This window comes from Triticum urartu, chromosome 1 (assembly GCF_003073215.2).
Source record: "Triticum urartu cultivar G1812 chromosome 1, Tu2.1, whole genome shotgun sequence".
Classification (NCBI taxonomy): Eukaryota; Viridiplantae; Streptophyta; class Magnoliopsida; order Poales; family Poaceae; genus Triticum; species Triticum urartu.
In genome coordinates this window covers 442510015-442570962 of record NC_053022.1, presented here as the reverse complement: position 1 = coordinate 442570962, position 60948 = coordinate 442510015, and the positions used below count along the sequence as shown (strand labels likewise).

Here is a 60948-nt window from a genome sequence, read left to right as displayed (position 1 = left end):
GACATCATGGTTCATCCGATGAGATCATCGAGGAGCATGTGGGAGCCAACATGGATATCCAGATCCCGCTATTGGTTATTGACCGGAGAGTCGTCTCGGTCATGTCTGCTTGTCTCCCGAACCCGTAGGGTCTACACACTTAAGGTTCGGTGACGCTAGGGTTGTAGAGATATGAGTATGCAGTAATACGAAAGTTGTTATGAGTCCCGGATGAGATCCTGGACGTCACGAGGAGTTCCGGAATGGTCCGGAGGTGAAGAATTATATATAGGAAGTGTAGTTTCGGCCATCGGGAAAGATTCGGGGTCACCGGTATTGTACCGGGACCACCGGATGAGTCCCGGGGGTCCACCTGGTGGGGCCACCCATCCCGGAGGGCCCCATGGGCTGAAGTGGGGAGGGGAACCAGCCCATAGTGGGCTGGTGCGGCCCCCCCTTGGGCCCCCCTGCGCCTAGGGTTGGAAACCCTAGGGTGGGGGCGCCTCCACTTGCCTTGGGGGGCACTCCACCCCCCTTGGCCGCCGCCCCCTTGGGAGATCCCATCTCTAGGGACGGCGCCCCCCAGGGGGCCTATATAAAGGAGGGGGGAGGGAGGGCAGCCGCACCTGAAGTCTTGGCGCCTCCCTCTCCCCTGCTACACCTCTCCCTCTCGCAGAAGCTCGGCGAAGCCCTGCTGCGATCACTGCTGCATCCACCACCACGCCGTCGTGCTGCTGGATCTTCATCAACCTCTCCTTCCTCCTTGCTGGATCAAGAAGGAGGAGACGTCATCCGCTCCGTACATGTGTTGAACGCGGAGGTGTCGTCCGTTCGGCACTTGGTCATCGGTGATTTGGATCACGGCGAGTACGACTCCATCATCCCCGTTCTCTGAACGCTCCCACTCGTGATCTACAAGGGTATGTAGATGCACTCCTCTCTCCCTTGTTGCTAGATGACTCCATAGATTTATCTTGGTGATGCGTAGATTTTTTTTTAAATTCTTCTACGATCCCCAACAGTGGCATCATGAGCTAGGTCTATGCGTAGTTACTATGCACGAGTAGAACACAAAGTAGTTGTGGGCGTCGATATTGTCAATTTGCTTGCCGTTACTAGTCTTATCTTGATTCGGCGGCATCATGGGATGAAGTGGCCCGGACCAACCTTACACGTACGCTTACGTGAGACCGGTTCCACCAACTGACATGCACTAGTTGCATAAGGTGGCTGGCGGGTGTCTGTCTCTCCCACTTTAGTCGGGTTGGATTCAATGAACAGGGTCCTTATGAAGGGTAAATAGAAATTGGCAATTCACGTTGTGGTTTTGGCGTAGGTAAGAAATGTTCTTGCTAGAAACCTATAGCAGCCACGTAAAAACTTGCAACAACAATTAGAGGACGTCGAACTTGTTTTTGCAGCAAGTGTTTTGTGATGTGATATGGCCAAAGGTTGTGATGAATGATGAATGATATATGTGATGTATGAGATTGATCATGTTCTTGTAATAGGAATCACGACTTGCATGTCGATGAGTATGACAACCGGCAGGAGCCATAGGAGTTGTCTTTATTTATTTATGACCTGCGTGTCAACATAAACGTCATGTAATTACTTTACTTTATTGCTAAAGCGTTAGCCATAGTAGTAGAAGTAATAGATGACGAGACAACTTCAAGAAGACACGATGATGGAGATCATGATGATGGAGATCATGGTGTCATGCCGGTGACAACGATGATCATGGAGCCCCGAAGATGGAGATCAAAGGAGCAAATGATATTGGCCATATCATGTCACTATTTGATTGCATGTGATGTTTATCATGTTTTACATCTTATTTGCTTAGAACGACGGTAGCTTAAATAAGATGATCCCTCGAAATAATTTCAAGAAAGTGTTCCCCCTAACTGTGCACCGTTGAGAAGTTTCGTTGTTTCGAAGCACCACGTGATGATCGGGTGTGATAGATTCTAACGTTCGAATACAACGGGTGTAAGCCAGATTTACACACGCGATACAACTTAGGTTGACTTGACGAGCCTAGCATGTACAGACATGGCCTCGGAACACAGAAGACCGAAAGGTCGAGCATGAGTCGTATAGAAGATACGATCAACATGAAGATGTTCACCGATGTTGACTAGTCCGTCTCACGTGATGATCGGACACGGCCTAGTTAACTCGGATCATGTTATACTTAGATGACTGGAGGGATGTCTATCTGAGTGGGAGTTCATTGAATAATTTGATTAGATGAACTCAATTATCATGAACTTAGTCTAAAATCTTTACAATATGTCTTGTAGATCAAATGGCCCACGTTGTCCTCAACTTCAACGCGTTCCTAGAGAAAACCAAGCTGAAAGATGATGGCAGCAACTATACGGACTGGGTCCAGAACCTGAGGATCATCCTCATAGCTGCCAAGAAAGATTATGTCCTAGAAGCACCGCTAGGTGACGCACCCATCCCAGAGAACCAAGACGTTATGAACGCTTGGCAGCAGCGTGCTGATGATTACTCCCTCGTTCAGTGCGGCATGCTTTACAGCTTAGAACCGGGGCTCCAAAAGCGTTTTGAGAAACATGGAGCATATGAGATGTTCGAAGAGCTGAAAATGGTTTTTCAAGCTCATTCCCGGGTCGAGAGATATGAAGTCTCCGACAAGTTCTTCAGCTGTAAAATGGAGGAAAATAGTTCTGTCGGTGAGCACATACTCACAATGTCTGGGTTACATAACCGCTTGACTCAGCTGGGAGTTAATCTCCCGGATGACGCAGTCATTGACAGAATCCTTCAGTCGCTTCCACCGAGCTACAAGAGCTTTGTGATGAACTTCAATATGCAGGGGATGGAAAAGACCATTCCTGAGGTATATTCAATGCTGAAATCAGTGGAGGTAGAAATCAAAAAGGAACATCAAGTGTTGATGGTGAATAAAACCACTAAGTTCAAGAAAGGCAAGGGTAAGAAGAACTTCAAGAAGGACGACAAGGGAGTTGCCGCGCTCGGTAAGCAAGCTGCCGGGAAGAAGCCAAAGAATGGACCCAAGCCCGAGACTGAGTGCTTTTATTGCAAGGGAAGTGGTCACTGGAAGCGGAACTGCCCCAAATACTTAGCGGACAAGAAGGCCGGCATCACGAAAGGTATATGTGATATACATGTAATTGATGTGTACCTTACCAGTACTCGTAGTAGCTCCTGGGTATTTGATACCGGTGCAGTTGCTCACATTTGTAACTCAAAGCAGGAGCTACGGAATAAGCGGAGACTGGCAAAGGACGAGGTGATGATGCGCGTCGGGAATGGTTCCAAGGTCGATGTGATCGCCGTTGGCACGCTACCTCTACATTTACCTACGGGATTAGTTTTAAACCTCAATAATTGTTATTTAGTGCCAGCTTTGAGCATGAACATTGTATCAGGATCTCGTTTAATTCGAGATGGCTACTCATTTAAATCCGAGAATAATGGTTGTTCTATTTATATGAGAGATATGTTTTATGGTCATGCTCCGATGGTGAATGGTTTATTCTTAATGAATCTCGAGCGTAATGCTACACATATTCATAGTGTGAATACCAAAAGATGTAAGGTTGATAATGATAGTCCCACATACTTGTGGCACTGCCGCCTTGGTCACATAGGTGTCAAACGCATGAAGTAGCTCCATGCAGATGGACTTTTAGAGTCTCTTGATTACGAATCATTTGACACGTGCGAACCATGCCTCATGGGTAAAATGACCAAGACTCCGTTCTCAGGAACAATGGAGCGAGCAACCAACTTGTTGGAAATCATACATACAGATGTGTGCGGTCCAATGAGTGTTGAGGCTCGCGGTGGTTATCGTTATGTTCTCACCCTCACTGATGACTTGAGTAGATATGGGTATGTCTACTTAATGAAACACAAGTCTGAGACCTTTGAAAAGTTCAAGGAATTTCAGAGTGAGGTTGGGAATCAACGTGACAGGAAAATCAAGTTCTTGCGATCAGATCGTGGGGGAGAATACTTGAGTCACGAATTTGGCACACACTTAAGAAAATGTGGAATAGTTTCACAACTCACGCCGCCTGGAACACCTCAGCGTAATGGTGTGTCCGAACATCGTAATCGCACTCTATTAGATATGGTGCGATCTATGATGTCTCTTACCGATTTACCGCTATCATTTTGGGGCTATGCTTTAGAGACTGCCGCATTCACTTTAAATAGGGCTCTGTCGAAATCCGTTGAGACGACACCGTATGAATTATGGTTTGGGAAGAAACCTAAGCCGTCGTTTCTAAAAGTTTGGGGATGCGATGCTTATGTCAAGAAACTTCAACCTGAAAAGCTCGAACCAAAGTCGGAAAAATGCGTCTTCATAGGATACCCTAAAGAAACCATTGGGTATACCTTCTACCTCAGATCCGAAGGCAAGATCTTTGTTGCCAAGAATGGATCCTTTCTAGAGAAAGAGTTTCTCTCGAAAGAAGTAAGTGGGAGGAAAGTAGAACTTGATGAAGTATTGCCTCTTGAACCGGAAAGTGGCGCAACTCAGGAAAATGTTCCTGAGGTGCCTGCACTGACTAGAGAGGAAGTTAATGATGATGATCATGAAACTTCAGATCAAGTTGCTACTGAACTTCATAGGTCCACAAGGACATGTTCCGCACCAGAGTGGTACGGCAACCCTGTCTTGGAAATCATGTTGTTAGACAACGGTGAACCTTCGAACTATGAAGAAGCGATGGCGGGCCCGGATTCCGACAAATGGCTGGAAGCCATGAAATCCGAGAAAGGATCCATGTATGAAAACGAAGTATGGACTTTGACTGACTTGCCCAATGATCGGCGAGCCATAGAAAATAAATGGATCTTTAAGAAGAAGACAGACGCGGATGGTAATGTGACCATCTATAAAGCTTGGCTTGTCGCTAAGGGTTATCAACAAGTTCAAGGGGTTGACTACAATGAGACTTTCTCACTTGTAGCGAAGCTGAAGTCCGTCCGAATCATGTTAGCAATTGCCGCATTCTATGATTATGAGATATGGCAAATGGACGTCAAAACGGCATTCCTTAATGGTTTCCTTAAGGAAGAATTGTATATGATGCAACCGGAAGGTTTTGTCGATCCTAAGAATGCTGACAAGGTGTGTAAGCTCCAACACTCGATTTATGGGCTGGTGCAAGCATCTCGGAGTTGGAACATTCGCTTTGATGAGATGATCAAAGCGTTTGGGTTTATGCAGACTTATGGAGAAGCCTGCATTTACAAGAAAGTGAGTGGGAGCTCTGTAGCATTTCTCATATTGTATGTATATGACATACTGTTGATGGGAAATGATATAGAATTCTTGGAAAGCATAAAGGCCTACTTGAACAAGTGTTTTTCAGTGAAGGACCTTGGAGAAGCTGCTTATATATTAGGCATCAAGATCTATAGAGATAGATCGAGACGCCTCATTGGTCTTTCACAGAGTACGTACCTTGACAAGATATTGAAGAAGTTCAAAATGGATCAGTCAAAGAAGGGGTTCTTGCCTGTATTGCAAGGTACGAGATTGAGCACGGCTCAAAGCCCGACCACGGCAGAAGATAGAGAAAAGATGAGTGTCGTCCCCTATGCCTCGGCCATAGGGTCTATCATGTATGCTATGTTGTGTACCAGACCTGATGTAAACCTTGCCGTAAGTTTGGTAGGAAGGTACCAAAGCAATCCCGGCATGGAACACTGGACAGCGGTCAAGAATGTCCTGAAGTACCTAAAGAGGACTAAGGATATGTTTCTCGTTTATGCAGGTGACGAAGAACTCGTCGTAAAGGGTTACGTCGATGCTAGCTTCGACACAGATCTGGATGACTCTAAGTCACAAACCGGATACGTGTATATTTTGAATGGTGGGGCAGTAAGCTGGTGTAGTTATAAGCAAAGCGTGGTGGCAGGATCTACATGTGAAGCGGAGTACATGGCAGCCTCGGAGGCAGCACACGAAGCAGTCTGGGTGAAGGAGTTCATTACCGACCTAGGAGTCATACCCAATGCGTCGAGCCCAATGACTCTCTTCTGTGACAACACTGGAGCTATTGCCCTTGCCAAGGAGCCCAGGTTTCACAGGAAGACCAGGCATATCAAGCGTCGCTTCAACTCCATTCGTGAAAGTGTTCAAAATGGAGACATAGAAATTTGTAAAGTACATACGGACCTGAATGTGGCAGATCCGTTGACTAAACCTCTCCCTAGAGCAAAACATGATCAACACCACAATTCCATGGGTGTTCGATTCATCACAATGTAACTAGATGATTGACTCTAGTGCAAGTGGGAGACTGTTGGAAATATGCCCTAGAGGCAATAATAAAATGATTATTATATTTCCTTGTTCATGATAATTGTCTATTATTCATGCTATAATTGTATTATCCGGAAATCGTAATACATGTGTGAATACATAGACCACAATGTGTCCCTAGTGAGCCTCTAGTTGACTAGCTCGTTGATCAACAGATAGTCATGGTTTCCTGGCTATGGACATGGGGATGTCATTGATAACGGGATCACATCATTAGGAGAATGATGTGATGGACAAGACCCAAACCTAAGCATAGCACAAAGATCGTGTAGTTCGTTTGCTGTAGCTTTTCTGAATGTCAAGTATCATTTCCTTAGACCATGAGATTGTGCAACTCCCGGATACCGTAGGAGTGCCTTGGGTGTGCCAAACGTCACAACGTAACTGGGTGACTATAAAGGTACATTACAAGTGTCTTCGAAAGTGTCTGTTGGGTTGGCACGAATCGAGACTGGGATTTGTCACTCTGTATGACGGAGAGGTATCTCTAGTCCCACTCGGTAATGCATCATCATAATGAGCTCAATGTGATCAAGTGGTTGATCACGGGATCATGCATTACGGCACGAGTAAAGTGACTTGCCGGTAACGAGACTGAACAAGGTATTGGGATACCGACGATCGAGTCTCGGGCAAGTAACGTACCGATTGACAAAGGGAATTGAATACGGGATTGATTAAGTCCTCGACATCGTGGTTCATCCGATGAGATCATCGAGGAGCATGTGGGAGCCAACATGGATATCCAGATCCCGCTGTTGGTTATTGATCGGAGAGTCATCTCGGTCATGTCTGCTTGTATCCCGAACCCGTAGGGTCTACACACTTAAGGTTCGGTGACGCTAGGGTTGTAGAGATATGAGTATGCAGTAATCCGAAAGTTGTTCGGAGTCCCGGATGAGATCCTGGACATCATGAGGAGTTCCAGAATGGTCCGAAGGTGAAGAATTATATATAGGAAGTGTAGTTTCGGCCATCGGGAAAGATTCGGGGTCACCGGTATTGTACCAGGACCACCGAATGGGTCCCGGGGGTCCATCGGGTGGGGCCACCCATCCCGGAGGGCCCCATGTGCTGAAGTGGGGAGGGGAACCAGCCCATAGTAGGCTGGTGCGCCCCCCCTTGGGCCCCCCTGCGCCTAGGGTTGGAAACCCTAGGGTGGGGGGCGCCTCCACTTGCCTTGGGGGGCACTCCACCCCCCTTGGCTGCCGCCCCCTTGGGAGATCCCATCTCCAGGGCCGCCCCCCCAGGGGGCCTATATAAAGGAGGGGGGAGGGAGGGCAGCCGCACCTGAAGTCTTGGCGCCTCCCTCTCCCCTGCTACACCTCTCCCTCTCGCAGAAGCTCGGTGAAGCCCTGCTGCGATCACTGCTGCATCCACCACCACGCCGTCGTGTTGCTGGATCTTCATCAACCTCTCCTTCCCCCTTGCTGGATCAAGAAGGAGGAGACGTCATCCGCTCCATACGTGTGTTGAACGCGGAGGTGTCGTCCGTTCGGCACTTGGTCATCGGTGATTTGGATCACGGCGAGTACGACTCCATCATCCCCGTTCTCTGAACGCTTCCGCTCGTGATCTACAAGGGTATGTAGATGCACTCCTCTCTCCCTCGTTGCTAGATGACTCCATAGATTGATCTTGGTGATGCATAGAATTTTTTTTAAATTCTGCTACGATCCCCAACAGTGACCCCGGATTTGCCTTTCCATCGGAGCTCACTCAGTTGATCCAGCAACAGAACACATTGATGCAGTTGCTAGTCCAGAATCAGAATCAGGGGAACAACAACAACAACCCACTACCACCACCACCTATTGACCACTTAGCCCATTTTCTTAGGTTGAATCCGCCGGTGTTTTCCAGTAGCACCGAGCCGATAATAGCAGATGATTGGCTCCGCAAGACAGCTAGAGAGTTGACCACAGCAGGATGCACAGATGCGGAGAAGGTGAAGTTTGCCGCACATCAACTTGAAGGACCAGCAGCATCATGGTGGGAGAATTTCACAGCCACTTTCCCTGTCGACACTGTCATATGGGACCAGTTTCAGCAGGCTTTTCGTACTGCGCATGTTTCAGCAGGAACTATGGACATGAAGAAGCATGAGTTTCGCAACTTGCGCCAAGGAGGACGGACAGTTGGCCAGTATGTGGAGGACTTTAGTAAGTTAGCACGTTATGCTCCACATGACATCGCTACGGATGCAGCTAAGCAGGAGAAGTTTCTGGAAGGACTGAATGATGAGTTGAGCATGCAGTTGATGGTAGCAACCTTCAACAACTACCAGGAGTTGGTAGATCGTGCTCTTATGATTGAAGGGAAGCAGCAGCAAATTGAGAATCGCAAGAGGAAGTATGGACAAGGAAAGTACACTTCAGGAGCTCAGCAGAAGCCACGTTTTACCCCTAGACCGGGAGGACATTTTCAGCATATCCGTGGAGGAGGTAGCTCGCACAATCACAATGGCACCGGGAATGGAAATGGAAATGGAGGAAGCAATGGCCAGAATCGCACCAACCCATCAACCCCAGCCAAGAAGGACCTGAGCCAAGTCACTTGCTTTAAGTGTTCGAAGACCGGACATTATGCCAATGAATGCCATGAGGTACAAAATGGAAATGGCAATGGAAGCTCTGGGAAGAAGCCGAACCCTTTAAATAGGGGACAGGTGAACCACGTTAGCGTGGAGGAGGTTGAAGCTCAGCCTGATGCAGTAATAGGTAAGTTTCTGGTTAAGTCATTTACTGCACTCGTTCTTTTTGATACTGGTGCATCGCATTCATACATCTCAAGGGGATTTGTGGATAAGTATAACCTACCAACCCAAGCCCTTAGGTCACCCATGTTAGTAACCTCGCCTGGAGCAGAGTATGTGGCTAGTCTATGGTGTGATCGGTTACCATTAAGGATTGGTAACTATGTTTTTCCCTCAGACCTAATAGTATTGGAATCTCAAGGATTGGATGTGATATTAGGCATGGATTGGTTATCAAAGTATGAAGGAAATATTGAATGCGCTAGTAAGTCAATTTTGCTTACCACCCCAGAAGGGAGAAGGATCAAGTATGTATCCCGACATGTGCCGAAGAGGACTCAAGTAAATTGCTTAACAGGAGTTGTGCAAGAGGAAGTACTAGTGGTAAGGGATTTCCCTGAAGTATTTCCAGAGGAGTTGCCAGGCATGCCACCGGATAGAGATATTGAGTTTTTGATTGAGCTATTGCCAGGCACCGGGCCAATATCAAAGAGACCATATAGGATGCCAGCAAAGGATTTGGTAGAAATTAAGAAGCAGATTAAGGAGTTACTGGATAAGGGATATATTCGCCCAAGTTCTTCGCCTTGGGGATCGCCAGTACTTCTAGTGGAGAAGAAGGATGGATCGTTGAGGACGGTTGTTGATTATCGAGGATTGAACGAAGTAACGATTAAGAACAAGTACCCACTACCAATGATCAATGATCTGTTTGATCGATTACAAGGAGCTAAGGTATTTTCCAAGATCGATCTGCAATCAGGATACCACCAGTTGAAGATTCGAGAACGGGATATTCCTAAGACAGCTTTTACCACTAGGTATGGGCTGTACGAGTATACCGTTATGTCATTTGGTCTGACTAACGCACCTGCCTATTTTATGAACATGATGAACAAAGTATTTATGGAGTTTTTGGATAAGTTCGTCGTAGTGTTCATTGATGATATCCTGGTTTATTCGAAGAATGAAGAGGAGCATAAGGAGCATTTGCGTTTGGTACTTGGAAAGCTCAAAGAACATCAATTATATGCCAAATTCAGCAAATGTGAGTTTTGGTTGAAGGAAGTAGGATTCCTCGGACACGTTATATCTGGAGAAGGTATAGCAGTAGATCCTACCAAAGTAGATACCGTGACCAAGTGGGAAGCACCAACTATAGTGGGAGAGATCCGGAGTTTTCTTGGACTCGCAGGATACTACCGGAGATTCATTGAGAATTTCTCAAAGATTGCGAAGCCTATGACGGAGTTATTAAAGAAAGATACCAAGTTCATATGGACGGAGGAATGTGAGGCTAGTTTCCAGTAGTTGAAGAAACGTTTGGTTACCTCACCAGTGTTGATTTTGCCAGACCAGACCAAAGATTATGAGGTGTATTGCGACGCTTCACGTCGAGGACTTGGAGCAGTGCTTATGCAGGAAGGGAGAGTTGTTTCATATGCCTCAAGACAACTAAAGCCCCATGATTTGAATTATGCCACGCATGATTTGGAGTTAGCAGCCGTAGTGCATGCTTTGAAAACATGGAGGCATTTCCTCATTGGAAACCATTGTGAGGTGTACACGGATCATAAGAGTTTGAAGTACATTTTCACACAGAAGGAGTTGAATCTCAGACAAAGGAGATGGTTGGAACTCATCAAGGATTATGATATGAGATTGCAATACCATCCCGGAAAGGCTAATGTAGTAGCTGACACCTTAAGCCGTAAGAGCCATGTCAATACATTAATGACGAGAGAAATACCCAAGGAGTTAGCAGAAAATCTTCGTGAACTATGTTTGGAAATAGTTCCGAGAGGCTATGTAGCAGCATTGGAGATTCAGTCAACCTTGATGGATAGAATCAGAGAAGCTCAGAAGACTGATAAAGAGATTGCCGCTATAAAGGAGAAACTGAGCAAAGGAAAAGCTAAAGGATTTCGTGAGGATGAGCACGACACCCTATGGTTTGAAGACCGTGTTTATGTGCCCAATGACCCGGAGATCAGGAAGTTGATTCTGCAAGAGGCACACGATTCACCATATTCGATTCACCTAGGAAATACCAAGATGTATTTGGATTTGAAGGATATTTTCTGGTGGACCGGAATGAAGAAGGATATTGCGGAGTATGTAGCAGTTTGTGATGTATGTCAGAGAGTAAAGGCAGAGCATCAGAAGCCAGCAGGATTGTTACAACCATTGTCGATACCCGAATGGAAGTGGGATAAGTTAGGCATGGATTTTATCACGAGATTACCCAGGACTCGTTCAGGCTACGACTCGATTTGGGTTGTAGTTGATCGATTGACGAAAGTAGCTCATTTCATCCCAGTAAAGACCACTTACACCAGTGCTAAGTTGGCAAAGATATACATGACCAGGATCGTATGTTTGCATGGAGTTCCAAGGAGTATCGTATCAGATAGAGGAACCCAGTTTACCTCAAAGTTTTGGAAGCAGTTGCACGAAACTTTGGGTACTAGGCTAGAATTTAGTACAGCTTTTCATCCACAGACAGATGGACAGACCGAGAGAGTCAATCAGATTTTGGAGGATATGCTGAGAGCTTGTGCGCTAGATTACGGATCTAGTTGGGACGACAATTTGCCATATGCAGAGTTCTCTTACAACAACAGTTACCAAACCAGTTTAAAGATGGCCCCTTTCGAAGCCTTGTACGGAAGGAGGTGCAGGACACCGTTGTCATGGGACGAAGTTGGAGACCGCCAGTTGTTTGGACCTGACTTGATTAAAGAGTCTGAACAGAAGGTGAAGTTGATTCGCGATAGGCTCAAGGTAGCCCAGTCCAGACAGAAGAGTTATGCAGATTTTAAACGCAAGGAGACCGTTTACGAAGTCGGAGATAGAGCTTATCTTCGAGTATCTCCACTTCGGGGAACAAAGCGTTTTGGAGTTAAAGGGAAGTTAGCGCCATGATTTGTAGGACCATATCGAGTTTTGGAGTGTATGGGAGAAGTGGCCTACAAGTTGGAATTACCTGAAGGATTGTCAGGAGTTCATGATGTGTTCCACGTTTCCCAGTTGAAGAAGTGTCACGCGGAGATGGTTGACATACCGTTGAGAGACACAGTGCCTTTGAAAACTATTCAGTTGGATAACGACTTGACCTATGAGGAGAGACCCGTTAAGATTCTCGAGTTTGCCAATCGAGTCACTCGCAGCAAGGTTATCAAATTTTGCAAAGTTCAATGGAGCCACCACACAGAGGATGAAGCCACCTAGGAACGAGAGGAAGAATTGCTCAAGGACCACCCTCACCTATTTCCTAGCCAACCCGAATCTCGAGGGCGAGATTCATCTTAAGGGGGGTAGGTTTGTAACATCCCAAACTTTCAATTTGGAATGTTATACATTAGATCATCATTGCATATCATATTTTATTTTTTTGCATTTTGGTTGATCCTAGAAATTCTACGCAACTCAATGACCCACGGAGAGAGTTGGGGATTTCGTTATTTTCATATTTGAGTTTTCTCAAATTTTGAGAATAGGATCATTTGATTTTAATTATTTTATCATCAATTATTTCTATTACAAAAATATGAGAGAGGGAATAAAATGACTTTCCCAACATAAAGAAATATTGAGGATTTAATAATAAAATCAAATAAGATTTTATTTCGGAGTTTAATTTGAATTTAGGAAAAATGTGTGTTTTTCAAAATTGCATTTATGCCCCAAATAAATGTTCACCTTGTGAGGCTTGATTTTAGAAGCCCGCGAAAATTTATTTCGGAATTTTTGAAGTCCGTTTAGTATTTCTTTTTATTTTTCTTCTGCGCGTAAAAAAAACGCGCACCGACCTAGGGCCGTGTCCGACTAGGACTCCCGGCCCGTTAGGCTATATATAGCCGGGGGAGGCCCAGCCGAAACCCTAGCCAACCCCAAGCCGCCCCAGCCCCCGCCGCCGGACGCCGCCGCCGCCGCACGCCGCCCGAGGTCCGCCGCCGCCTCGATTTCTGCGCCGTTTTTTTTCTTCGAAAAAACCGTTCGGTTTTTCCGTCGGTTTTTTTAGATCCAGTTTTTTTAAATAGATCGGTTTTTCTGGTTTACTTAAATAGCGAGCGTTCGTCCGTTCGTTCGTTCTAGCGAACGTTCGTCGTTTTTTTCTTTTTCTCGGATTAAATCCGCAATTTTTCTGATCGCGATTCCTGATCCGATTTTCGTTTTAGTATATCTTTTCGCTCGTTTATCGGAACCAGACGATTCAAGCGCCTGGAGTTTCGTCTCGAAACCCTCTATCTGTTTAACCAACTTAAACAAGATTTTGCTACTGTAAAAATTGCTCTAGATCCAGATTTGTAGAACGAAGTTGTTTTTTTTCGCCGTTTGACTTTCGTTGTTTCGTTCAATTTGATTCTTTTTGCCAACCGGAGTTCTTAAGTTGAACCTTCTGGTTAGATCTCTTATTTGAGTTTTACCCGTGCATTAGATGAGTATTTATTGTATGCTTGTTTGTTTGTTTGCGATAGAGTACCCGGAGTGCGCCGCTTGTTACTTCGAATCTCTAGGTTTCGCGGATCATCAGCAAGGCAAGTAACACTTTGATCATACCTTTTCTACTACCCAATTTTATTGCATTAGATCAAATCCTCACACATTGCATGATTAGGATTCTAATTAAATTGTGGGATGGGAAGTAGTTGAGGTAGTACCTATTACCTGTTTATTATCAAACCTTTGGGAGTTACTTTCGCGTTTGCTTATTATGCCATGCTATGCTAGTAGACGTGGATTGCGTGAGTGATATCCATGACAGATGTGAGTTTGTTAATTAATGGTTTATCTAAGGTGGCAACTTAAACACACATCTGGGTGGATTGAGGCACCTGGGTATTCCAGGACTTGCCTGTTTTCTTTCGGACCGCCACCCAGGCTCAAAGGGATCATGAGACTATTCATACTAGAAACTTCCGTGTGCAGCCAAAAGCTATTATGGGCTCTAGCATAGTTGACTAAGTCGTGCGAACTCTTACAGTGGTAGACTAGCAGATGTAGGGGATGTAGGTGGTACGGTCTACCCGATCGTAAGGTGCTAGCGCTTCTGAAAGACTATGTCTCGGTCATCCGTCTTCTCAAACACTTTGTAGTGCGAGAAACCAAATGGAGGCGATCGAGTCTTGTGGGGAAAAGTGCGCAAACCTCTGCAGAGTGTAATAAACTAATCATGATTAGCCGTGTCCCCGGTTATGGACATCTTGAGTATCTAGTACTTGGATTATCATGTGAATCTCAACATGTTACTCTAAATTAATTTTTTTGGGTTTTGTTTAATGATGATGCTTAATTGGGATTGAGGATGCTGTCAACCATTCTCAATGTTTAACAACTACCATGATAGTAATTAAATTTATTCCTTTGAAGTAGGGAAAAATTGGCTTTACGCAAAACTATAACCATAGAGCTTTCCACCAGTCAAATATGCATATAGTATAGCTGTTTCATTCCATTACCCTCTATGTGTTACATTGCCAGCATATTCCATGTGCTGACCCGTTTCGGGCTGCAACGTTAATGTTGCAGACTTTTCAGACAACGATTAAGGAGTTTTTAGGTCGTGGTTTTATACTCAGTGATGCCGTTGGAGTTGATGGACTCACTTATCTTCCAAGCCTTCCGCTGTTATCGTTATTAGATGGCCGTAAGCCATATTAATTGTAATAAGTTCTCTATTGAGACACTCGATGTAATAAGTGTGTGATTGGTACTCTGTTATAAATCCTCCGAGTACTGTGTGGTGTCAGCATTACTGATCCAGGGATGACACCGGAGTATAGAGATCAGACTGTTTGAGGTCTGGTCGCTACAATGGGTAGGGTATGGGCGGGTACAACCTCCTTCTACCCAAACCCATACCCATAGAAACTTTTTATACCCACCCGTTTCAATACCCATGGGTATAAACTGACACCCATACCCATACCCATCGGGTATCCTATACCCAATGGGTATCCATTGGATACAATATATAGCATTCAAATTCTTAAGAGGTAGATAAATAAGTTTAAAATTCAAGTGACCATGGTAGAGTAGTATAGCACGTATGTGGCCTCCTCCAGTGGGTGGCCTCTTGGAAGCATCAGAGGAGTATGAGCAGCGGTTGGTGGAAGGCCGACATTGTGGAAGGCGGTGGTGGGAATTGGGGATCACTGGATCGAGTGTTCGACAAGAGTCTGGTAGCGAAGAGTCAATATTTCATCTTTTTGAGGAGTCACATAGGACGTATGAGGAGTGGCGAGCAGGTGATTATGAGCCTATGAGCTATGACTTGTTTAAGGAATATGAGATTTAGGGTTGGACCATATGAGTTGGATGCTAACCCCACATGTTATAGGAGTTATTTTCATTTATTAATTTTTTCTGGGTATTCATTGGGTTACCTATGGGCATAATTTCTTACCCATGCCCTACCCATATATTTTGCGGGTATGAGTACCCATTACCCGTGGGTAGAAAATCTCTTCAAGTCTTGCTCATACCCATTGTTTTCGGGTAGGATACCCGCGGGTATCCATACCCATGGGCAAAACTGCCATCCCTAACGCGGCAAATTTTCGTGTTTTGACCCTTTTCTGAAACCTATTCGAGATTTGATTCTAGTTTGAAATTTTTTCGAGATCTGACCTTTTTGCTACCGCTAGAGTCTATGACGGTAGGGTCTAACAGGTTACCGCCAGGGACTTTGGCGGTAGAAAACATTGCTACCGTCACCCGGGTTGGCGGTAGTCTGCACAATTGACGGTAGGCACGAGCACATACTATGTTCAATACTTAAAAGGTTTTTGGTGGTAAGGCATGCAACCCTACCGCCAGGGACCTTGGCGGTAGGCTGTTATACCCTATCGTCATGGTCCTTGACAATAGCATAAGAATCAGATCTCGAATTTTTTTCAAATTAGAGTTGAATTTTGAATAGGTTTCAGAAAAAGGTTAAAACACGAAATTTAACCCCTAATGCAAGGCAACGGTATAAAGCGGCCGGCAGTGGTGGTGTGGTATGGTGGCGTGCTGCGCGGGCGATTTGCTTTTTCGTTACTGATTGTCTTGTCGTGCTTTTATGCTGATGTCGTCTAGCGCGCCTCCCGCACATGGCAGCATCGTCAGACATTCTTCATTGCTTGCTGCCCGCCACGCACGCTTGATTGTCAGAACGAATGCGTTGCTGCGATGTTACCACGACGACATGGCAACGGGAGATGCCGTAACAGAATTAGTCTTAATTCAGTACCTGTGTAATGTGAAAAATGCTCTTATATATGACGAAACGGAGGGAGTAATTCAGTTTCATTATCTATGTACCCCTTGAAGACTTGTTACACTCTTGGTATTTTTACGATGGTTCACTGCATCTTCATGCCTAATACCCTCCTCGCCAAATTATAGCGCATACAAAAAATCAGGTCAAAGTCAATTATTGTAGTGTACAGGGAAAAAAAATTAAACTTTTAATATACCCAATGTATGGCATATGAAAATGCATTTCATGATGAATCTAATAGCATTGGTTAAGGTGTATTGAGTCTCTTAACGACCATTCTGCATCATTCTTCGGTTTTGCTACTGAAATTTCATGGTTCTCATCCCACACCGAGAATCGTACAATTATATAAGATCCACGCACACTACCAGTGTGCACACACTAAAGAACATCTTCAACTGCAACCGTAAATTTTCTTTCGCATCCGTTCACGGACAGATGATTAGTCGGCGAACACAAATGCGGGAGACCGTCATCCAAACATAGCCATATATGTTTCAATCCGCATTTTAATTAACCGGACAAAATTCATGCAACAGGCCGATATTCATCAAAATTCGGATAGAAAATAACACAAATCATCTATACATAACATGCAAATTAAGTTTAGTACAGCCATGTCTCAAATTCGACTAGATTAATCGGATGTCTAATAAGTTTTTCATCAACGGATCATGTCGTTTCACACATACCCCACCCCCTCAACTTCATCCAACAGTGTGTACATATAAATGACCGTCCCCTCTGTCCTGTGATACGCCACGACAGCGTGTTAAGAGGAAGCAAAACTTACGATCTCGTCCTCTGCCGCGTCCGATGGTCACCTTGCCTCGAGCTGACAAACCACGTCACAAAATTTGGTAACGCTCGTTTGGATTGTGTACCATCGATACAACAACGTCCTCACGTCGCTTTGTTGAATGATGTACATGTCATAGGGCGCAATGTGCTTTCATACATGAAATTTTTCATGCACTTGCTCCCAAAAGGCTGTCCTTCTGCTCTTGCCTGAGGTTGTCCTTCTGCTCTTGCCTACGAAATCTATGGATACGGCCAAACCACACGATCTAGTGAAAGCGGATAGATGAATTTTGGACTCGCAGCGTATTTTCTCGCCGTGGTAGCTGAAGAAGGATGGCGGATCATTTTATAAATGGTAGCTGAAGAAGGATGGCGGACCATGCTGAAACGACACAGAGCGAGGTGACGGGGAATGTGCAGTTTTCCCCCTTTATTTTATAAATATATGCTACCCCTGTTCTTATATTTACAAACTCCCTATGATTTTATATCGATATATTGATAAAAAGTTATAGAAAACAAACATTATTTAATTAAGGCATCTTCACGCCGACTCTCAAACCATCAGCATCCGTTCAGACCGCGGAAACCATCCAACGCGGTCTTGTATCGGTCTGGACGCGATTTCTCCCACGAATTGAAGACAGGGGGGGGGGGGGGGGGGGGGGGGGGGGGGGGGGGGGTGTTCGCGGGAGTCTGGACAATAGACACGTACGACTCCGACACCCCCGACCCATCCAACCCCCTTTCCCCCTTGCTTTGCATCCACTCTTCACCTCCGCCGCCAGTGTTGTACGTCTTTGGCCACCATAGAGGCATCGATGAACGTCCGCAATCAGCACCGACACGCCCGCCTGCTCGCCTTTATGACGAAGCTGTCCACCCTGGAGCCGTTACACTCCGCCCCCCTGTCGACAACCTTCATGGCGGACACCACGCCGAGCAGGTGTACGGTCAAATGTCATTGAGCTTATTTTCAAACGTTGTGAGTACGAAGGATGGTGAGCTACTCGACCATAGAGGATGAGTTGTGCGATTCGGTGCCTTCCCCAGCTTCCAATTTCATTTGACTGAAACCTCCAGTTTCCTACCCTTTTGTCTCCTTCCTGCCACCTCTCCTGGATCACCATCACCATCACCTGCCGTTTGTTGCGCCGGGAATCCTGGGCTCCCCTGCAGCCTCTCTTTGACAATAGCGCCACTGGTTGGTTGAGCTAAATAACTTCGATACAACAGGCAGTTTGATAGTTTCAGGCAGCTTTGACCAGATGCTGCAAGTGGCTTGGTAACACTTCTGCAGTTCAACCCCTGTTTATTCACCATTACCAGTACTACAATACAAACAGAATGTGAAGAACAGTATCTGAATACCGGGTGGTCCTCTACGACACTGAGTTGACACCTCCGCTTCAGCTTTGACATGTCACACAAGACACATACACACTACGCGGTTCACACTACAATGTCCAGCAAACAATAAAGCTCTATAACCTGACCTGACCATGGTCAGGTGGGGATCACACATGAGCTGAACTTCGATCATTTGCTCTATAAAAAGATCATCTGATTTCTTCACCGTTGGCAAACCAGGTTTTGCTCCTTGTGCCAACGGACAACAGTATCGTAGGGCAAATCTCCCCCGAATATGTCTAGGGCACTCCCGACAGTGACATCGACTCGACCTTTCCCTGCTTTCTTGATCCTCTCCAGGTCGTCCATCGTTGACACACCCCCAGCATATGTTGTCGGGATCTACAGAAGCGAAGATAAAATAGAAGCACACGTTGAATATACATGAACATTTACATTTAGTGACTACAACATAAAATTGAACATCTGGTGTAGAGCATGATTAATTGAATACCATTTCTAAATGCATTCAAGTTCAATAAGATCAAACATAGAAAAATGGTTGAGCAACTAGCTAGTATAAAAGTGTTTGATTCAATTTCCTTTCAAGTGACTGATTTGTTAATTGTTAATTATATAATAACTACACAAGGCAGTCACAATGCGAAAACAAAGGATAAAAGCATTCAAGAACAAAGATGGAAAAATCACAGAAAGAAACACAAAAATCAAATATAAACTAATGCATCAAGTATAGAATTGTTCACATACAGGTGAATGGCTTCCCAATAGTTCCACAAGTTCCTCGTCAATTCCTAACCTGCAATCCATATAATAGCTTAAATTAGACTACAGAAATGTGCTCAAAGAACTTTTGTACACTGCCGTAACAGGACGATCAACAGGATATTTCAGCTGATGTCTGGTTTTTGTGAGATTAAATATTTTGAACGAATAGAAAGTGCACCGGTGACGAGTCACCAGTAACTCATACACTTACAAGAAAGAGGGAACTGTAACTAAATACACATAGAACACTGCAAACAGTAGCATTTCAGTGTGTTTGGTTCTGGGATGATGCTCAATGGGATGAGATGGCCCATGTACAACAATTTAGTTTGACAGGTTTTGCTGAATATTTCTCTAGGACCAACTCCATAGATGAATCACTTAGTGCATAAACCATGCAAACCTTAACTTCATTCGTTCAATGTGTCTTCAAATTTACGCATGAAGCGTGAACACATGCACACTAACATGCATGCACATAAAGATCTCTGCAGATTAAATTAACTCTGAAACTCCAGAAGAACTATGCAAGCACACCATCATAACCCAAAAAGCATACACTTACGGGAAGCTTAAAAAATGAGACAATTGAATCCCATCAAGGGTGACTACACTACCACATATCAACAAAAGGCCGATTAAGTAAACAGAAAAACAAATATGGTTCACCTTTTGCCCTCCACATCAACTCCATGAACCAAAAACTCATCTGCATATGCAGCAAGACGTTCTAATGTTGGCCCATCCACAAAGACATCACTGAACTTCTGCCATCTGTCAGTCACAATGGCATATCTGCCATCCTAACCAGAAAGATTTTGGTAAGAAAAACAGAAGACAGAAAGAGCTGTCAGTAAGATAACAGTGGCCAACAGGGAAATGATTATGTTGCATTTTGAAGCTTACTATTTATGCAGTGGGACAGATCATCAAGAGTTCACTGTATTATTTCATTCAGGTAAGGCAATGCACTATGTTTGGATGACAAGGGACGAAACCAGTTTGAACATTTCCTTTAAGTTGCCCATGAAATTCAAAAGGTGGGCCACAGTACCAAAAATATATTGCAAATTGGCACTAATGTTCAGTGAATTAACATGCTTCCAAGTTCGGATACAAGATGAATTCCGTACCTTTTTCCGACAACTCAGGTCCAAAATAAGCCTTTGTTTCCCAACAAGCTCGACAAGTTGCGTTAGCCTTTCAATGTTCATTTTGCCATCACTAAACACATACTGCATAAAAGTCTCAGATACATAAGTTGCAGATATTCAACTAATTAGTCGTCTACAAAAACTGATTAGCAACTCAAACAGACGGGAAGTTTTACAAGGGCCTGGGCAGCAGGCGGTAGATGATTCCAAATTTTTTTGGATCCGATAATAATGTCTAACTCCAAAGAATGTGTTATAACAAATACTAGCCCTTGAGGCTCTTAGGGAGTCTTTGACATCGAGGAAAACAAGCAACATGAAGGTGGAGAAATGTGACAATGGCAACACTCACAAGGTGGAGAAAACCATTGGAAACAGTGGCCTTGTGGATATGTGATTATCGATGGGATTTATAGGTAACCTTGCTCTGGCATCATTTCAGGTTTTGGGAAAACAACAATATTGACATAGAAGAAAATTTTAATTTTAACATATCAACATATGTAGTTATGTACAAACAAGATATGAATAGGAAGCAGAAACATGATGTGGGCCAGGTCCTAATCTTACTCCATAAGCTGATACACATAAATACATTTAACAAACAGAGGTCTAAAGGTTTCATGAGATGAGAAAAAAAAAGATAATGGTATTATTTACACAAATTAGATCATGAACACGTACAGAAGTTACAATCACGTGACTTGCTCCTTCATTAAGGTATGACATTGCATTCTCCAAATTTATTCCACCTCCAACTTGCAAACCACCTAGTATTATGATAACCCATGTTTATGATAATATGTCAAATTGATGGTATATCGTGGCTTGCAACAGAAAAAAATGCTCATGAGCACCACTGGCAGATATACAGGCTCTCCCAAGTTAAAAGTTGATAGCAATCTACGATAGCAATAGTGGCCTTAACAAAAATTGTAAACAGGCATTCTATGGGGTTCTTGCAATAAGGCCAAATTTTGGTATGAAATCTCAAAGAAGGTTTTGACCAGATAAGAAGTTGAACTGAAGTTAATAACCTGTCAACCTTTAAATCCATGACGCTGGCGAGTATCATAAACCCAACATGAAAAAAATCTCTTCACTGCTTGAGATGTGTGTGCCATATTAAGTTGTACAACATGCTTACTTTCAACAAGTTTTTTAAATACTATCCATGTACACAACATAAGCAACGATAAAGAGTTAACATCCAGATCTCACAAAAGGTAACAGAATACAAACAAAAATGTGGTTTATTTCAGAAACATCAGAAAAGACAGTGAACAATAAACAAATACAGAAAGCAAACCAAATGAACAATACTAGTTCTAGTAATAAGTAATAACTAGATAACGCATTCTCACCAGGATATGCATGCAGTGCTTCCAGGGCAGCAGAACGGCTTGCAGGGTCTCCGCCAAGCATTATTACATGTCCACCAACAAGTCCATCTTCTTTATAAATATTTGCAAATTCTGCTGGAGACTTGTCTGATTCAAAGTTCGTCACCAGTGCAGTGCCATCATCCGATGCATCCCGGAGAGTAGAGCCAACAATCTGTTTAACTTTCCCCTAGGAATTTGCAAAAACAAACCTATCAGATAAACGATGATGTTAATGCCAGCGGTGCCTAAACTTTGATGACTGCACAGAGATGGTCTAGCTGTACAGATAAATGAATCACTGAACGTGGTTCCCTTATTTTACACTATTAGTCAGTTTGTGAATGACATCACAGTGAAACGGTTAGCGTTCCCTCGAAAATTTGAGCATCAATTTGCAATCATATAGCAAAGTGCAGAGCACCTTAGTCACACACTGATACAACAACGGAGCAAGGGCCATTCCTACTGACCTTGTGAATGTCGATACATGGCCTGAAGCTGACGGCGCACGCGACGGCACGCCCTCCTGCCAAAACGCACGGCCAATCTCATATTCCCAGCCAGACACCGCAACATTGCATCTGAAGCAAGCAACAGAGATATTCAAAGGGGGGAAAACATACTTGACGCGCCGGATTGCGCCGGGCGTGCCGAGACCCGCGAGCTCGCCCAACCGTGCTGCGGCGCCGCGCACGGCGGGTGCGGAAGCCTCGCCGCGCACCTCGACGCCATCGGGAAGTTCGACGATGGGGCGACGGCGAGGTAGGGTTTTTCCGTCAGGTTCCAGCGGCGAGAGCAGAGAAAAAGGATCAGAGACCAAACCGAGGAGCACTAGTAGGGGTGAGTGTCTTACGCTGACGCTGTCCCATTGGACGGCTGAGATGCGCTGGAGGTCAGATCGACGACCCAAAGCGTCGCGCCTCAGGGCTATTACTCCCCCGCAGCTCACGGGGCGAGGCATCCATCGATTAGCCAGCGTTCCCGACTCGGCGAAAGGACTGTCTCGCCGCCGCCGCCGCCGCCGGCCGACGAGGAGGAGGAGGAGAGGCCGAGATGTTCTTCCACATCGTGCTGGAGCGGAACATGCAGCTGCACCCGCGGCACTTCGGCCCGCACCTCCGCGACAAGCTCGTCGCCAAGCTCATGAAGGACGTCGAGGGCACCTGCAGGTAGGGTTCCGTCGTTCTCGCTCGCCCGTCCGCCCGCTCCCCCCGCGGTTCGCTCAACCCTAGGGCTGGCTTCCTCGCAGCGGGCGGCACGGCTTCGTGGTGGCGATCACGGGGGTGGAGGACATCGGCAAGGGGCTCATCCGGGAGGGCACGGGCTTCGTCACGTTCCCCGTCAAGTACCAGTGCGTCGTCTTCCGCCCCTTCAAGGGCGAGATCCTCGAGGCCGTCGTCACCATGGTCAACAAGGTGGATTTTCACTCGCCTTCTTCGCAAGTGCGTCATGTGCTCAGTGCCTCCGTGCCCGGTTTACTGACTGGATTGTTTATCTTGTTGGTTCTGCAGATGGGGTTCTTCGCTGAGGCTGGGCCTGTGCAGATCTTTGTATCAAACCATGTGAGTGACTTGCCATCAATTGGAGCTGCTTTGCCAAATCGGTGGAATAAATCGATAAAATTTAGAATTTCTGTGTGGTTAATGGTTCAGTGCAAGCTCTTACATCTGATTTGGTTGTGCCGTGGACTCGAATTGTGTCGGTTCACTTAAAAATTAAGTGTGCTTGTGTGTTGTTCTGTTTCTGTATGCAGTTGATTCCTGACGATATGGAGTTCCAATCTGGTGATGTGCCAAACTACACTACTTCGGATGGATCGGTATGCTTCTTTCTGCATATAAGTGGTTCTTACTGTTCTTTTTATCTTTGGTAACTACCCCCGCTTGTTACTGCGGACTTCACCAATACGGCTTCATGTCATGTAAAAATATATAGCTTTACCAATACAACTTAGGCTTAAAACACGTTACTTGGACTAATCTCTTTTGACCTTTATATTTTTTGTAAATGTATCAAATTTACACTGCTTTTCCTTTCTTAAAGGAAGGAAATTTTGTTTAGAGTTTCATAAGAGGTTGTTTGGCTCGTTGAGAAATTAAATCAACGAGATACCACATGTCACAATTTATTGAGAAATTAAATCATGAGATACCACATGTCACAATTAATAACTATGATATCTTATTAGTTTACTGAAAATAAAGGAATTTTTTGTTTAGTTTGTTAGGAGTTGCACAAAAGGTTGCTCAGTTTGTTGAGAGAATAAAGAAAAGAGACAAAGTACACAAGAAAAAATATGGGATAAGAAGGTTTACAGGTAGGCAAATTTTATTTTGTGTGAGTGAGGTGAGCAACGAGCCACTGCTGCCTCCAACCACCATCACCAACTCCCTTTTATGTTATGGTAAATAAATGTAAAGATAATATAAAGACTACTGGCTACTGGTAGGTCATGAAGTATCCACTTGTTGGTTTACTCTCATTGTGGCATCTTCGAAATGAAATTGTGTGCTTGTATTTTTTTCCTGCATATAATGGTGGGATCCGTATGCTTCCTGCAAACGTGGATATGTCTATATAAATATTCTCTCAAATAAGAATATGAATGGGTATCGTTATGAAATTAAAAGGAATTGTTCTGTTGAAAATGATTTGCAATGGTATTTTCTTTGTGTTAAGTGGGAGTTGCTTGTTTGTCTGGTTCAGGTGAAAATTCAAAAGGAAAGTGAGGTTCGTCTGAAGATTATAGGCACTCGTGTTGACGCAACAGAAATAGTAAGTTGGTTACCCTTTATTTTATGGAAGTTTCTGAATTGGAAGTGCTCAAGTCCTTTAGAATTTTGTGGCAGGGCCTCTGAGTAACTACCATATGTTACTGATATTCGACTTGATGATCTAATTCCATATGATACTGATATTCGACTTGATGATCTAATTCCATATGAAGTACCATTAAGATCATTGCATACAATTCTTTGTAGTCTCTAATTACCTACCATGAACAGGCATGTGTAGTTTTGTTCGCAAATAGCAATCTTGATATAACTCGCTTAATCAGTCCAAGAAAACCAGCATATGACTATGAATTTAAGATGCAAATAAGATCTCTTTTTTGTGGTGTAAAATTTGATGTTCTTTCCTCTGGCATATGTTGTAACTACCCGAGGCACATAAACTGATAGTGCACTAATCTATGAGAAGATGTTTCGCAAAAATGTTGAATATTTTCCTGGATTTCTGTCTTCCTGGACCATAACCAGATACTGAAAATAAGAAAAACAATTTCATCATGAAACTACAATTGCATATATGTATCCATCCTCTCACCTTTTAATCTTGGATGCACCATTATCTTATAGTTTGATTCTTTTTTGTATCAGTTTTGCATCGGCACGATAAAAGACGACTTTCTGGGCGTTATCAGTGATCCTGGTGGAGCGCTGTAAATGATCCAAACAAGACTCAGCATGCTCTCCAACTTCCGCATCATCATATATCTGGGAAGAGTCCCCAAGGAAGGTTGCGACTGATCTGTAATTTGTGTCCTGATGTAAAATGTGATGTCATGCCTATCTAATGGAAGTCAGGGTCCTGCTAGTGTTAAAAAAAGTAATTGGCACCTGTAATATCATAACTAGGATCTTTTTAACTGTGGTGGTTGATAAGTTTAGTTGTCTGAACCTCCAGACCAGATTGTGCCAACCATGCATCACACCTACATCACTTTGTCTCACATTTGACGATAGTAATTGGTGGCAATTGTTTTAAAAGTCATAACTAAAATAAATGGAAGTACAAGTCAATGCTCTCAAGTGCGATGAGAGTATTTGATACACAGATATTTGAGGTTCTTCCACTTTGACAACGGTGCACTAATAAACACCATTCGCTTTCACTAGCTCGCTTTCACTAGCGTCAGCTGTACCCTTCCATGATCACACGCAGGTTGTGCCCCTAAAACGGTTAGTGGTCATTTGACCTAGCACCTGCGCAGAAAACAACTGAAATCAGCTGATGCAATATGTAACCTACTTCAAATGTACTCCCTCCATCCAAAAAAGCTAGGGACAAGCTTTTTCGGACGGAGGGAGTAACACTGATGCCCTCCTTTGCATACAGAGCACATATAGCTCACCTGCTTAGAACCCAACGTGTGTGTAAACGGTTTTTGGATGTTATTCTTTTGTCCACGTGAGTCACGCTGTACAAAGAAATTACAAACTTGTTCTTGGCCACTGTCCATGCCACTGCTTTGTTTCCACTTGCCGAATGTGCTGCTAATAATAGCTCTTGAATACCTGATACCATCAAACCAATCTTTCTGAAAAGGAAGCCAGGCCCATTACAGCAAGTAAACAAAGCAACGACAATGCATCCACGATGCCAAATGAAGACTCCGCGAGGAAGTAGATCTTGTGCTTGCTAGGATCACCGCGGTATCCTCGAGCAACCATTGCCTGCCCAAATCAGAAAGAATCAGAGGTAATCAAGTACTATATGTCATGTTACAAAGTAATGTCATGTTACATATGGGTTCCATATAAGTAGATTCCATAGTATGATGATTTAGACGAAGTTACGCGCCTGAAATGCAGTATATTGCCCATGATGTAATCGAGTTTCACCATTCTTATGAGCTACCCATATCAATGAGACTACATTATTGATTAAGGATGCATCTGTGTTCAATGTTCCTTTCAGTTTGTTTCTTTAAGCAGTTACTGCTCAATCAAATTCTGCCAAAAAGCCATCTAAATACCAGACAGCCTGTGATGGTCATGTTTCGCTTGTGTGATTTCTACTCCAGTTTGAGCCAAATGCATTCCTAATACACAACCACAAGTCCATGTGTGTTTCAGTTTTCCTTCCGGACATCCATCCTAAGACAACACGACCAGGACTATTTTCGCTGTGATGGTCATGTTTCGCTTGTGTGATTTCTACTCCAGTTTGAGCCAAATGCATTCCTAATACACAACCACAAGTCCATGTGTGTTTCAGTTTTCCTTCCGGACATCCATCCTAAGACAACACGACCAGGACTATTTTCGCATAAAAAAACCACTGTTAACTAGGGCAAAATTTAACAGCGTAGTGGTTGGTATTACTGTCTCAGCAAACAGTTATTAAGTGCATATAGGAGTACTACATAACTGGGGTAAAAGTTCATCAGGGTAAGATTATCCCTCAGGGGGAGGTTGCACAGCAACGATTTGTGGCACTACTGGTGAAGGAAGGCACCGCTTGTGGAGGACATGACCTGGAATAGCCAATCAAGGAAGATCACAGCCAACCTAACTATCCCGTGTAACTTTCCAACTACTAAAGATAACCTTCCAAACTACATAAGACCATAGCAACAATGAAAGAATAGTTGATAGATAAGTAATATTCAGCTGGCTCTATGAAAGTAGCAACATTCCGGGCTTACGGCTAATGTTGCTCCTCTTTGGCCTTAACAGGTTGCACATAACACCATATGGTAACAACATGCACATGGAATTTCAGTTCAAATTCTAATTCCTTTCAAACCCTGGCGTTCAATTTAGAAGACCAGGTGAATTTGGTTTTACAATAATGCTAGTGCATGTTGCAGAACTACTCAAGATATATCCTCGTATTAATGCTAATAATTCCTACTTATACTTAGTAAATACTACCTCCGTCCCAAAAAGCGTGTCTTAGATTTTTCTAGATACGGATGTACCTAACACTAAAACATGTCTAGATACATCCGTATCCAGACAAATCTATGAAGTAATTCAGGACGGAGGGAGTGTGTGTGACCAAAAACTGGTAGATGGTTTCATAGAAAGATCTGATTAGTTCATAAAACAATGTATGAACACAGTGAATAGCACGCGGCCATGTTCACCAATTTAGCTTTTTTGAGAATAGTCAAAGATCACAATACATTCATTGTGACTTGTCAGCCAAGGTGAAAATTAGAAAATGAACTGACCTTGGATATTTGCTCCGCGTGATCAAATATATTTTTGAAAATTCGCTGGACATAGTTGAAAAAAACTGCAAATGATGTAAAAAAGGAAAGTTTAATTCAAGTTTTTCCCACGTAATATGTGAAGCTATTGATTCAACCCTGGCAGCCAGATTAGAGATATAGAAAGTACTTACTATCTATAGTTTCCATAGTGGCCAGCTTTTTCCAATCAATCCGACGTGTTACAATTAGTTTAATTCAAGTTTTTCCCACGTAATATGTGAAGCTATTGATTCAACCCTGGCAGCCAGATTAGAGATATAGAAAGTACTTACTATCTATAGTTTCCATAGTGGCCAGCTTTTTCCAATCAATCCGACGTGTTACAATTGCCAGTGCAGAATTGCGAACCTAGTAGAATATTTGAGCAACATTATACTTCAAAGTTCGGTTTCAAATAGCAATGTATCTGTATAATTAAAAGAAAGTGCCATATACTTGCCTCATCAAATACTAGATTAATGAACCTCAAAGATAATAGCAGTGTAAGTATTATCTCGGGTACTGGCGCACCAATAAGCTTCAGTGGAATCATAAACCACCACAAAGCAGAAGCAAGCTGCTCAGGAGTGGTTGTGGTTAAGCAGAGACTTGCACTTTGGAATATCTGCACCCAAACAAACAGTAACTAAATGAATAACTAAATATTTCACTACTGGCATCTCAAACTGAAAAAAGTGCATTTTCCACTCAGGACGTGTTTGTCTGATGTATGCCACCAGCTAGAGGGTGCAAAAGGCATTAGAAATTAGAAAACACAAGATAATGAAGATTTTGTGTAAGAGAAAACCTTTGGCAAATACTTTTCGATGAAATGAAGGACATACCGCAAAGGAGAGGCATGCCGATGTACTCGCTACTGACAGGCCTTTCCTGGTAAACTGCAGTGGTCCTAGTTTCATGATTGTGTAAGAATATCCACTCAAGGAACTAGGAATATTTGGCACACCCAGAACAGATGGGGGAGGAGTTCTTGTCTGGACTAGCGAAGGCGCGCCATCGGAACCAAATCCCAACATTATGAATATGATGCCTGAAAGAAGAGTAACCCTTCCAAGTTGATCCTACAGAGTAAATATAGTTTTATTTACGGGTAGCAAGTGCATTTCAAGAAGAATATATTTAATATACAAGACAATAAATGCTATGAGTAACATGGGTAAATTAGGATAAGAAGGATAACTACATAAGAAAACATGGATCATGGAAATCAGCTAGCCTAAAGCCCTATATCAGCAACAAAAACTCAATGTAATTTCACTACACAAATACTTTTAGTACGCTAATACGGGTGGGAGCGTCTGCCTTACTATGGTCACTTTGGCTATGTAGAAATGATTGTGTTTTTAATGGCAAACTCTCTTCTCCTATGCAGGTTATTTACCGTTGTACACACTGGCTTCGTATGTGGTCTACTCTGCACCGAACGGAGTACCAATCGCTGTTCAAAGTGGTGTGTATGCGGTTGGAGCGGGTGGCCAGGGAGGTTTTTACCCAACATGGGTGGCAGCATAATCTCCGAATCGGTCCACCTTCTCCGTCGACATAGGCATAGTTTCGGCTCCATATGGCTTTACTGTTGCCACTTTGTCGTTTTTATATTTTTTGTCAGACTGTTTGTTTGATGGCTGTGTGCATCTTAGCTATGCAGAGGCCAGGTGTCGCTCTTTATGTTTTGTATCCGCTCGATGCTACATTTGAGTTAATAAAAGCGCCCTTTATCGAAAAATTATGTTGAGAGTATTGTTTTGAATTTGCCATGTGCATATGGGGGCCCCAGCCAGCTAGTAACAGGAGAAAGTCAGAGCATATGACATCAGCATTAATAAGGGTATTAGGACGAATGATATTTCATCTTTCCTTTTAAGCAGATCTTATCTTTTACGTTCTAGCACCTGTATATAAGCGAGGAGCCATGTTATCAAATTTGTTGAGATGAACAACGAAGTCTCGCATCTAATATGTTGTCCCAAGTCTATGGTCTCATATTTCTCCTAAGAATATTATCCCTCCCCTTCAGCCATGACAGTGGACCCTCCTTAGTACGGTGGTTACCAAGATCTAGTACCATACATCACAGTATTAGATTAGCTTTAGAACAATACTAGGATTATGCCTGCAAGTTGTTGTGGCAATTCTATTCTACTCTATTTGTATGTTGAAGTTTTATTATTCCATTCAAATGTGTTGATCATTCTACATATATAGAGTGCCATTAAGAAGGTTATTACAAATGTGTGGTGACTATGGTTTATTGAATGTCCTTTTCTGTGTATTTTTTATTCCTGGGACAAGAATTGCAGGGGACATAAATGTAAAGATGTGGCACTCTCTTTTGCTTCACTTTGCACTCAGATTAAGTAGGAAAATATTAGTTTCACTGTGCGTGTTCGGTTTCTGTGCTATAGTTTATATATTGACAGCTAAGATATTATCAAAAATGCGTTCAGTGTCGGTAAATACCAAAAATATTCCCATAATGTTTCTGTAATTTACCAAAGTTTATGTGAATCACTGAATATATGGTGCCTTTTGAGTGCAATAACAAATTAACAAGTCTCACAAATGACAGGCTATATATTTTGTGTTTGTTTACCTTTCACCACATTACTTATATCCATTTTAGCACGTCCAACTTTTTTATATTCAGAACATTATACAGTGTAGCTTCTAGCCAAGCAGGAAAGTAGAGAAATAAAATCATTACAGATGACCATCTATACTTCTATATTGTACTGTACTAAAGTGTGTAGTAATAATAAATACAATATTCCAGACAAGGCGTTGTACTGAAATAACAATTTTGCGTGAGGAGATAAATACTCATGTAAGTGCAACAGAGATTTTTTTTTTCAGCACGGTTGGTTTATCCTGTGGTTGTTACTGATCAGATTGAATGCCAAAACCAGGGAGTCTGTTACCGTACCGAATAGCAGATACTACCTCTGTACACTAATATAAGACGTTCTTGAGGGAGTACCTGTCAAACCGAGTTGACTGGCTTGGTTCGGTAGAAAACTCACAGCCCTAGGTTTCAGTCTAGACTAGGAATCCTTGCTAATTCTGTATATTTGACCCCTAAACAACAACTGAATCCCTCTTTACTTCCACAAATCATAAGCTTCGACTAGCATGGAGAATTATGGATGCCCCACATACAAACATCATATGAAAAATTCCAAGTAACTGGGCACAACTAAAGGTTGAAAAACACAATTGGCCATGCATGCACAGTTCTCACTTCTCAGTGATAAGATGCACGTACATATCAACTTAACATCGAACACGATACCTTCCAAACATGGTTCGGCAGAACCCACATTGAAAGAAGAGCAAGGCATGCTACCAAACCAAACCGCATATAGATATTCGACCTGGCTGGTAGGACAACAAGGGCCAAAAGCCACACCTGCAAACATAAGTACGTATATCGTTAAAAGCAGCAGGAGAGCAACAGGTACATGGCCATCTGGTGGATTTTCAAACTAAAATTGAAGTACTTAAATTCTGTCTCATGTTCCCAAGACGATAACACCATCTAAAATTGCCAAGTGATAACAACATTTAAAATTACCAAGATGATAGCACCATCTAACAGAAATAGACCCGCCGCACATGAAAAAACATGTGTTTTGTCTGAGATGACATATTCTCCTCCCCTCTTAAGATACATAAAACAACTGGTCAACCAGGTAAGACACCACATAGCTAGTCCATCTGATTCCAGTGATTCCATTTGACCTATGTCAATTGGTTACGATACATTAGGCCTACAAAAGGATACCACAAATTTAAGCATCTCTTCACGAAAAATCTTGATTAAACCCAGAATAGGTGAATGGTAAAGCAAGGTATGCATGTCCGTCAAGCTGTTCTCTGATCCCTTGGTTCAGTAAACCCTCCCCTCTCCTCTAATGTCTAATCTCTCATCCACCTTGATTACCATGGGTTATTCAGCATCACCAACTATAGAACCACGAGTGCACAATTGCTCATCCAAGTGGGTTCTGCCGAAATAAGAGTGATGCATCATATTCTACATGCACTAGTTATAACCCAGTGGAGACATTTTCACAGGGACCTGCCGTGAACCCTCTCTAGTCTGTACCGGCACCTGTAAGGTACTGATGATAGTTTATCCGAAATGCGAGGCAGGCTAGTTACCAGCTTGACGCGGGGGTCGACGGAGTGGAGGAAGGTGCGGGGGGAGTCGACGAACTGGCAGATGGGCGTGGCCGCAGCGCCGGAGATGAGCCTGAGGACCTTCTCCGGGCTGACCCCGCCCACCGCGGCGCGTGGGATCCACGCGGCCCACCTGGCCACGGCCGCCGCCGCGCCACTGGTTTCCCCTGAGGACGAGGAGGAGGAGGGGGCTGCGGGCGTGGTGGGGCTGGAAGCGGAGCACACGAGCAAGGCGAGGCGGGCGCTTCTACCCGTCGCCCTTGCCTTCGCCGACAGGTGGAGGCGGTTGGGACTGGCGGTGGTTTTTGCCGCGGGGAGCGCGAGGGGGTGGAATGGGCGGAGGTTGACGGCGGCCATCGGTGGCTCGCTCCGCCGGAGGGGGCGGGGACAGGGCCAGGCGGGGGAGGTTTTGCTTGGCAGATGTGAACTGAGGAGCAGGATTGCAGCTGGCCGGCGTAAACCGTCGGATTTACACAACTATTTCCGAGATACGGTATTCGTTTTCAATAAGCTTTGCTCTCGAAAACGTAAACCAAACCGGGTATCCTCGCTCTAGAAAATACTCTCTCGATCGGAACATAAGGAGTTGTGGAAAGTCAAGGCTCCAAACAAAATGAAGATCGTGCTGTGGCAATTTGCTCATAACTGTTTATCTTCGGGTGAGCAAATGCTTCGACGCCAGGTTCCGACGCGGACCGACTGTTGTTTCTGTGGCCGGCAGGAGAGTGTTGAACATGCACTGCTGTTCTGTGCACACGCTCGAGCAGTTTGGGATGTTCTCAAAGGGTCCATGGGGATCAAGCTGTCTCGATCTTCCTTTGCGTCGCCGAAGCAGTGGTTGTTTGATTTTCTCTCGCGCGGATCCGAGCGTGATGCTACTATAATGACTGTCATCTTTTGGCATATATGGGAGGCACGCAACTCTACTAGGAATGAACCTGAAGCTCCTCATCCCCAACGCACGGCTGCAAGGGCGCGTGCTTACTTGGAAATGATCTTTCAACACCTGTACAAGCCTACCTCTGCAACTAGGCGTGAGACCTCTGCTTCCAGCTCTATGTGGTCTCCGCCGCCGCCAGGTACGCTGTTGGTTTCTTCGGACGCTGCTGTTTCACAGGAGCTAGGTAAATCTTGCGCTGGTGTGGTGGTTCTGGACCACTCCGGTCAATGCATAGCTGCTGCTTCTGAACTTCTGAGTGGTGTTACTGATCCTGAAGTGGCGGAGGCTTGGGCTCTTCGACGGGCGGTGAGGTTGGTTCGAGATGAGAACTACACTGATATGATCTTTCACTCGGACTGCCTTTCTGTAGTGCAAAGGCTGAATTCTTCATCCCGTGACCGCTCCTTTGTGGGATCAATTGTTGCTGATATTAAGATGACAACTGGAGCTCTTTCGTCTGTGACTTCCAAGCATGTTCGTCGGCATCGCAATGTTTTAGCTCATGTATTAGCTAGATCTAGTTTGAACTCTTTGAGTCTATGTATTTTTCATTCTGCTCCAGATTGTATCCGGGAGACTCTTTGTAACTTGTTTGCTTAATCAATAAATGCCAACGTTTGATGAAGCTATGTACGTAGGGTAGGGGCATGGACCTGTCATAAGCACCCTACCCAAGGACATCCCTAGAAGAAGTCACCTTTCAATCGACTTGGAGGTATCCCACTCGACGAATTCAAGACACTCGACCACGAAGCAATCACTCGACCAAGATCCAACCACTCGACTGCCAGGAGATCTAAAGTCACCCTGCACGCAAACGGTCGGTCATTAAGTAGCTTTTATGGTCATCATAGCACTTTATTAGGGGCGTTACCAGTAACCCCCAGTCTTAATGTACTTTAAACCCTGCATTACTGAGGGCTGGAGGGGCTTGGCAAACTCTATATAAGCCACCCCCTCCTCGGTATCAAGGGTTCGCACCCCTGTTATTCATACACACATAATTCAGTCGACCGCCTCCGGGCACCGAGACGTAGGGCTGTTACTTCCTCCGAGAAGGGCTTGAACTCGTAATCCTCGTGTGCTTACAACTCCTCCATAGCTAAGATCTAGCCTCTCCGTACATACCCCCCTACATCACTGTCAGAGTCAGAACCACGACAGTTGGCGCCCACTGTGGGGCTAGGAGTCTTAGCGCCTAGTTGGAGAAGTTGCGATTTTTTCCGATCTCCTTGATCATGGTTTCGGGCGGAGCTTTGGTGGAGGGCCGCGAGATCCGTCTCTGCGCGCTCACGTTCATCGCCGACGACTCCGCTTGGCTTCAGGAGGCTCCACTCGACGTCGACGCGCTCCCCGTCCGCGGGGCGACGCACTTTCGCGCATGCGTCCGTGGTGTCCTCCTGCGGCAGCCGTCGACCCAGTATCGGTCGGCTCCTGTGGCATCTCCCCGCCCTGTTTCTCGCCGGCGCAAGCGCTCCGGTCGGTCGAGGCTTCAGAGGTGGGTGAGGCATGCGGTGGCCTGCCAGTCGGCCACCCCACAAGTCGCGGCAATCGAGCCCGACGAATCCCTCTACGGCCTGTTCGACTGGCTCCGCAGAGACCGCATCCGAATGCGACAGCAGTGACCCAGCTGCAGAGGTTCTGGTGATCGATGGGCCACACAGTCCTCCCGGTTTCCCCCGCGCTGACGGAGGCGCGGATGGGGGCGACCCGTCGCGTCCTCACGAGGAGTATCTCCCCGAGCCTCTCACGTCGTTGCAGCGGGAGGAGCTTCGCCGCCGGAACATGGATGCACTCCACACTCCTATCGTTGGAGAAACCCCCGAGGCCCGAGCCTTGGAGGACGCACGCTTGGCTAGCTTGGCCGAGCGCGCTCAACTGGAGAATCTCCAGCGAATACTCGACGAGCGAACGCGTCAACGGGCTCCAAAATCCAGTCGACGTCAATTCTTTCCGCCCCTGCGGGTATATCGTACTCCGATTCAGAATTTGGCGGCTGCGGCCCGTATAGCAGAGTCGATTCAGCCCTCCCAGTCAGAGGCTGGCAGAGGCTTGTTGCAAATCAGAGCGTTGCTCCGGGCAGCGGGAGACCAGAATTTCGCTGTTTCTCAGTCGCGGAACAGGATCCACAGTCGATCCGTTGCAGCGGATACAGTCCAGTCGGCTCACGGCCCAAGATCGCCTCCGAGGCGTGAGGGACGTGGAGACCGGCGTGATCAGTACAGAAGGAATGAGCAGTATGATCACCGATTCGATCGTGATGATCGACGTCGAGTGCCAACCCCTCCCCTGAGGAGTGGATCATATGTGCCTCGACAACAGGTTGACAGACGCCCTCATAGTGTTGGGCGGAGAATTCCAGTCGACCCCAGGGAACCAAGCTTTGATGCGAGATCCATTCTCGTTCAAGGTTTGGTCGACAGGAATAGAGCTCACCGAGAAGGCCACGACAGAGATGCGCCTACCAGTAGCAGAGTACATGTTTCAGGGCCGGAGTGTTTCAGTCGAGCCATCAGAGCCGCTGTAATTCCTCCCAACTTCAGGTTGGCGACTGGAGTTAGTAAGTTCACCGGTGAGTCCAAGCCCGATACTTGGCTCAAAGATTACCGAGTGGCTGTCCAGATTGGCGGCGGGAATGATGAGGTAGCCATGAAGCACCTGCCTCTCATGTTAGAAGGCTCGGCCAGAGCGTGGCTGAATCAGTTAGCACCCAGCAGCATTTACACTTGGGAGGATCTCTCCCGAGTGTTTGTCACCACATTTGAAGGAACATGCAAGCGACCTGCAGGCCTTACGGAATTGCGGTCTTGCGTGCAGAAACCGAATGAAACTCTGAGGGATTACATCCAGAGGTGGATCACATTGCATCACACAGTTGAAAATGTACCAGATCATCAAGCAGTTTGTGCCTTTAAAGAAGGCGTTAAGTACAGAGAATTGAATCTGAAGTTCGGTCGAACCGGAGAGATGTCTCTGAATCGGATGATGGAGATTGCCACCAAATACGCTAATGGTGAAGATGAGGATCGACTCCGGAGTGGCAAGCATAAAGCAGTCGCCCAGGAAACCGGAGGAAATTCCAGTTGGAAACAGAAGCGGAAAGCCGAGCCAGCTGCTCCTGGGGAGGCCCTGGCCGTAACCCAGGGAAAATTTAAGGGAAAACCCAAAGGACCTTGGAACCCCAAGAAAGTTAAAGACCAAGATGGAAATGATGTTTTGGATCTACCGTGTCACGTCCACACCAAGAAAGATGAAGAGGGTAAACTCATTTACCCAAAGCATACCACTCGACAGTGTCGGCTTCTGATCCAGCAGTTTCAGGGCAAGCAGTCCAAAGATAAGGAAAAGGAGTCGGACAAAGTTGAGGATAAGGAAGATAGTGACGATGGGTACCCCCAGGTCAATTCCACCCTGATGATTTTTGCTGATGTTGAGAGAAAAAGTCGACTGAAGGTTATTAACCGTGAGGTAAATATGGTTGCTCCGGCAACACCCAATTATCTGAAGTGGTCCCAGACTGCCATCACATTCGACCAGTCTGATCACCCTACGCACATTGCCACCCCTGGGAGGCAAGCTTTGGTGGTCGACCCAGTTGTCGAAGGCACTCGACTGACCAAAGTCCTGATGGATGGAGGCAGCGGTTTGAACATACTGTATGCAGAAACATTGAAAGGGATGGGCATTCCGATGTCCAGGCTCAGTACCAGTAACATGAGTTTCCATGGAGTCATTCCTGGGAAGAAAGCCGAGTCACTCGGCCAAATTGCTCTTGATGTGGTTTTCGGTGATTCCAAGAATTACCGCAAGGAAAAGTTGACATTCGAAGTTGTGGATTTCCAAAGTGCTTATCACGCTATTTTGGGCAGGCCAGCTTATGCACGCTTCATGGCTCGACCATGTTATGTGTATCTCAAATTGAAGATGCCTGGTCCCAAAGGTGTGATCACTGTTACAGGCAATCGGAAGAAAGCAGAAGAGTGTTTTCAGAAAGGCTCAAAGATTGCTGACGCTCAGATGGCAGTGGTCGAGCTGCAAGAGTATCAGAAGACTGCAGATCCGAGTGAGTTGCTATGAGCTAAGAAGCCTGCTTCAGAATCAGCTTTTCAGTCGTCCGGTGAAACGAAGGCAGTTCACATTCACCCGACCGATCCAAATGCTGCTCCGACTCACATCTCAATGACGGTCGACTCCAAATAGGAAGAAGCGCTCATCCAGTTCCTCTGTGAGAACTGGGACATCTTCGCATGGAAGCCTGCTGACATGCCTGGAGTTCCCAGGGGGCTGGCTGAGCACCGTCTACGAGTCGAACCAAAATTTAAACCTGTGAAAGAACATCTTCGACGATCCGCCGTCCAGAAGAGGAAGGCCATTGGCGAGGAGGTGGCTCGGCTCTTAGCAGCGGAGTTCATCCGAGAAATTTACCACTCCGAGTGGCTCGCCAATGTTGTCATGGTCCCCAAGAAGGACAAGTCACTTCGCATGTGCATTGATTTCAAGCATATCAATCGGGCCTGCCCGAAAGATCTTTTTCCTCTCCCCCGCATCGACCAGATAGTCGACTCGACTGCGGGATGTGAGCGTTTGTCTTTTCTAGACGCCTATTCCGGGTACCATCAGATCCGTCTGTATGGGCCCGACGAGATCAAAACAGCTTTCATCACTCCATTCGGGTGCTTCTGTTATGTCACCATGCCGTTCGGCCTCAAGAATGCCGGAGCCACGTTCATGAGGATGATTCAAAAGTGTTTGCTCACTCAAATCAGTCGGAATGTGGAGGCATACATGGATGATATTATGGTCAAGTCACGGAAGGGTTCCGACCTGCTGACTGACCTTGCTGAAACCTTTGCCAACCTCAGGAGGTATGATATCAAGCTCAATCCGTCAAAGTGCACATTCGGAGTTCCAGGTGGGAAGTTACTCGGTTTTATCGTTTCCGAACGGGGGATCGACGCCAATCCTGAAAAAATTGGTACTATACTCCGGATGAAACGTCCTGTGCGTGTGCATGACGTCCAGAAGCTTACAGGATGCTTGGCTGCTTTAAGTCGATTCATCTCTCGCCTCGGTGAAAAGGCATTGCCTCTTTACCGACTGATGAAGAAGTCCGACAAGTTTGAGTGGACTCCAGAAGCTGATGCAGCGTTTACAGAGCTCAAAGCTCTGCTCTCCACCCAGCCGGTGCTTGCTGCCCCAATCAGCAAGGAGCCTTTGCTGCTTTACATTGCAGCCACAGGACAAGTTGTCAGTATAGTACTTACGGTCGAGCGGGATGAAGAAGGAAAGGCCTTCAAAGTTCAGCGCCCAGTATATTATGTTTCTGAAGTTTTGACTCCTTCAAAGCAAAGATATCCTCATTACCGGAAGCATGTATATGGGATTTATATGACCACGAAGAAGGTTGCACATTACTTCTCTGATCATTCCATTACAGTCGTCAGCGACGCTCCACTATCAGAGATTTTGCACAACAGAGATGCAACTGGTCGAGTGGCCAAATGGGCGATTGAACTTCTTCCCCTAGATATCAAGTTTGAGGCAAAGAAAGCTATCAAGTCCCAAGCAATTGCAGATTTCGTCGCCGAGTGGATCGAATAGCAACTTCCGACTCAAGTTCACTCGGAGCACTGGACCATGTTCTTCGATGGATCTAAGATGCTGAATGGTTCCGGTGCTGGGGTAGTATTGGTTTCCCCCTGAGGAGATAAGCTCAGATATGTTCTCCAGATTCACTTCGATTCCTCCAATAATGAAGCAGAATATGAAGCACTTTTGTATGGGTTGCGCATGGCCATTTCACTCGGCGTCCGTCGCCTCATGGTCTATGGCGACTCAGATTTGGTGGTTAATCAGGTGATGAAGGAGTGGGATGTCAGAAGTCCAGCTATGACTGGTTATTGCAATGCAGTGAGAAAGTTAGAGAAGAAATTCGAGGGATTAGAGCTTCATCACATCCCCCGACTGAAAAATCAAGCGGCTGATGATTTGGCAAAGATAGGCTCCAAGAGAGAAGCCATCCCCAGCAATGTGTTTTTGGAACACATCCACTCGCCATCAGTCCAAGAAGATCCTTTTACAGATGAAGCCCCGTAGCCAAAGAGTGCCACAGATCCGACTGAAGTTGAAATTCCGGCAGTGGTCGACCTAATCATGGAAGTTTTGGCAATCACCCCCGACTGGACGATACCGTACATCGCGTATATCCTGAGAAAGGAACTCCCGGAGGACGAAGAAGAGGCTCGACAGATCGTCCGTCGATCCAAGGCCTTTACAATCATAAAAGGACAGTTGTATAGAGAAAGCGCGACTGGAGTCGGTCAGAAGTGTATAACACCAGAAGAAGGTCAGATAATCCTTGATGATATCCACTCGGGGACCTGTGGTCATCATGCGTCCTCTCGGACCATTGTGGCTAAAGCATACCGAGCAGGATTTTACTGGCCAAGAGCGAATGAAATGGCAAAAGAGATAGTCAACAAGTGTGAAGGGTGCCAGTTCTACTCCAACATGTCGCACAAGCCTGCATCAGCCCTGAAGACCATTCCACTCGTCTGGCCCTTCGCTGTTGGGGGACTGGACTTGGTTGGCCCATTGAGAACAGGCAGGAGCGGTTTCACACATGTGCTTGTGGCAGTCGACAAGTTTACCAAATGGATTGAAGCTAAGCCCATCAAGAATCTTGATGCTTGCACTGCTATCAGTTTCGTCAGGGAGTTAACATTCAGATATGGAGTCCCGCATAGCATCATCACCAACAATGGGTCAAACTTTGATTCAGACAAGTTCAGAGCTTTTTGCGTCTCTCAAGGCACACGAGTCGACTACGCATCGGTCGCCCACCCCCAGTCGAATGGACAAGCAGAAAGGGCAAATGGTCTGATTCTCAAAGGACTAAAGCCTCGGTTGATGCATGATCTCAAGCACGCAGCAGGCGCTTAGGTCGACGAGCTTCCGTCAGTTATGTGGGGATTGAGGACCACCCCGAATCGGTCGACTGGAAGAACTCCGTTCTTTCTGGTTTGCGGAGCGGAAGCAGTCCTGCCGAGTGATCTACTTCACAATGCACCCCGAGTCGAGCTTTATACTGAAGATGAAGCAGAACAAGCCCGACAAGACACAGTCGACCTCCTGGAAGAAGAAAGAGAAATGGCTATGATCTGATCGACCATTTATCAGCAAGACTTGCGTCGATTCCATGCCAGAAATGTGAAGAGTCGAGCCTTCCAAGAAGGAGATTTGGTCCTCCGAGTGGATCAACAGAAACCACACAAGCTCGCTCCTACTTGGGAAGGTCCCTTCATCGTCACCAGAGTCCTACACAATGGAGCGTATCACCTTTACAATGTCGATCGCCAGATCGATGAGCCACGAGCTTGGAATGCAGAACTGCTCTGCCCCTTTTACACTTGAATTCTCACTCGGATGAGATGTAATAAGAAAAACTTCTGTAGTCTATTTATCAAAGACAAGAGTGTTACAATTTTTCCTATAAGTGTTGTCGCTTTTGTTTGCGTGTGAAATCCCCCAGTGGGTGGCTTAGCTGCGAATCCGTTTCGCCTAAGTTTGTAAAAAAAATCCTACCGAGTGGTGAGCCAGACTCCCACTCGGAGGCTTAGCTGTAGCCCAGTGCTCGCCTAAGTATTTAAAAATCCTACCGAGTGGTGAGCCAGACTCCCACTCGGAGGCTTAGCTGCAGCCCAGTGCTCGCCTAAGTGTTTAAAAATCCTATCGGGTGGCGAGCCAGACTCCCACTCGGAGGCTTAGCTGCAGCCCAGTGCTCGCCTAAGTGTTTAAAAATCCTACCGAGTGGCGAGCCAGACTCCCACTCGGAGGCTTAGCTGCAGCCCAGTGCTCGCCTAAGTGTTTAAAAATCCTACCGAGTGGAGAGCAAACCTCCCACTCGGGGGCTTAGCTGCAGTCCAGTACTCGCCTAAGTTTGAAAAAATCCTACCGAGTGGAGAGCAGACCTCCCATTCGGGGGCTTAGCTGCAGTCCAGTAATCGCCTAAGTTTGAAAAAATCCTACCGAGTGGAGAGCAGACCTCCCACTCGGGGGCTTAGCTGCAGTCCAGTACTCGCCTAAGTTTGAAAAAATCCTACCGAGTGGAGAGCAGACCTCCCACTCGGGGGCTTAGCTGCAGTCCAGTACTCGCCTAAGTTTGAAAAAATCCTACCGAGTGGAGAGCAGACCTCCCGCTCGGGGGCTTAGCTGCAGGCGAGTACTCGCCTAAGTTTGAAAAAATCCTACCGAGTGGAGAGCAGACCTCCCACTCGGGGGCTTAGCTGCAGGCGAGTACTCGCCTAAGTTTGAAAAAATCCTACCGAGTGGAGAGCAGACCTCCCACTCGGGGGCTTAGCTGCAGTCCAGTACTCGCCTAAGTTTTTAAAATCCTACCGAGTGGAGAGCAGACCTTCCACTCGGGGGCTTAGCTGCATCCCAGTGCTCGCCTAAGTACGAAACACATCCCAATCCGCAAGGACGACGAGGTGCAAATCGACTGCTACCTTCTCCTTCGGAGCTGCACCACAAATACAAAGTTATTTCGAGTGAAGAACAAGTTCCACTCGACAGATAATTCATGAAGATATTCAACGATAAATCAAGTTCAAATAAGATCCAAAGGTTCTAGACCGCAGATCAAAGTACTCGAGCCTCCAGCTCGACAGAGTTTAACGGTTACAAAATCCACTCGGCATTCCAAGGCAAATTTAAAATGAAGCATAAAAGTTTTTATTCCTTAGGCGGAGGACTGGAAGGGGCGACGAACTCGTCCAAGTCGATCCCGTCTGCAATGCGAGTGGCAGCAGCAATGAAAGTCTCCATGAAGTATTGAAAGTTGTGCTTCCTAGTATTGGCAACTTGGATGGCGGCCAACTTTTCTTCTCGCGCCTCCTTGCAGTGGACGCGGACCAGAGACAGAGCGACGTCAGCGCCACATCTAGCAGAAGATTTCTTCCATTCCGCCACTCGACCTGGGACTTCATTCAGTCGAGTCATCAGGGACTCGAGGTCATTCTGAAGCGTCGTCCTAGGCCAGAGCGACATGTCGATCCGCGACATCGCAACCTTCAACCGAGCAAGATAGTCAACAACGCCGGCAACACGAGATTCCAGTCGGAGCACGTTCATAGTAGCCTCATCCTTCACTGGAGAATTGATGGGGTCCAAGTCTGTCTCCACTCGACTGGTCTCCTCTTCGAAGTTCTGGCAGAATTATGTAAACACAATTCAAGGATAAGTCAGTGGCTCTATGCAGGTTTGGTAACTGCAAGTCAGTCGGGCTGGAGTAATTACCCTCGAGCATGACGAACAGCTTCTTGGCGAGTCCACCAAGATAAGCCTCCAGATCGTTCCTCTTCCCCGTCAGTTCACTTGCCTTGTCATTCAGAGCTATATTGCCATTCTTCAGACGGCTGACCTCTTGATTAGCCGCGTCGAGAGAAGTTTTCAGCCTGGAGTTTTCCTTTTCAAGAGTACCGACTGAAGCCAGTTTTTCTTCAGCAAGCTTCGTTTTGTTCAGGGCCTCCTTCTGCGCTTCGGCAAGGTCTTGATCCTTCTTCTTCAGAGCCTCCTCCATTTTGTCTGCGAAACAGCAAGTGAGATCAACATCGAGGACGGCCAGAAAGAAAGGACAGTCGACAAAATCTCACCAGCCATACCTTTTGCTTCGTCCCTCGCCTTCTGCAAGTTCTCCTGAGCAAGCTTCAAGTCAAGGTTCAGCTGGATCTGTTTGTTCTCCAACTCAGTGTAGCGAGCCACAAGTTCGCAGGATTTCTGCAAAAAATCAGTCGACAGACATCCAAGATAAGTTGCTTCCGAGTAACCAAGAGACAATGATGGCGTTTCTAAGACTACAGCCGAATCAAAAACATTCGACAGTAGTCTCGGGGACTACACCCAGTGGGTGCACTCAGCGTGCCCCCACTGGTTCGACCAAAAAAAATCGACTGCCCGCAGTCGACCGTGTACAGTTCCATTCGACATGGCCTGACCAGACCAAGTGAAGAAGTTCAACTAAAGCAACACAATATAAAGACTACAGTCGACTGCCAGCAGTCCACCGTAGTCTCGGGGACTACACCCAGTGGGTGCACTTAGCGTGCCCCCACTCGTCAAAAAGATTAATAGACACACCCAGTGGGTGTACAGATATAAAGATCTTCGGAAAAGAGATTCTTCAGATAGCATACCCTAACAGAACAAGCGGTGAATCGACTGACCTGGACGTTGCTCTAAAGAGCTGAACTCGCGTCATAAGCTGCTTGGCTGGCTTCCCGAACCACCTTCACTTGCTCCATCATGATCCCCGCCTGGCGTATAGCCTCTTTAGCGGCACCCACTTGGTCCTCAGGGACGTGGTGTGTGGCAAAAAGCGAAGGCGGATTTGCAGTCGACGTCGAAGGCCGGACACTCGTCAGAGGTACAGCGAAGGTCACAGAAGCCCGAGTGGTATCACCACCCTCCCGGACTACGGCCTCAGGCGCCGGAGTAGTTTGTGGGGTCTTGCCAGCCGGCACCCTCCTGTTCCTTCGCGCCCTCAGCGGCACTTCGTCGTCATCATCAGGGAGGTCAATGACATGAGGAGGAGCTACAAGAAAAATCCAATCGACCGGAATTATAAGAAATCGTCAGTCGACTAAAAGCAGAGCATCAGTAATCGTACCGGGGTTGGAGGTAACAGCATCTTCCATCTCTTGATCATCGTCCTTGGCGGAGATCTCCGAGGTGGCAGCACTGCAAATTTCGAAAGTCAGTCAGCTTATTCAATGAGTCGACCAAGAGTCCGTCACGTTCAACAAAGGAAAACAAATTCTACTATTACCCAGAAATGGTGGGGATAGTCATCTTCATCTTGGGCAGAGCCTTGGGCGCCTTGGACGGCGTCGCGCGTGGGTGCTTGGGAGCTTTTTCTGTCGGCACTGGAGATGAGGTCCGAGGGCGCTTCGACGACTGCCCAATAGGGACAGTCGCCTTACCACGTTCTCGTGCAGGGTCGTGTGTAAGCTTGGATCTCCGTTCCGAGCGGGGAGGTTCGACTTCTTCCTCCTCCTCTTCACTGGAGTCGTCGTCTTCATCCCCCTCTCCTTCGCCGTGAGATTCCCACTCTTCTCTCTCGTCTCCACTTTCGCCTCCGCTCTCCTCTCCTTCCTCGGCCTGCTCCTGTGCGCCATTGGGTGTCGAGTACATCTCAGTAATGGCCTAGAGGACAGCAAACAATACAAAAGTCAATCAACTGATCCAAAGAGAACAAATAAATAAAGCAAGATCACAGTCGGAAACGCAAGGTCAGACCTTGTCCACTTCGTATGTTTGGTCGAGTGGAGGAATCCTCCTGGCTCCTCGGGGGTTGTCCTTGTTCCCTGTGATACTCGACAGCCACCCTTCCAACATCTCGTCAGTGACCTCCTTTGGGTGAATCCGAGTGGTGTCTTCGAGACCCAAGTACAGCCACATCGGGTGGTCACGAGCCTGAAGCGGTTGGATGCGCCTCCGAAGGAAGACTTCCAACAAGTCCATGCCAGTCACACCCTCGCGGACTGTTGGGGAACGTAGTAATTGTTGGAAATATGCCCTAGAGGCAATAATAAATTGGTTATTATTATATATTTCCTTGTTCATGATAATCGTTTATTATCCATGCTATAATTGTATTGATAGGAAACTCAGATACATGTGTGGATACATAGACAACACCATGTCCCTAGTAAGCCTCTAGTTGACTAGCTCGTTGATCAATAGATGGTTACGGTTTCCTAACCATGGACATTGGATGTCGTTGATAAAGGGATCACATCATTAGGAGAATGATGTGATGGACAAGACCCAATCCTAAGCCTAGCACAAAGATCGTGTAGTTCGTATGCTAAAGCTTTTCTAATGTCAAGTATCATTTCCTTAGACCATGAGATTGTGCAACTCCCGGATACCGTAGGAGTGCTTTGGGTGTGCCAAACGTCACAACGTAACTGGGTGGCTATAAAGGTACATTACAGATATCTCTGAAAGTGTCTGTTGGGTTGGCACGAATCGAGATTGGGATTTGTCACTCCGTGTAAGCGGAGAGGTATCTCTGGGCCCACTCGGTAGGACATCATCATTTGCGCAATGTGACCAAGGAGTTGATCACGGGATGATGTGTTACGGAACGAGTAAAGAGACTTGCCGGTAACGAGATTGAACTAGGTATTGGATTCCGACGATCGAATCTCGGGCAAGTAACATACCGATAGACAAAGGGAATTGTATACGGGATTGATTAAGTCCTTGACATCGTGGTTCATCCGATGAGATCATCGTGGAACATGTGGGAGCCAACATGGGTATCCAGATCCCGCTGTTGGTTATTGACCGGAGAACGTCTCGGTCATGTCTGCATGTCTCCCGAACCCGTAGGGTCTACACACTTAAGGTTCGATGACGCTAGGGTTATAAAGGAAGCTTGTATGTGGTTACCGAATGTTGTTCGGAGTCCCGGATGAGATCCCGGACGTCACGAGGAGTTCCGGAATGGTCCGGAGGTAAAGATTTATATATAGGAAGTCCTATTTCGGCCATCGGGACAAGTTTCGGGTTCATCGGTATTGTACCGGGACCACCGGAAGGGTCCCGGGGGCCCACCGGGTGGGGCCACCTGCCCCGGGGGCCACATGGGCTGTAGGGGGTGCACCTTGGCCTACATGGGCCAAGGGAACCAGCCCCAAGAGGCCCATGCGCCTGGGGAAACCCTAAAGGAAGAGTCCCAGCAGGGGAAGGCACCTCCTAGGTGCCTTGGGGGGGAGGACTCCTCCCCTGGCCGCCGCCCCCTAGGAGATTGGATCTCCTAGGGCTGGCGCACCCCCCCCTTGGGATCCCTATATATAGTGAGGGTAGGAGGGCCTCTTGAGACACACCTTTGCCTTTGGTGCAGCCCCTCCCTCTCTCCCAAGTCCTTCTCCTCTTCTGCGGTGCTTGGCGAAGCCCTGCAGGATTGCCATGCTCCTCCATCACCACCACACCGTTGTGCTGCTGTTGGATGGAGTCTTCCTCAACCTCTCCCTCTCTCCTTGCTGGATCAAGGCGTGGGAGACGTCACCGGGCTGTACGTGTGTTGAACGCGGAGGTGCCGTGCGTTCGGCACTTGATCATCGGTGATTTGGATCACGACGAGTACGACTCCATCAACCCCGTTCACTTGAACGCTTCCGCTTAGCGATCTACAAGGGTTGTAGATGCACTCTCCTTCCCCTCGTTACTGGTTTCTCCATAGATAGATCTTGGTGACACGTAGGAAAATTTTGAATTTATGCTTCGTTCCCCAACAGTAATTTCAAAAAAAATTCCTACGCACACGCAAGATCATGGTGATGCATAGCAGTGAGAGGGGAGAGTGTGATCTACGTACGCTTGTAGACCGACAGCGGAAGCGTTAGCACAACGTGGTTGATGTAGTCGTACGTCTTCACGGCACGACTGATCAAGCACCGAAACTACGGCACCTCCGAGTTCTAGCACACGTTCAGCTCGATGACGATCCCCGGACTCCGATCCAGCAAAGTGTCGGGGAAGAGTTCCGTCAGCACGACGGCGTGGTGATGATCTTGATGTACTACCGTCGCAGGGCTTCGCCTAAGCACCGCTACAATATTATCGAGGACTATGGTGGAAGGGGGCACCGCACACGGCTAAGAATATGATCACGTGGATCAACTTGTGTCTCTATGGGGTGCCCCTGCCTCCGTATATAAAGGTTCAAGAGGGGGAGGCCGGCCGGCCATCATAGGGCGCGCCAGGAGGAGTCCTACTCCCTCCGGGAGTAGGACTCCCCCCCTTTTCCTAGTTGGAATAGGATTCGTGAGGTGGGAAAAGAGAGAGAGAGAAGGAGGGGGGCGCCGGCCCCCTCTCTCCTTGTCCTATTTGGACTAGGGGTGGAGGGGCGCACGGCCCAGCCCTGGCCGCCTCTACTCTTCTTCCACTAAGGCCCATATACCTCCCGGGGGGTTCCGGTAACCTCCCGGTACTTCCGGTAAAATCCCGATTTCACCCGGAACACTTCCGATATCCAAATATAGGCTTCCAATATATCAATCTTTAGGTCTCGACCATTTTGAGACTCCTCGTCATGTCCGTGATCACATCCGGGACTCCGAACAAACTTCGGTACATCAAAATGCATAAACTCATAATATAACTGTCATCGTAACCTTAAGCGTGCGGACCCTACGGGTTCGAGAACAATGTAGACATGACCGAGACACGTCTCCGGTCAATAACCAATAGCGGAACCTGGATGTTCATATTGGCTCCTACATATTCTACGAAGATCTTTTATCGGTCAGACCGCATAACAACATACGTTGTTCCCTTTGTCATCGGTATGTTACTTGCCCGAGATTCGATCGTCGGTATCCTATACCTAGTTCAATCTCGTTACCGGCAAGTCTCTTTACTTGTTCCATAATCCATCATCCCGCAACTAACTCATTAGTCGCAATGCTTGCAAGGCTTATGTGATGTGCATTACCAAGAGGGCCCAGAGATACCTCTCCGACAATCGGAGTGACAAGTCCTAATCTCGAAATACGCTAAACCAACATGTACCTTTGGAGACACCTGTAGAGCTCCTTTATAATCACCCAGTTACGTTGTGACGTTTGGTAGCACACAAAGTGTTCCTCCGGCAAACAGGAGTTGCATAATCTCATAGTCATAGGAACATGTATAAGTCATGAAGAAAGCAATAGCAACATACTAAACGATCGGGTGCTAAGCTAATGGAATGGGTCATGTCAATCAGATCATTCACTTAATGATGTGATCCCGTTAATCAAATAACAACCACTTGTTCATGGTTAGGAAACATAACCATCTTTGATTAACGAGCTAGTCAAGTAGAGGCATACTAGTGACACTTTGTTTGTCTATGTATTCACACATGTATTATGTTTCCGGTTAATACAATTCTAGCATGAACAATAAAATTTTATCATGATATATAAGGAAATAAATAATAACTTTATTATTGCCTCTAGGGCATATTTCCTTCAGTCTCCCACTTGCACTAGAGTCAATAATCTAGATTACACAGTAATGATTCTAACACCCATGGAGCCTTGGTGCTGATCATGTTTTGCTTGTGGAAGAGGCTTAGTCAACGGGTCTGCTACATTCAGATCCGTATGTATCTTGCAAATCTCTATGTCTCCCACCTGGACTAGATCCCGGATGGAATTGAAGCGTCTCTTGATGTGCTTGGTTCTCTTGTGAAATCTGGATTCCTTTGCCAAGGCAATTGCACGAGTATTGTCACAAAAGATTTTCATTGGACCCGATGCACTAGGTATGACACCTAGATCGGATATGAACTCCTTCATCCAGACTCCTTCATTCGCTGCTTCCGAAGCAGCTATGTACTCCGCTTCACACGTAGATCCCACCACAACGCTCTGTTTAGAACTGCACCAACTGACAGCTCCACCATTTAATGTAAACACGTATCCGGTTTGCGATTTAGAATCGTCCGGATCAGTGTCAAAGCTTGCATCAACGTAACCTTTTACGATGAGCTCTTTGTCACCTCCATATATGAGAAACATATCCTTAGTCCTTTTCAGGTATTTCAGGATGTTCTTGACCGCTGTCCAGTGATCCACTCCTGGATTACTTTGGTACCTCCCTGCTAGACTTATAGCAAGGCACACATCAAGTCTGGTACACAGCATTGCATACATGATAGATCCTATGGCTGATGCATAGGGAACATCTTTCATATTCTCTCTATCTTCTGCAGTGGTCGGGCATTGAGTCTTACTCAACTTCACACCTTGTAACACAGGCAAGAACCCTTTCTTTGCTTGATCCATTTTGAACTTTTTCAAAACTTTGTCAAGGTATGTGGTTTGTGAAAGTCCAATTAAGCGTCTTGATCTATCTCTATAGATCTTAATGCCTAATATGTAAGCAGCTTCACCGAGGTCTTTCATTGAAAAACTCTTATTCAAGTATCCCTTTATGCTATCCAGAAATTATACATCATTTCCAATTAGTAATATGTCATCCACATATAATATCAGAAATGCTACAGAGCTCCCACTCACTTTCTTGTAAATACAGGCTTCTCCAAAAGTCTGTATAAAACCAAATGCTTTGATCACACTATCAAAACGTTTATTCCAACTCCGAGAGGCTTGCACCAGTCCATAAATGGATCGCTGGAGCTTGCACACTTTGTTAGCTCCCTTTGGATCGACAAAACCTTCTGGTTGCATCATATACAACTCTTCTTCCAGAAATCCATTCAGGAATGCAGTTTTGACATCCATCTGCCAAATTTCATAATCATAAAATGCGGCAATTGCTAACATGATTCGGACAGACTTAAGCATCGCTACGGGTGAGAAGGTCTCATCGTAGTCAATCCCTTGAACTTGTCGAAAACCTTTTGCGACAAGTCAAGCTTTGTAGACAGTAATATTACCGTCGGCGTCAGTCTTCTTCTTGAAGATCCATTTATTCTCAATTGCTTGCCGATCATCGGGCAAGTCAACCAAAGTCCATACTTTGTTCTCATACATGGATTCCATCTCAGATTTCATGGCTTCAAGCCACTTTGTGGAATCTGGGCTCACCATCGCTTCTTCATAGTTCGTAGGTTCATCATGATCTAGTAGCATGACTTCCAGAACAGGATTACCGTACCACTCTGGCGCGGATCTTACTCTAGTTGATCTACAAGGTTCAGTAGTATCTTGTTCTGAAGTTTCATGATCATTATCATTAGCTTCCTCACTAATTGGTGTAGGTGTCACTGAAACAGTTTTCTGTGATGCACTACTTTCCAATAAGGGAGCAGGTACAGTTACCTCGTCAAGTTCTACTTTCCTCCCACTCACTTCTTTCGAGAGAAACTCCTTCTCTACAAAGTTTCCGATTCTTAGCAACGAATGTCTTGCCTTCGGATTTGTGATAGAAGGTGTACCCAACAGTCTCCTTTGGGTATCCTATGAAGACACATTTCTCCGATTTGGGTTCGAGCTTATCAGGTTGAAGCTTTTTCACATAAGCATCGCAGCCCCAAACTTTAAGAAACGACAACTTTGGTTTCTTGCCAAACCATAGTTCATAAGGTGTCGTCTCAACGGATTTTGATGGTGCCCTGTTTAACATGAATGCGGCCATCTCTAAAGCATAACCCCAAAATGATAGCGGTAAATTTGTAAGAGACATCATAGATCGCACCATATCAAGTAAAGTACGATTACGACGTTCGGACACACCATTTCGCTGAGGTGTTCCGGGTGGCGTGAGTTGCGAAACTATTCCGCATTGTTTCAGATGTAGACCAAACTCGTAACTCAAATATTCTCCTCCACGATCAGATCGCAGAAGCTTTATTTTCTTGTTACGATGATTTTCAACTTCACTCTGAAATTCTTTGAACTTTTCAAATGTTTCAGACTTATGCTTCATTAAGTAGATATACCCATATCTGCTTAAATCATGTGTGAAGGTGAGAAAATAACGATATCCGCCATGAGCCTCAACATTCATCGGACCACATACATCTGTATGTATGATTTCCAACAAATCTGTTGCTCTCTCCATTGTACCGGAGAACGGTGTTTTAGTCATCTTACCCATGAGGCACGGTTCGCAAGTACCAAGTGATTCATAATCAAGAGGTTCTAAAAGTCCATCGGTATGGAGTTTCTTCATGCGCTTTACACCGATATGACCTAAACGGCAGTGCCACAAATAAGTTGCACTATCATTATCAACTCTGCATCTTTTGGCTTCAACATTATGAATATGTGTGTTACTACTATCGAGATTCATCAAAAATAGACCACTCTTCAAAGGTGCATGACCATAAAAGATATTACTCATATAAATAGAACAACCATTATTCTCTGATTTAAATGAATAACCGTCTCGCATTAAACAAGATCCAGATATAATGTTCATGCTCAACGCTGGCACCAAATAACAATTATTTAGGTCTAATATTAATCCCGAAGGTAGATGTAGAGGTAGCGTGCCGACCGCGATCACATCGACTTTAGAACCATTTCCCACGCGCATCGTCACCTCGTCCTTTGCCAGTGTTCGCTTAATCCGTAGTCCCTGTTTCGAGTTGCAAATATTAGCAACAGAACCAGTATCAAATACCCAGGTGCTACTGCGAGCTCTAGTAAGGTACACATCAATAACATGTATATCACATATACCTTTGTTCACCTTGCCATCCTTCTTATCCGCCAAATACTTGGGGCAGTTCCGCTTCCAGTGACCAGTCTGCTTGCAGTAGAAGCACTCAGTTTCAGGCTTAGGTCCAGACTTGGGTTTCTTCTCCTGATCAGCAACTTGCTTGCTTTTCTTCTTGAAGTTCCCCTTCTTCTTCCCTTTGCCCTTTTTCTTGAAACTAGTGGTCTTGTTGACCATCAACACTTGATGCTCCTTCTTGATTTCTACCTCCGCAGCTTTCAGCATTGCGAAGAGCTCGGGAATAGTCTTATTCATCCCTTGCATATTATAGTTCATCACAAAGCTCTTGTAGCTTGGTGGCAGTGATTGGAGAATTCTGTCAATGACGCAATCATCTGGAAGATTAACTCCCATATGAATCAAGTGATTATTATACCCAGACATTTTGAGTATATGCTCACTGACAGAACTGTTCTCCTCCATCTTGCAGCTATAGAACTTATTGGAGACTTCATATCTCTCAATCCGGGCATTTGCTTGAAATATTAACTTCAACTCCTGGAACATCTCATATGCTCCATGACGTTCAAAACATCGTTGAAGTCCCGATTCTAGGCCGTAAAGCATGGCACACTGAACTATCAAGTAGTCATCAGCTTTGCTCTGCCAGACGTTCATAACATCTGGTGTTGCTCCAGCAGCAGGCATGACACCCAACGGTGCTTCCAGGACGTAATTCTTCTGTGCAGCAATGAGGATAATCCTCAAGTTACGGACCCAGTCCATGTAATTGCTACCATCATCTTTCAACTTTGCTTTCTCAAGGAACGCATTAAAATTTAATGGAACAACGGCACGGGCCATTTATCTACAATTAACATAAACAAGCAAGATACTATCAGGGACTAAGTTCATGATAAATTTAAGTTCAATTAATCATATTACTCAAGAACTCCCACTTAGATAGACATCCCTCTAATCGTCTAAGTGATCACGTGATCCAAATCAACTAAACCATAACCGATCATCACGTGAAATGGAGTAGTTTTCAATGGTGAACATCGCTATGTTGATCATATCTACTATATGATTCACGCTCGATCTTTCGATCTCAGTGTTCCGAGGCCATATCTGCATATGCTAGGCTCGTCAAGTTTAACCTGAGTATTCTGCGTGTGCAAAACTGGCTTGCACCCGTTGTAGATGGACGTAGAGCTTATCACACCCGATCATCACGTGGTGTGTGGGCACGACGAACTTTGGCAACGGTGCATACTCAGGGAGAACACTTTTATCTTGAAATTTAGTGAGAGATCATCTTATAATGCTACCGTTAATCAAAGCAAGATAAGATGCATAAAAGATAAACATCACATGCAATCAATATAAGTGATATGATATGGCCATCATCATCTTGTGCTTGTGATCTCCATCCTTGAAGCACCGTCGTGATCACCATCGTCACCGGCGCGACACCTTGATCTCCATTGTAGCATCATTGTCGTCTCGCCAATCTTATGCTTCTACGACTATCGCTACCGCTTAGTGATAAAGTAAAGCATTACAGGGCGATTGCATTGCATACAATAAAGCGACAACCATATGGCTCCTGCCAGTTGCCGATAACTCGGTTACAAAACATGATCATCTCATACAATAAAATTTAGCATCATGTCTTGACCATATCACATCACAACATGCCCTGCAAAAACAAGTTAGACGTCCTCTACTTTGTTGTTGCAAGTTTTACGTGGCTGCTACGGGCTTAAGCAAGAACCAATCTTACCTACGCATCAAAACCACAACGATAGTTTGTCAAGTTGGTGATGTTTTAACCTTCGCAAGGACCGGGCGTAGCCACACTCGGTTCAACTAAAGTTGGAGAAACTATCACCCGCAAGCCACCTATGTGCAAAGCACGTCGGGAGAACCGGTCTCGCGTAAGCGTACGCGTAATGTCGGTCCGGGCCGCTTCGTCCAACAATACCGCCGAACCAAAGTATGACATGCTGGTAAGCAGTATGACTTATATCGCCCACAACTCACTTGTGTTCTACTCGTGCATATAACATCAACATATAAAACCTAGGCTCGGATGCCACTGTTGGGGAACGTAGTAATTTCAAAAAAATTCCTACGCACACGCAAGATCATGGTGATGCATAGCAACGAGAGGGGAGAGTGTGATCTACGTACCCTTGTAGATCGACGGCGGAAGCGTTAGCACAACGCGGTTGATGTAGTCGTACGTCTTCACGGCACGACCGATCAAGCACCGAAACTACGGCACCTCCGAGTTCTAGCACACGTTCAGCTCGATGACGATCCCCGGACTCCGATCCAGCAAAGTGTCGGGGAAGAGTTCCGTCAGCACGACGGCGTGGTGACGATCTTGATGTACTACCGTCGCAGGGCTTCGCCTAAGCACCGCTACAATATTATCGAGGACTATGGTGGAAGGGGGCACCGCACACGGCTAAGAATATGATCACGTGGATCAACTTGTGTCTCTATGGGGTGCCCCTGCCTCCGTATATAAAGGTTCAAGAGGGGGAGGCCGGCCGGCCATCATAGGGCGCGCCAGGAGGAGTCCTACTCCCTCCGGGAGTAGGACTCCCCCCCTTTTCCTAGTTGGAATAGGATTCGTGAGGTGGGAAAAGAGAGAGAGAGAAGGAGGGGGGCGCCGGCCCCCTCTCTCCTTGTCCTATTTGGACTAGGGGTGGAGGGGCGCACGGCCCAGCCCTGGCCGCCTCTACTCTTCTTCCACTAAGGCCCATATACCTCCCGGGGGGTTCCGGTAACCTCCCGGTACTTCCGGTAAAATCCCGATTTCACCCGGAACACTTCCGATATCCAAATATAGGCTTCCAATATATCAATCTTTAGGTCTCGACCATTTCGAGACTCCTCGTCATGTCCGTGATCACATCCGGGACTCCGAACAAACTTCGGTACATCAAAATGCATAAACTCATAATATAACTGTCATCGTAACCTTAAGCGTGCGGACCCTACGGGTTCGAGAACAATGTAGACATGACCGAGACACGTCTCTGGTCAATAACCAATAGCGGAACCTGGATGTTCATATTGGCTCCTACATATTCTACGAAGATCTTTTATCGGTCAGACCGCATAACAACATACGTTGTTCCCTTTGTCATCGGTATGTTACTTGCCCGAGATTCGATCGTCGGTATCCTATACCTAGTTCAATCTCGTTACCGGCAAGTCTCTTTACTTATTCCGTAATCCATCATCCCGCAACTAACTCATTAGTCGCAATGCTTGCAAGGCTTATGTGATGTGCATTACCAAGAGGGCCCAGAGATACCTCTCCGACAATCGGAGTGACAAATCCTAATCTCGAAATACGCCAACCCAACATGTACCTTTGGAGACACCTGTAGAGCTCCTTTATAATCACCCAGTTACGTTGTGACGTTTGGTAGCACACAAAGTGTTCCTCCGGCAAACGGGAGTTGCATAATCTCATATTCATAGGAACATGTATAAGTCATGAAGAAAGCAATAGCAACATACTAAACGATCGGGTGCTAAGCTAATGGAATGGGTCATGTCAATCAGATCATTCAACTAATGATGTGATCCTGTTAATCAAATGACAACTCTTTGTCCATGGTTGGGAAACATAACCATCTTTGATTAACAAGCTAGTCTAGTAGAGGCATACTAGTGACACTCTGTTTGTCTATGTATTCACACATGTATTATGTTTCCGGTTAATACAATTCTAGCATGAATAATAAACTTTTATCATGATATATAAGGAAATAAATAATAACTTTATTATTGCCTCTAGGGCATATTTCCTTCACGGACAGGCTGAACCACTCGACCGACCAGCACCTTGACTTGCGCCTTTTCCTCCGGCGTCACTTTCAGAGAGGCAGGTTTTTGTGCTCGATTCAGAGAAAAAGGGGGAAGCCCAGTCAGCTGGCCTGAGGTCACCTGGTCTTTACAGTAAAACCAAGTCGACTGCCACCCACAGACTGACTCGGAAAAAGTGATAGACGGAAAGGAACTTTTTCCCCTCATCTGAATCGCCAGGCCCCCGCACAGCTGGATCACCTGCATCCGTTCGTCACTCGACTTGGCCTTCTTGACCGACTGAGAGCGGCAAGTGAAGATGTGCTTGAAGAGTCCCCAATGGGGGCGGCAACCCAAGAAGTTTTCACACAAGGAAACGAAAGCAGCAAGATACACAATAGAATTGGGAGTAAAGTGATGGAGCTGCGCTCCGAAGAAGTTCAAGAAGCTCCGGAAAAAAGGACGAGGAGGCAGAGAGAATCCACGATCGATATGGGTGGTGAGGAGGACGCACTCACCATCAAGAGGCTGGGGTTCGACTTATTTCCCCGGGAGACGCGCAGATTCGTGGGGAATGAATCCCCCCTCGACCAGATCATCAAGATCATCCGGCCGAATCGCCGACGGCATCCAGTCGCCCTGGTTCCAATCCTTGGGCAGGGCAGTCCTCGAGGAAGATCCGCCCCGAGCGGACTTCTTCCCCTTCCCCTGCACCGCCGCCTTCTTCGCGCGCTCCAGAGCCGACGTCTTCTCCTTCACCATCGTCGCCGGCGAAGCTCGAACAGACCTACGGCACCAAGATGAGAGCGGAGGTGGCAGAGGATCTTGTGAAGGAAGGGGGAAAAGTGAAGGCGCACTGTTCGGGGGTCCCGAGCCGGCAGCTTATAAGAGGTCGCTTCCGAGTGGCTGACTGGTAGGCCCAGGCAATCCTGTCAAATCCCGCAACAGGCGCGCGCGGTACGTGGCGAGAAAGGTGGCGAGGGGATCGAGGAGCTTCCGTCCTATCCCATCCGATTATTGCGGCCGCCCCCGTCCCGTGCGCTTCCCGAAATTCAAATCCCGCAAAATCCACGGGCCGCAGAACAACTCGTCAAACAGAAGATCCCCTTTCACACCGTCACTCGGAACTTCACAAGTAAAGAAATTCACTCGACAAGAGGCCAAGAATGGATCAAGGCGACTGAAAGAAGTTGACGACGTCATCCGTGACAATTGATCCAAAACAAGACGTTGATATAACATGAAGAACCAGTCGGTAAGATCCCCAACTCCTTCCCCACTCGAACCTCGATCCATTCGGGGGCTAATGATGAAGCTATGTACCTAGGGTAGGGGCATGGACCTGTCCTAAGCACCCTACCCAAGGACATCCCTAGAAGAAGTCACCTTTCAATCGACTTGGAGGTATCCCACTCGACGGATTCAAGACACTCGACCACGAAGCAATCACTCGACCAAGATCCAACCACTCGACTTCCAGGAGATCTAAAGTCACCCTGCACGCAAACGGTCGGTCATTAAGTAGCTTGTATGGTCATCATAGCACTTTATTAGGGGTGTTACCAGTAACCCCCAGTCTTAATGTACTTTAAACCCTGCATTACTGAGGGCTGGAGGGGCCTGGCGAACTCTATATAAGCCACCCCCCTCCTCAGTATCAAGGGTTCGCACCCCTGTTATTCATACACACATAATTCAGTCGACCACCTCCGGGCACCGAGACGTAGGGCTGTTACTTCCTCCGAGAAGGGCCTGAACTCGTAATCCTCGTGTGCTTACAACTCCTCCATAGCTAAGATCTAGCCTCTCCGTACATACCCCCCTACATCACTGTCAGAGTCAGAACCACGACAACGTTCTCTCAAAAAAAAGTCACTGATACACTTTCTGTTTTTTTCTCTTTAACTCTTCAAAAGGTGCTTAAAAACTCAGCTTGAAAAGTCTTCCGCTGCATTTGGATGTCTGTATTGGAGGGCTCCGTATTGAATTGGTTGGAATACCAATTCAACAAGGAAACTGAAACTGAAATCGACATGAATATGAATTCATCCGTTTGGTTGGTCACTGAATTGGCTTATGAAATGTTAGTGATGTTTCAATACCAAATCATGTTTGGATGACTCCGTATTGAAACTTAATATTTACATGAGGGTGAATATGCTTTCATACAAGAATCAGACCATACACATAAAACCCCAAATTCGTCTATAAACATATGAATCTGACTATACACATGGAACATCAATTTTATCCATATACATATTGAAAGTGCGTTATATCGACTAGAGGGGAGGGGTGAATAGGCGATTTTTATGAATTCTTCACTGAGGAATTTGCAGGTGAAGAAATTCCTGAGTGAAGAACTACTTGCAGCGAAATAAGTACTCAGAAGTAAACATAACAGTGCATGAGCATGGTCTTCATGATGAAATGAAAACAAGCATAGAGTATAGAAAACGTAAACACAGGATAAGACAAACAGACTGAAGAAATTGAATTGAGAAAATAGAGGAAGTCTTCAGTCAAAGTCCTGAAACAGATATGAACAAGCACTCAACACATAAATGAGGAAATGAAAGGGTTGAGGAAATGGAACCAGGTAGCTTGGTGAAGACAATGATTTGGTAGACCAATTCCAACTGCTGTGACAATTGTATGTCTGGTTAGGGCGGCTAGGTATTTAAACCTGAGGACACACAGTCCCGGACACCCAGTTCTGAACACGCAGTCCAGAACACTCAGTCCTCATCGTATTCCCCTTGAGCTAAGGTCACACAGACCTCGCCCAATCACTCGTGGTAAGTCTTCGGGTGACTTCCAAACCTTCACAGACTTGGTCACTCGGCGATCCACAATTTCCTCTTGGATGCTCTAGACCATGACGCCTAACCGTCTGGAAGATGCATAGTCTTCAAAGATAACAAGTGTCGGATCCACGCAGGATCAATCTCTTCAGTGATGCTCAATCACTTTGGGTTTGTAGGTGTTTGGGTTTGGGTTTTCCTCACTTGATGATTTTCACTCAAAGACCTCGAAGGATGGTATGCTCTCAAATGACAAGTGTCAATTTCTCTCGGAGCAGCCAACCAGCTAATGGTTGTAGGGGGCGGCTATTTATAGCCTAGGGAGCAGTCCGACATGATAAGACATAAATGCCCTTCAATGATATGACCGTTAGGTGGGTAGAAATTTTGGGACAGCTGGTGCATAGCACAACAACGGTCGGAATTTTGAGTATCAAATTCCTCAGGGCTATCATGTTCCTCACTGTGTAGGCAATCCGCACTGGCGAATTCCTAACTCCTCAGTCAGAACAAATTCCTCAGAGACCATAAGAACTTCGTCTCTGTGACTGAAGAATATGACTGAACTATATGAGATTTCCAGTGGCTTCACTCGAAGGGATTGGTAGGTGTAGGATTTGAGTTGAGCATCACATGGAAATTTTTCCTTAGTACTTCCCCGACTCCCTTTAACAGTACAGTGTTTCCTATGACTCAAGAAAGAGAAAAAGAAACTACAAAAAAAAGTCTTCATGCTCCATGTTCCTCGAATGAATACCAAGTCTTCAGGATTACACCAATTTCTTCACTTTCAAAGTCTTACAATCTCCCCCTTTTTGGTGATTGATGACAATATAACTTAAGTTTTCAACGGGGATAAATATATGAAGTGTAAATACTGGAATTGAGGAATTTGATTGCAAGATATAGAAGAACCCCCCTGAAGATGTGCATAGTGAGGAATTTGCTTTTGAAGCAATGCACACTTTGAAGAGTAGAATCATGGAGATCTTCCCCTATATCTTGTAATCCATACACGCATTTAACATATAATATGAAGAATTTGAAATGCATGATGAAATATGGTGACTGATGTAATTCAGCATGCGTGCATTAATATTAACGAGGAATAAGCATGCAGGAAAACACAACAAAAGTATCAGGCCACCATAGAATTTAAGATTACAACTCAATCCAGCAATGTCCTCAAAAGATCGAGAGTTGCAACTTAGAAAAAAGCGCCCATATAGGTAGACCCACTTGAAGACTAACTCAAATTTCTCCCCCTTTGTCATCGAATGACCAAAAGGATCAAAAAATAAGGACTAACGCCCCTAAAGAATATCAAGTTGATGGAGGAGCGCCAGCGTTGTTGGGGTCGTTTGTCGTTGTAGGGCCTGTCGCAGTGTCGTCCAAGTCTTCATACTCGTCGGTATCGCACGATGAAGAATATGAGCTGGTCACCAAAGAAGGAACCTTGACCTTCTTGAATTTCTTCGGTGGAGGTGCAGACCAGTCAAAATCTTCCTTGAGACCCATTTTCTTCAAATCTTCTTCACCATACAAATGTGATAAGACAACCCAGGTGCGACCGAAAACTTCATGGATGTAGTAATGGTTTTTCTTCACTGCATTATGTGTAGCAGTCATGTTGTGAAGAATAGAACCAAACTGACGCTTAACCCATTTATGGTTTCGATCCACCTTCTGGTGAAGACTAAGAAGTAGCTCACGGTCAGTCATCACACGTGGAGTTGTGGCTTGGGGAGTAGACTTGGGTGCATTGGCAGCATAATCATGAGTGGCAGAGTCATCATTGGTCGAGCAAGATGCAGCTTTGCGAAACTGACCATCCAATGGACGAATGCCTTCATCAATGACGAGAGGTGCCTTGCCCTTTTCATCAGCTAAGGTATAAGTCTGCTTGAGGACTTCAATCGGGGGCAGATAGCTGAGGTGATTCTGAAAATCAGCCTTGTAGTTGAGTGAAGACCTTGTTCTAAGGAATCTCATACTCCAAGGAGCATAAGGCTTCAACTCAAACGGAGAGAGTGCAGCATTTGCCAGAGTCCTCATGAAGAAATCATAATAGTTGATAGGAATGCTATGAATGATGTTGAATAGCAGATTCTTCATGATGCCAACTATTTCCTCATCAGATGAGTCATGGCCTTTGATGGGACTCATTGTCCTCGTCAGAATGCGATAGACTGTTCTGGGCACATAGAGTAAGTCCTTTATGAGGAATTCGGTCCTTGGGGCTTGACCAGGCTTCAGAGGCTTCATTAACACTTGCATGTAATGGGCAGTGAGTTCAGGTTCTTGGTGCAGGCAGCAAGCTCCTTCACTGGGTGGACTGATGGGCATGGCGTGAAGCAATTCAGAGGCCAGTGCCTTAAAATCAGTATTATTGGTCATCCAGTCCAAGACCCAGGTGTTGATGTCTTCAGGATCACCGGTGATGTGCAGTGTCGCATAGAACTGAAGAATGAGCTCTTCATTCCAATCAACAATGTCAGAGCAAAAGTTGAGGAGGCATGTGTCATGAAGCACACCGAGCACAGGAGAGAAGCAAGGCAATGATTCCATGTACACATGAGGAATATGCTCATGGTAAAAGATTTTGTCCTTGTTGAAAAGCAGTGAAGAATAGAAGTTGGCCTGGCTTGCAGTCCAGAAACGCTTCCTCCTTAGACGAGCAGAGTCATAAGGGTTGTAGTCAGTGAAGAATACATGCTCGCCAAAGAAGTCATCAGCCTTGAATTTTTGTTTCTTTAAGAAGGGATCCTTTGGCTTGGGGTGAGAAGTGTCAGTCAATTGCATCACAACCTCAGGGATATCGATCTCAGGTTCCACAGGCTGAGGAGTTTCAGGTACTTCTTCAGTTGCAGCCTGGGACTTCAATTCTTCATTTACATTTTCATCAGCACTAGTGGCTGGAATTTCTTCATGGATGGACGGAGTTGCATGAGGTTTTTCCGATCCCATTTGGACTTCAGTAGTTACCGGGGACTGAGGAATTTGTTGTAGAGGAGTGAACAAGGGAGAATTTGGGTGCTGACTTTCCCAAAAGTCATCATTCAGCACTGGCGTAGTGCATCCAATGTCCACATCGACTTCTTCATCCATTTCTTCAACGCCGGCCTCTTCAGCAGTGAACTGAGGCATGGGCGATGAGATAATTGGGGTTGAAGGGTTTTCATCC

General features: G+C 45.8%; 3 protein-coding genes and 1 long non-coding RNA gene across 4 annotated transcripts; 1 reads left to right on the top strand and 3 right to left on the bottom strand.

Annotated features, from left to right (window-relative positions):
* Positions 1 to 18437: 18437 nt before the first annotated feature.
* On the bottom strand, positions 18438 to 22660 carry LOC125517188 (1-(5-phosphoribosyl)-5-[(5-phosphoribosylamino)methylideneamino] imidazole-4-carboxamide isomerase, chloroplastic). Its single transcript, XM_048682371.1, has 8 exons — positions 22447 to 22660; positions 22294 to 22349; positions 21803 to 22010; positions 21123 to 21208; positions 20418 to 20519; positions 19954 to 20087; positions 19267 to 19315; positions 18438 to 18897 (listed from the first exon to the last, which is right to left on the bottom strand). The coding sequence occupies exons 1-8, from the start codon at positions 22553 to 22555 to the stop codon at positions 18718 to 18720; spliced, it is 924 nt and encodes a 307-aa protein (XP_048538328.1). The 5' UTR covers positions 22556 to 22660; the 3' UTR covers positions 18438 to 18717.
* A 39-nt stretch (positions 22661 to 22699) lies between these two features.
* LOC125517198 (DNA-directed RNA polymerase II subunit RPB7) lies at positions 22700 to 25509 on the top strand. Its single transcript, XM_048682379.1, has 6 exons — positions 22700 to 22992; positions 23073 to 23238; positions 23335 to 23385; positions 23577 to 23642; positions 24530 to 24598; positions 25204 to 25509. The coding sequence occupies exons 1-6, from the start codon at positions 22877 to 22879 to the stop codon at positions 25267 to 25269; spliced, it is 534 nt and encodes a 177-aa protein (XP_048538336.1). The 5' UTR covers positions 22700 to 22876; the 3' UTR covers positions 25270 to 25509.
* A 23-nt stretch (positions 25510 to 25532) lies between these two features.
* Positions 25533 to 26102, bottom strand: LOC125517206. Its single transcript, XR_007287478.1, has 2 exons — positions 25959 to 26102; positions 25533 to 25809 (listed from the first exon to the last, which is right to left on the bottom strand). It is a non-coding gene; the product is annotated as an uncharacterized LOC125517206 (long non-coding RNA).
* A 5-nt stretch (positions 26103 to 26107) lies between these two features.
* On the bottom strand, positions 26108 to 32464 carry LOC125517181 (protein ABCI12, chloroplastic). The gene is made up of 7 exons (XM_048682364.1): positions 31989 to 32464; positions 31117 to 31233; positions 28652 to 28888; positions 28267 to 28431; positions 28100 to 28175; positions 27786 to 27850; positions 26108 to 26280 (listed from the first exon to the last, which is right to left on the bottom strand). The coding sequence occupies exons 1-7, from the start codon at positions 32361 to 32363 to the stop codon at positions 26131 to 26133; spliced, it is 1185 nt and encodes a 394-aa protein (XP_048538321.1). The 5' UTR covers positions 32364 to 32464; the 3' UTR covers positions 26108 to 26130.
* Positions 32465 to 60948: the final 28484 nt, after the last annotated feature.

What these genes read in the sequence shown, in the direction of transcription:
- LOC125517188 (XM_048682371.1), bottom strand. Translation starts at nt 22,555, where the DNA reads ATGGCGTCGAGGTGCGCGGCGAGGCTTCCGCACCCGCCGTGCGCGGCG. An exon ending in GTCACGTGATTGTAACTTCT is followed by an intron (nt 20,520 to 21,122) that starts GTACGTGTTCAT and finishes ACTTTTATGCAG; the next exon opens with TATGTGTTTAGTGATGGCAA. An exon ending in TATTGGGAAGCCATTCACCT is followed by an intron (nt 18,898 to 19,266) that starts GTATGTGAACAA and finishes TCGCTTCTGTAG; the next exon opens with ATCCCGACAACATATGCTGG.
- LOC125517198 (XM_048682379.1), top strand. Translation starts at nt 22,877, where the DNA reads ATGTTCTTCCACATCGTGCTGGAGCGGAACATGCAGCTGCACCCGCGG. An exon ending in AGATCTTTGTATCAAACCAT is followed by an intron (nt 23,386 to 23,576) that starts GTGAGTGACTTG and finishes TTCTGTATGCAG; the next exon opens with TTGATTCCTGACGATATGGA. An exon ending in GTGTTGACGCAACAGAAATA is followed by an intron (nt 24,599 to 25,203) that starts GTAAGTTGGTTA and finishes TTTTTGTATCAG; the next exon opens with TTTTGCATCGGCACGATAAA.
- LOC125517181 (XM_048682364.1), bottom strand. Translation starts at nt 32,363, where the DNA reads ATGGCCGCCGTCAACCTCCGCCCATTCCACCCCCTCGCGCTCCCCGCG. An exon ending in TTAATCTAGTATTTGATGAG is followed by an intron (nt 28,176 to 28,266) that starts GCAAGTATATGG and finishes ATATTCTACTAG; the next exon opens with GTTCGCAATTCTGCACTGGC. An exon ending in ACGCGGAGCAAATATCCAAG is followed by an intron (nt 26,281 to 27,785) that starts GTCAGTTCATTT and finishes TGATTTGGGCAG; the next exon opens with GCAATGGTTGCTCGAGGATA.